Source organism: Rhinolophus hipposideros (genome assembly GCF_964194185.1).
Source record: "Rhinolophus hipposideros genome assembly, chromosome: X".
NCBI classification, from domain to species: domain Eukaryota; kingdom Metazoa; phylum Chordata; class Mammalia; order Chiroptera; family Rhinolophidae; genus Rhinolophus; species Rhinolophus hipposideros.
This window is the reverse complement of record NC_138046.1, coordinates 35,569,184-35,641,272: the sequence shown is the minus strand read 5'-3', so window position 1 is coordinate 35,641,272 and position 72,089 is coordinate 35,569,184. Positions and strand designations below refer to the sequence as shown.

At 36.3% G+C, this 72,089-nt stretch overlaps 1 protein-coding gene across 4 annotated transcripts; it reads right to left on the bottom strand.

Moving 5' to 3' along the window:
• Nucleotides 1-12,965: 12,965 nt before the first annotated feature.
• Nucleotides 12,966-48,173, bottom strand: CUL4B (cullin 4B). Of its 4 annotated transcripts, none has more exons than XM_081042103.1 (22): nt 48,078-48,173; nt 46,792-47,346; nt 44,568-44,683; nt 34,687-34,790; nt 34,108-34,177; nt 33,343-33,416; nt 32,368-32,530; nt 32,130-32,219; nt 31,750-31,832; nt 31,041-31,108; nt 30,015-30,133; nt 28,776-28,968; nt 27,792-27,896; nt 27,190-27,300; nt 26,656-26,747; nt 25,932-25,994; nt 25,432-25,539; nt 24,448-24,561; nt 23,633-23,738; nt 22,329-22,501; nt 20,643-20,795; nt 12,966-18,822 (listed from the first exon to the last, which is right to left on the bottom strand). In XM_081042103.1, the coding sequence occupies exons 1-22, from the start codon at nt 48,103-48,105 to the stop codon at nt 18,727-18,729; spliced, it is 2,784 nt and encodes a 927-aa protein (XP_080898229.1). In that variant the 5' UTR covers nt 48,106-48,173; the 3' UTR covers nt 12,966-18,726. The 4 variants fall into 4 exon arrangements, with proteins under 4 accessions (XP_080898229.1, XP_080898230.1, XP_080898231.1 ...); XM_081042104.1 differs by having other exon boundaries at nt 26,662-26,747; XM_081042105.1 differs by lacking the exon at nt 25,932-25,994 and having other exon boundaries at nt 48,078-48,172.
• Nucleotides 48,174-72,089: the final 23,916 nt, after the last annotated feature.

Genomic DNA, 72,089 nt, shown 5'->3' with positions numbered 1-72,089 from the left:
CCACCACAGATGGCAAGAATCCATTCCTTCCATGGCCATGCAATACTCCATTGTATATGTGTACCACACTTCCTTTTTATCCATTCATCCGTCAATGGACACCCAGGCTACCTACACATTTTGGCCATTGTAAACAATGCTGCAATGAACATAAGAATGCACACTTCCCCTCGAAGTAGCTTTTTGGGTTTCTTGGAATAAATACCCAGAAGTGGGATTACTGGGTCCTTCTTTGTCTTTTGTTATAGCCTTTGTTTTAAAGTCTATTGTGTCTGGTATAAGTATTGCTATATCATCTTTTTTGTTTCCATTTTCATGAAATATCTTTTTCCATCCCTTTACTTTCATTCAGTTTGTGTGTGTCTTTTGATCTGAAGTGATTCGCTTGTAGGCAACATATGGAAGGGTCTTGTTTTCTTATCCATTCAACTACCCTATCTTTTTTTTAACTTTTATTTATTTTAAGTGTGTTTTTCCAGGACCCATCAGCTCCAAGTCAAATAGTTGTTTCAATCTAGTTGTGGAGGGCGCAGCTCACACTGGCCCATGAATGGATCGAACCAGCAACCCTGGTATTACAAGTATCGTGCTCTAACCAACTGAGCTAACCAGCTGCCCTACCCTATCTTTTTTTTTAATTAATTAATTTATTTATTAGTTTCAGGTGTACAAGACAAGGTAATACTTAGACGTTCATCATTTATATCCCTCACACTGTGAACCCCCCTCCCCCCATCCACTATCCCTCTGACCTCACACTGAACCATCACATTATATATATAAAATTATAGTTGGCATTCATTAATGTCCAGTCTCTGGTGTAAAATGCCATGACCAGGCATCCACAGCATCCCTGAGGTGGTCTCCCAAATAGGATGCATGTCCATCGGATACCCAACAAAATCTTTACAACATTATTGAATACCTTCCCCAAATTAATTTTCAAAAAAACCCTGAGGCCATCTTGTGGTTACCAGCTGCTTCCAAATCCCTTCACCTTTCCCCTTATCCCCAACCCCCCCACACACCCATCTAACAACTCTCGGTTTTTTCTTTGTGTCCCCAAAACTGTTTCTGATTAGTTCATTCACATAGTCTTTTCTTTAGATTCCATATATAAGTGAGATCATATGGTACTTGTCTTTCTCTTTCTGACTTATTTCACTTAACATAATGTTCTCTAGATCCATTCATGTTGCTGCAAATGATAAGATTTCTTTCTTCTTTATGGCTGCGTAATACTCCATTGTATAAATGTACCACAGCTTCTTAATCCAGTCATCTACCGATGGGCATTTCGGTTGTTTCCATATCTTGGCTATTGTGTAAAGTGCTGCAATAAACATAGGAGTGCATACAGATTTTTGAATTGGAGTTTTGGATTTCTCCAGGTAGATGCCTAGGAGTGGAATTACTGGATCATAGGGTAGTTCCATTTTCAGATTCCTGATATACCTCCATACTGTTTTCCATAGTGGCTGCACTAATCTGCAATCCCACCAACAATGCACTAGCGTTCCCTTTTCTCCACATCCACGCCAGCATTTGTTGTTTGTTGATTTATTGATGATAGCCATTTTGACTGGAGTGAGGTGGTATCTCATTGTGGTTTTTATTTGCATTTCTCTGATGGTTAGTGAGGTTGAGCATTTCTGCATATGTCTTCTTGCCTTCTGTATGTCCTTTTTAGAAAAATGTCTCTTCAAGTCCTCTGCCCATTTTTTAATTGGGTTGTTTGTTTTTTTGGAGTTGAGTTGAGTAAGTTTTTTATGGATTTGTGATATTAATCCCTTATCAGATATATCATTGGCAAATATCTTTTCCCATACAGTAGGATCCCTTTTTGTTTTATTGATGGTTTCCTTTGCTGTGAAAAAACTTTTTAGTTTGATGTAATCCCACATGTTTATTTTTTCTCTTACTTCGCTCGCGCGAGGGGATATATCAGTGAAAATCTTACCCCGGGTAATGTCCATGAAGTTTCTTCCTATATTTTCTTCTAGATATTATATGGTTTCAGATCTTACATTTAAGTCTTTAAGCCATTTTGAATTTGTTTTTGTATATGGTGTAAGGAGGTGGTCCAGCTTCATTTTCTTGCATGTGTCTGTCCAGGTTTCCCAACACCACTTATTGAACAGACTGTCTTTACCCCATCGTACATTCTTGCTTCCATTGTCGTAGATTAGATGGGCATATAGGCATGGATTTATGTCTGGACTCTCTATTCTGTTCCATTGATCTATGTGTCTATTTTTATGCCAGTACCATGCTGTTTTGATTACTGTAGCCTTGTAGTATAGTTTGAAATCAGGTATCGTTATACTTCCCACTTTATTCTTATTTCTCAAGATTGCTGAGGCTATCCGGGGTCTTTTATGGTCCCATATAAATTTTAGGATTATATGTTCTATTTCTGTGAAAAACGTCGTTGGTAGTTTGATAGGAATTGCGTTGAATATGTATATTGCCTTAGGCAGTATGGACATTTTAACTATATTAATTCTTCCTATCCATCAACATGGAATGTGTTTCCATCTATTTATGTCTTCTTTCACTTCTTTCTTCAGTGTTGTATAATTTTCTGAGTACAGATCTTTTACATCTTTCACATGATCATATCAATAGATGCAGAAAAAGCATTTGATAAAATACAGCAACCTTTTATGATAAAAACCCTTAAGAAAGTGGGAATAGAGGGATCATATCTTAACATAATAAAGGCCATATATAAGAAACCCACAGCTAACATCATACTCAATGGGGAAAAGCTAAAACCATTCCCCCTAAGATCAGGAACAAGACAAGGTTGCCCACTTTCTCCACTTCTATTCAACATAGTGCTGGAAGTTCTAGCCACAGCAATCAGACAAGAAAAAGAAATAAAAGGCATCCAAATTGGTAAGGAGGAAGTAAAATTATCATTATATGCAGATGATATGATACTATATATAGAGAATCCTAAAGACTCCACCAAGAAACTATTAGAACTGATAGATGAATTTAGTAAAGTAGCAGGATATAACATTAATATTCAGGAATCAGTTGCATTTGTATATACCAATGATAAAATAGCAGAAGGAGAAATTAAAAACAATTCCATTTACAATTGCTCCAAAGACTATAAAATACCTACCCTATCTTTTGATTAGAGTATTTAGCCCACTTACATTTAAAGTAATTGTTGATAGACATGTAGTATTTCTTTTTGATTATTCATAATTTTGATCTTTTTTTTTCTATCATAAATAAGGCCCTGTGAGATTTCTTGTAATACTGGTTTGTTGGTGGTGAACTCCTATAGCTTTTCCTTGTCTGTGAAGGTTTTTATGTATCGTTCAATTTGAGATGATACCTTTGCTGGGTAGAGTAGTCTTGGTTGTAGGTCTATTCTTTTCATCACTTGGAATATTTCCTCCAATTCCCTTCTGGCCTGCAAAGTTTCTGTTGAGAAATTAGCTGACAATGTTATGGGAGTTCCTTTGTAGGTAACTGCTTTTCTCTTGCTGCTTTTAGGATTCTCTTTGTCTTTAACCTTTGGCATTTTAATTATAATGTCTCTTGGTGTGGGCCTCTTTGGGTTCATCGTGTTTGAGACTCTGTGCTTCCTGAACTTGTATGTATATATTTTTTTGCCAGGTTAAGGAAGTTTTCCACCATTATTTCTTCAAATAGTCTTTCAATTATTTGCTCTCTCTCTTCTGGTAATCCTATAATGAGAAAGTTGGTACGCTTGTAGTTGTCCTAGGTGCCCCTTAAACTACCCTCATTTTAAAAATTCTTTTTCCTTTTTGCTGTTCTGCATGGGTGTTTTTTGGTACCTTATCTCTAAATTGCTGATTCAATCCTCTGCTTCACCTAATCTACTATTGATTCCCTCTAAAGTAGTCTTAATTTCAGTTATTGTATTCTTTATTTCTGACTGGTTCTTTTTTATGTTTTCTGTCTCCATTTTTGTTACCTGTCTCTTGAAGTGTTCACTGAGTTCATCTACTCTTTCCCTGAGTTCATTGAACATCGTTATAACTAGTGCTTTGAACTCTGTGTCTAGTAGATCGTCCCAATTTTGTTTAGTTCTTATTCTGGAGCTTTGTTCTCTTCTTTTATTTGGGACATGTTTCTTTGTCTCCTCATTTTGGCTGCCTCCCTCTATTTGTTTCTATGTATTAGGTAGAGTTGCTATGTCTTCCGGTCTTGATAGAGTGGCCTTATGTAGTAGGTGTCTTATGAGGCTCAGTGATGCAGTCTCCCTGATTACCTGAGCTGAATGCTGCATGGTGTGTCCCTTTGTGTGGGTTGTGTGTACCCTCCTGTTGTATTTGATCCTTAGTTGCTATTTGCACATCAATAGAAGGGATTGACCCTCAGGTTGATTGGTTGTGAGGATTGGCTATGACTACAGCAGAGGAACTATTGAGCAGTGGTTGACATTAAGTACGATTCACTTTAACAGGGCTGTCATGCCTGCCCAGTTTTCCCTTTGGGTGTGTCGTCCTTGGACATGGCCAGGTGATGCTCCAGCTTAGTCCAAAGCTGGCCACCAGGTGTGCCAGTCTCACAGCCTCCTGGGAGGGGCTCCACCACAGGCCAAGCTTAGCTACAGCCTGTGTCCTGCCTGGGAAACTAGCATGAACCACAATGTAATCTGCAGATGGCAGCCACCTGTGCTGGACTTGGAGGTCCCTTGAGAGGCCAAGTCATGAACCAAAGCTGCCTGCTACTAGTGCCAGGCTTGGGGCTTCTCAGCCAGTGGTATGGGACATGCTGAAGACAGATGCTGCAAGTTTGCATTCTGTGAATCTTTGAGAAATTTTAGCAAAGTCTGTGGCATGAGCTAATGCAGGCCATTTCTATGGAAAAGCCACTGGAAGCATCTTGGGTGTGCCCAAAATTTGGGTGCAGCAAGGTATCAGGGAACCACCAGGGTGTGGTGGATGAAAGGTATTAGCTAAGTTGATGGAGACTCAGATATAGCAGCCACCTGCATCTGCACACTGGGAGTGGGTAGAGCTCAATAAAGAAACAATAAATTCTGCCAGCACTTGAGTCTGGGAAAAAGCTGCCCCTCCAGCCCTCACCCTGAGGCCAGACAATTTAGTTCCTCCCTGTATGTCTCTGGCACCTTTTGAGCTGCTGACCCAGCACTGAACCTCAGAGCTAGTGAGCCCATTAGTGAGCAAGTCCATGCCCGGGCCCTTTTAGAGGAATGTGATTCTAGCAACACTTCACCTCACCTAGCCACAATCTCCACTGGTTTTCACAGCCAGAAGTTATGGGGAGTTCTCTCCTTGGCACTGGAACCCTGGGCTGGGGAGCCTAGAGTGGGGCTGGGAACTCTCACTCCTCTGGGGGGGCACCTATGAAACAGATATTCCTCCCGATTTTTAATGGTCACACCTGGGTGTGACCACTCCATTCTGCGTCTCGGCTCTTCCTACCAGTCTTGAGGTAGTTTCTTCTCTATGTCCTTAGTTGTAGGACTTCAGTTCAGCTAGACTTCAGGCGATTCTCAATGATGGTTGTTCTGCAGTTTAGTGGTAATTTTGATGTGGTCTTTAGAGGAGGCAAGCAAAGCATTTACTTGCTCTGTCATCTTGACTGGAAATTCAAAACAGTTTTTTTTTCAATAAATGATGCTCAAATGGATTTCCATATTGATAAAAAAAATAAAACCTGACCCTAACCTCACTCCATACCCCAAAAATTGATTCCAAGTGGGTTGTAGATCTAAATGTGAAAGTTAAAACAATAATGCTTCTACGAAAAGAATATCCTTAAGACCTTGTGATAGGGAAATATTTTTTAATATACAAAAAGCCACTACACTAACCATCAAGGAAAATATTAATAAATCGGAATAAAGTAAATTAATAACTTTTGTTTATCAAAATATGCCATTAAGAATGTGAAAAGGCAAGACACCATGTATAAAACAACAGCCACTAAACACGTGGTTACTGAACACAAGAAATGTGACTAATCCTAATGGAGATGGGTTGTATGTGTAATACACTCTGGGTTTTGAAGAGCTAGTATAAAAATGTAAAATACCTCATTAATAATTTTTATATTGATTACATGTTGAAATAAAAATATTTTTGATATATTGGATGTGATGGTTAATTTTAACTGTCATTATGTGTCAACTTAATCCCCTCATGGGGTGCCCAGATATGTGGTCAAACATTATTCTGGGTATGTCTGTGAGAGTATTTTTGGATGAGATTAACATTTGAATTGGTGGACTGAGTCAAGTAGATTGCCCTCCGTAATGTGGATGAGCCTCATCCAATCAGTTAAAGGCCAGAAGAGAACAAAAAAGCTGACCCACCTGAAGATGAATGGGAATTTCCTCCTACCTGACTGTTGGGATAGGATATTAATCTTTTCCTGCCTTTGGACTCTAACTGAAACATCAGCTCCTTTTGGTTCTCAAGTCTGCTGGTTTTATGGACTGGAACTACACCATCAGCGCTCATAGGTCTCCAGTTTGCTAACTGCAGATCTTGCAGTTTCTCAGCCTCCAATTTTATGTGAGCCAATTCCTTATAATAAATCAATCTGTCCCATATATACAAGGTCAGACAATTAGGTTCACAAATTCATCCTAGAAAAAGTGCTACATACTTCATTGTTGAATATCACTACAGTCACCTTTGAAGTACTCCCATTGGGAAGCTATGCACCGATGCCAGCGCCTAGTCCACCCTTCGAAGCAATTTTGGAACTCTTTTTCTGGAATGGCCATCAGACCTGTAGTCGTATCACCCTTGATGTCCTGAATGTCATCAAAATGTCTTCCCTTCAATATTTCCTTTATCTTCGGGTAAAGAAAGAAGACATTGGGGGCCAGATTAGGTGAGTAGGGAGGGTGTTCCAATACAGTTGTTTGCTGGCTAAAAACTGCCTCACAGACAGTGCTGTGTGAGTTGGTGCATTGTTGTGATGCCAGAGCCATGAATTGTTGGCAAAAAGTTCAGATCGTCTAACTTTTTCATGTAGCCTTTTCAGCACTTCCAAATAGTAAACTTGGTTAACTATTTGATCCGTTGGTACAGTCATGACTAATCCCTCTGATATGAAAAAAGGTTAGCAACATTGTTGCAAAAAGTTTACGAACTTAATTGTCAGACCTCGTATATATCTAAGAATAGAATTGCTCAAATGAGATATGGATACCTTTTACTTTACTAAATAGCACCATAATGCTTATCAAAGCAGTTGTGCCAATTTACATCCTTATAATGGATGAGTTAGATTGCTTATCACCACCGTCTAGTGCCGTGAGACTTTTCCATTTGAAATAGTACCTGTGGTTTTTTGAGTTGTTTTTTTTTTTTGCATTCCCAATTAGAGAGATTGAGCTTATACATTTATTGTTCATTTGGGTATCCTCTTCTGTGAATTGCCTATTCATATTCTTTGCTTGTTTTTGAGTTACCTGTTTTTCTTATTGATGTTGTGAAAATTAATAAAAAAAGAAATCTCATTTAAAATAGTATCGAGGCTAGAAGAGAGAACTCTCACTCAGTGCATACTACCGACCCCCAACAGGAAGAGAGGTACCCTGCATCTCCAACAGAAAGTGATACCACTTTACTATCTCAGCAGGAGGAAAAGATATTTCCTTCCTAGTAACAGCTCAGCCAACCGGAGGCTGCTATAACTCAACTCATGAAAACTCATTATACTTGAACTTTCAGTTTCCTCCAATAGACTCTTCATTTACAACAGCTTCTCCCAAATCCATAAGAGTATTTCTCTCCTTTGTGTCTCTGGACTTACATGTCCACCATTAGAACTCATGTCCCAAATTGCAATTCTTTGTTGTTCCCAAATAAACCCATTTTTACTGGAGAACTATCTGGCTATTTGTTTAAGGTCAGCAACTTACAAAAGTTACATTTTCTGAATATTAATCTTGTGTTGGTTATATGGACTGTGATTATCTTCTGCCAGTTGGTGGAGTCATTTTGATTTTTTTTATGGGGCCTTTTGGTTAGTAATTATGTAACTGTCTCTATCATATTATTTTGAGCTTTGTATTAACTTTGCTTTTCTAAGCTTCTTTTCCTCTCCCCTTTCTATGACTCTGTTGTATTGATCACATTTCCCCCGCCCCCCCACTCACACACTGGTTTGGTTGTTGTACATTCTATTTCTATTCTTTTAGGGTCACCCTTAAATATTTTTTGAATTTTTAGTTTATATACAGTAAAATTATTTTTTGGTGTACACTTGCAAGTTTTGACAAATGCGTAGTGTAACCACAATTAAGACACAAAGTAGTTCCATCGCTCCCTCAAATTCCTTCATACTATCCCTTTGTAGTCACCCCTTCCCCCATGCCAACCCATGCTAATCAATGACCCATTTTCTACTCCAGGTTTGCCTTTTGCATAATGTAATGTAAATAGAATTATACTATAGGCAGCCTTTTGACTCTGGCCTCTTTCACTTAGCATAATGCATTGGAGATGTATTCATGTTGCTGAATATATCAATAGTTCATTCCTTTATACAGCCAAATAGTAATATTCCATTGCACAGATGTACCCGTTTATCCATTCATTAATTGAAGATCATTTTGGTTGTTTCAAGTTTTTGGCAATTATAAATAAAACTACTATAAACATTTGGTTGTTTCAAGTTTTTAGACAATTATAAATAAAACTACTATAAACACTTATTTTTGTGTGAACATAAGTTTTCATTACTCTTGGGTAAATTAGGGGTGGGATTTATAGGTATAATTAAATTTTAATATGCATACTTAAGAGTCCAAAGTTAGTATCTTTATCCTCCTTCACAAAACAAATACCTTAATACATTTAAATTCCAAACGCCCCCTTTCCATCTTCCATGTTGGCTTGTTTAATATTTAAGTGCCAATCTTATTTTTAACTTCTCCAACAAAATTAGTCTAAAAATGACTAATGACTTTTAGTCAATACTTATTCAGATATATAAAAGTTTCAAAAATTACTTTGGTTTGATAGCTTCTTGCATCCCACTACTTGCATCTAAAAAGTACATTTTAATGGCCTGCTCTGGATCAATAAATTAAAAATTAAGTGAACAGAATGTTCTAGTATTATAACAAAACCTGATAGTCCCAAAATATACATTCTTGGATGATAGAACCTAATTATCTGTTCTATGTAGGAGTTAGTTATATATACTAGTCTAAAACAATCAATTTTTCTAGTCCACTTCAATTGTGAAGGAAATGACCCTCTGTTTATTACTGCCCACATAAGAGTAGGGTGAGAAGGCCCCATTCACTTAAAGAGCCTTGAGGTTTTCATGCTACTGTTGTCTTCGGTTAAAATATTTGACCTATTTATATCTAGATTCCTCTTAAAATAATAAAATATAAAACCATGTTAAGCGAGACACTTGATATTCTTGTAAACTTGATAATATTTATAAACATTTTATAAATTAAAAATTGTATTAAGAATTTCATATTTTAAAAAGTTAGATAAAAGGGGAAAATGTTTGTGCAGTATCTTTCTTCCTCATAATCTGAGTTCCTTAACTCAAAGAGGAATTAGAAACAAATCTTTGAAAGATGCCAACTCCACAGCCTGTATTGCAGCTTGTGTTTTAGGACAGAAGTCTCATTCCTCATGTAGGTATGATTCTAAGAAAATTTGCCTTTGCTTTTGTGTTGTCTTTTAAAATCTAGTAAATTCCATACTACTGTTTTAGGTATAATGCTAACCATTGCTAAGAATTTTCAGACAACTAATTATCTTTAAAAAATATTGTCACAAGCTATAAAAATACCAATGATTTAAACAAATCAGCAAACAATGGAATAGATGTCTTTGTACTTAATAAAAACTTTCTTACTATCTGCAAAATGTTTTCAAAAGTAACTTCTGATATGTAGTAATAAACAAGAAGAAAAATACTTTTATGTATAGCATGGACTCAATCAGCACAAAACACTTGAATACATAAAACTCACTCTTCGATATTTATATTGTTTTCAACTTAATGCCTCATTGGCTATTTAAGACTAATTAAGAAACATGAAAAAGATTTTACCTCTATGTTAATGGACACACAATACATAAAGGTGTAATTTGTGACAATAACTACATAAAGGAGGAAGGGTGGAAATATAGGAGCAGTTTTTGTATATTACTGAAGCTAAGATGGTATTAATTCATACAAGTTGTAAATTTAAGATAGCAACTGCAATACCCAGGGTAACCACTAAGAAAATGACTAAAAGATATACAGAAAAAGGAATAAGAAGGAAATCAAAATGGTATACTACCAAAAAAAATCAAACTCAAAAGAAGGCAATAATTAGGGTATTGAGAAACAAAAAGGATATAAGATATATAGCAAACAAAAAGCAAAATGGCAAAAGATCTTCCTTCTCAGCAATTATCTTAAATTTAAATGTATTAAACTCTCCAATTTGAAAAGGCAGATGTTGAAAGAATGGACAAGAAAACATTAACTATAGGCTGTCTATCATAGACTCACGTTAGATCCCAAGACATAAATAGGTTGAAAGACAAAGAATGGAAAAAGATATTGCATGCAAATAGTACCCAAAAGAAAGCTAGTGTGAGTCTACTAATATCAGACAAAACAGACTTTTAAGTAAAAGAAAACTTATTATGAGAGACAAAGAACAACGAATATTAAGGACCAATCCATCAAGAAGATACAACAATTATATACATATATACACCTGACAGAGTATGAAAATACATGAAGCAAAATTGGACAGAACTGAAGAGAGAAATAGACAATTCTACAATAGTTGGAAAAGTCAATGCTCAATCTTTCTATAATGGATAGAACAACAAGACAGACGATCAATAAGGAAGCAAAGAATTTAATACCATAAACCTACTTGACATAGCAAACACATATAGTACACTCCATTCAAAACAGCAGAATACACATTATTCTTGAGTTTAAACATTCTGCAGGATAAATTTTATGTTAGGTCACACAACAAGTCTCAATGAATTAAAAAAGAGTGAAATCATATACAGTATCTTCTCTGATCACAATGGGACAAAACTAAGAAACAACAAAAGAAAAAACTGACAATTTCACAATATGTAGAAATTAAACAACACACTCTTAACCAATGGATTAAAGAAAAAAATTACAAAATACTTTGAGATGAATGAAAATGACAACAACATACCAAAACTTACGGGATGCAGCAAAACCAGTGCCCAGAGAGAAATTTATAGCTACAAATGCCAACATTAAAAAAGATTTCAAATCAGTAAGTTAACTTTACACCTCAAGGAACTAGAAAAAGAAGAGCAAACTAAAACCTAGAGCTAGTAGAGGGAAGTAAATAATATAGAGTAGAAATAAATGAAATAGAGAACAAAAAAAGAAAAGCAACAAATCAGAAGTTTGTTTTCTGAAAAGATCAACAAAATTGACAAACCTTTAGCTAGACTAAGAAAAAAAAGAGCTCAAATTACTAAAATCAGAAATGAAAGTAGGACATTACTATCAGCCTTAAAGAAATGAAAAGCAGAGAACCCTATGATTTCACTGATATGTGGTATATAAACCAAAAACAACAAAAGAACAAGACAAACAAATGAGAAAGAAAAATTCATAGATACAGACAATAATTTAGTGGTTACCAGAAGGTAAGGTGGTGGGGGGTGGGTGATGAGGGTAAGAGGGATCGAATATATGGTGATGGAAGGAGAATTGACTCTGGGTGGTGAACACACAATGGGATTTATAGATGATGTAATACAGAATTGTACACCTGAAATCTATGTAAATTTACTAACAATTGTCACCCCAATAAATTTAATTAAAAAAAGGAAAAAAAAACAATGAAAAGGATTAAAAGAATGTTATGAACAATTGTACACCAACAAATTAGATAACCAAAATGATACTGACAAATTCCTACAGACAAAATACTAAAACTTCTTCAAGAAATAGAAAATCTGAACAGATCTATGAGAGTGAATCAATAATCATAAACTTCCCCATAAAGCCCAGGACCAGATGGCTTCACTGGTGAATTCTATTAAATATTTAAAGAAGAATTAACACCAATCATTCTCAAAACCTTCCAAAAAATAGAAGAGGAAGATACACTTTGTAACTCATTCTAGGAGGCCAAAATTACCCTGATATCAAGGCCAAAGAAAGACACCACTAGAATACTACAGATCAATATCCCATATGAAAATAGATGTAAAAATCCTCAACAAAACACTAGCAAATCAAATCTGACAACATATCAAAAGGATTATACACCATGATCAAGTGGGATTTATGTCAGGAATGTAAGAGTTGTTCAACATATGAAAACCAATCAATGTAACACAGTAGTTCCCCTTTATCCATGGGGAATATGTTTCAAGACCCCCAGTGGATGCCTGAAACCGGATAGTACCAAACCCTATATATATTATGTTTTTTCCTACACAAACATACCTTTTCACTTGAAGGAACCACATTATGGCTTCTCTTTGGCATATCCAAAGTGCTACCATTTCTACTCTTGCGCTTTAGGGTCATTGTTAAATTAAATCAGGGTTACTTGAATACAAGCACTGAAATACCATGACAGTGGATCTCATAACCTTGATAGCTACTACCGTGTTTCCCTAAAAATAAGACCTAGCTGGATCATCAGCTCTAATGTGTCTTTTGGAGCAAAAATTAATGTAAGACCCTGTCTTATGTTAGATAAGACCCAGTTTTATAGTATAGTAAAATAAGACCAGGTCTTATATTAATTTTTGCTCCAAAAGACGCATTAGAGCTGATGGTCTAGCTAGGTCTTATTTTCAGTGAAACATGGTAAGTGATTAAGGGCATGTAGTATACACTAGACAAAGGGATACACTGGACAGTGTATCATTCATATCCTGTGCAGAAGGGAGTGGGGTGGTGGGAGATTTCATCATGCTACTCAGAAAAGAACGCAATTCAAAACTTATGAATTGTTTATTTCTGGAATTTTCCATTTAATATTTTCAAACCTCAGTTGACTGTGGGTAATTGAAATCATGGAAAGCAAACTGTATACCAATTAATACAACTAAGGGGGAAAAACACATGATCATCTCAATTGATGCAAAAAAAGCATCTGACAAAATGCAACATTCTTTAATGATAGAAACACTCAGAAAACTACAAATAGAAGGGACTTCCTCAACATGATAAAGGGCATTTATGAAATACCAACAGCTAATATCATACTCAATGGCAAAAGACTGAAATCTTTCCCCCTAAGATGAGGAACAAGACAAGAATGCCTGCTTTAGCCACTTCTATTCAATACTGTATTGGAAGCTCCAGCCAGAGAAATTAGACAAGAAACAGAAATAAAACACACCTATATTGGAGAGAAAGAAGTAAAACTATCTCTATTCATAGATAACAAAGATGTTATATGTAGAAAATCCTTTAACATCCACAATATATTAGAGTTAGTAAACAAATTCAGCAAACTAGCAGGGTACATGATTAATATGCAAATTCTGTATACATTAGCAATGAACAATGTGAAAAGTAAATTTAAAAAATTCCATTTACAATAGCATCAAAAAGAACAAAAGACATTGGAATGTATTTAACCAGAGAAATGCAAGACTTGTACAGTGAAAAGCATAAAATATTACTGAAAGAAATTTTTTAAAGAACTAAAACAAATGGTTTAAAAATATGGGAGGACATTTTGTGTTCATTGTCTAGAAGACTTAATATTGTTTAAATGGTAATACTCCCAAAGCTCTCTGTAGATTTAATGCAATCCCTATCAAACCTGAATGGCCTTTTTTGCAAAAATGGAAAGCTGATCCTAAAATCCATATGGAATAGCAAGGGGCCTGAATAACTAAAACAATCTTGAAAAAGAAGTGGAAAACTCACACTTCCCAATTGCAAAACTTACTAAAATTCAATAGTAATCAAAACAGTATTGTACTGATGTAATGACTGATATATAAATCAATGGCATAGACTTGTCTGTACAGAAATAAACTCATAGAACTATGAGTATGGTCAATTGATTTTCAACAAGGATGACAAGACCATTCAATGGAGGAAAGAATAGTCTCTTCAACAAATGGTGCTGGGACAACTTGATAGCCACATGCAAAAGAATAAATTTGTACCCTTACTTGATACCATATACAAAAATTAATTCAAATGAGATTAAATATCTAAATTTAAGGAATACAATTATGAAACTCTTACAATAAAATATAGGGGTAAATCATCACGAGTTCAGATTTGGTGATTGTTTCTCAGCTATGACACCAAAAGTACAAGAAACAAAAGAAAAAAGTAGGTTAATCGGACTTCATTAAAATGAAAATTTTTCTGCATCAAGACATCGTCAAGTCAGCTATAATTGAAAAATAAATTTAAAGACACTATTAAGTGAATGAAAAGATAACCCACAGGATAGGAGAAAATATTAGCAAACCATTATATATGCTTAGGGTCTAGTATATCTATTATATAAAAACTCTTATAATTCAACATAAAGACAAACCATTTTTAAAGTGGTCAAAGGACTTGAATAGACACTTCTCCAAAGAAAATGTACATATGGCCAACAAGCACATGAAAAGATGCTCAACATCATTAGTCATTAAGGAAATGTAATTCAAAAACCACTTCACACCCACTAGGATAGCTATAATAGGAAAAACAGAAAATAACAAGTGTTCATGAAGGTGTGGAAAAATTGGAACCCTTGTACATTGCTGGTGGGAATGGAAAATGGTACAGCTACTATAGAAACATTTGGTGGTTCCTCGATAAGTGAAGCATAGTATTAACATAATAACCCAGCAATTCCACTCCTGAGTATACACCCCAAAGACTTGAATCAAAACAGGGACTTGAACAGGTATTTGTATACAAATGTCCGTACCATCACTATTCACTTGCCAAAAGGAAACCACCCAAATGTCCATCAACAGAAGAATGAACAAAATGTGGTATATACATACTATTATTCAGCCATAAAACGTAATGGAAGTACTCCAACATGCTACATCCTGGAGGAAACTTGAAAACATCATGCTAGGCAAAAGAAACCAGACACTAAAGGTCACATCATATGATTCCATTGATATGAAATATCCATACTAGGCAAATCCATAGAGATAGAAAGCAGATTAGTGTTTTCCAGAAGTTGGGTAGAGGGGTAATGGGGAGTGACTTCTTAATAAGTACAGGGATTCCTTTTGGGATGATGAAAATGGTGAATGTACTAAATGTCATTTTATTGTATACTTTAAAATGGTAACTTTTACATTATGTGTATTTTACAATAAAAGGTTTTTATTAAAGAAAAGGTTTTAAAAGCTTTTATTATAAGAATTAGAGAATATGAGGAGGATCTGTTTTTATAGTTTGCAAAACGACTATGTTCTAATGTGTCTCTGCAGTACATTCTTATATTCTACATCAAAAAGAGTTCCATAAAAGAAAGGTTAAATTTAATTTTTTAGTATGCTGGACATAAATTCTAAGGATTGCTAAATATAAAATTATATTATGTGTCTGTTCAAAAAAAAAACACCCTTTATTTAATAGCAAGGAAAAAAGGAAAATAATTGAACAAAGTGTTAAATCTGAACCAAGTGTTCCCAGGTGAACAAATTTCTTCATTATTCAAATGCAAAGCAAATTTTTTTGTAGGAAACTGAAAAACATCGATTAATGAAGCATTAGCATGGATACTATATAAAGCATAATTATACAAATTCCCATTAGTAATGCTTATTTTTTTTAATGAACAATTTGTTTTGGCAATTTCATGTAGATAAGAGAACAGACATTTTTATAACACTCTGTACATTCAGAGCATTAAACAGAATGGTCTTTGAAACAAAAAAAAGCTACGGTAAAAAAACAGACATGGATACTAAGATTAAACAAACTTCTGAAAATTCTGAAACACAGACACCTAAATAGAATAAACTGATTTCCTGAACTCTACACACATGTACAAGATAAGAATTTCAAGACTATAGCTAGATATCATGTTAAGGCCATTCAGCAGACTCAAGAACCGGGTTCAAAAAGGCTTCTTGATTTCCAGTTTGATAAAGTTCTCAAAGAGCATCTTACTGTCAGAGTATATAGCCCAGAACTCATAACAGAAGAGGCAAATCAACAGCCACAAAAACAAAAGTATTTAATCTTTTATTTTTCCCTCAACGTAAATCTAGGCTAGTTTCATATTGACCTTATGCAACTATTTGACTTTGAGGATTTGAATGAAACAGTGTTATACTTATACTTGATCCTTCTAAAATGACATTTAAGAATAAATAACCACCTTAAGGTTTCCTGGGAATTTTACTCACCCTTTACCATACCCTCCTCCCTCTTCCACATTCTTATAGCATTATCACTAAACCACCACAAAGAGAGAAATTTTAAAAATAACAAAATCGACAAATGTGAATCCAATAAATTATTAGAGATTTTAAGGTCTGTGGTTTTATAACTGTCTTATAATAGTTGAATTTTAAAGGTCTTTACTAAAAACTTCTAAATAAATTTTTATTGGAGAAAAATAGAACCACCACATACACAGGGAAAAAGAGCACAAAAATTCAACTGATAGAGAACTGAAAAGTCACAATCATCCAATGTTGTTTGCAATTGATTTTCAATTTTTTAAACAGCTCCCCTCAACTTGTTTTTCTTAATAGTCTTGCCAATTTTTCAGCTGAAACAGCATGAAGTTTTCAAAAAATTAAGAGCCTCAGGGAAGGGACCAGCTTTCAAGATAACGAAGGTGACACCAAGAGTCTCCTCCTAACAGGACCAATTCTACCTAAGAATTCCTTAAGAGTAACTGCCAAGTTATACTGTGGAACAGTCTACATATCTCAGAAACCATCAGGGATGTTAGAACACTAACGTAGATGGCCCAGTATGGAAAAAGGGCAAACACAAGAGTTGCATTTCCTTGTTGAATGAGCTCATGTAAGGAAACACACCAGAAGAGCTGAGAAAATATAGGTGATGGCTGCTCAAAAAAAAAATTAGAAAGGCATTTGAAATACCACATATTGTTAGACAACAGTGTGTACATTGACACAATTGTAGAGAAATAGGCAACTTTGTTTAAATAGCTGTTCACAGGTCTTTAAGAACTCAAGGAAACAATCAATAGCAGACAGAAGAGCCAACGCTCCTCAGTTGACGGCTAGCACATAGGTATTCTTTCTAATGGCCCCCAAACAGTCAAGGAAATACATTGCTGCAAAAAACATTAAAGCAGTTCTGATTTTTAAAAAAACAAAACAAAATTTTCAGCTTCTCCTTCAAGATCAATTCCCTTCAAAGCTTCAAGGAAAAACAAACAAGGAGGAAAAAAAATTCCAAAAAACAAAAACCCACAGAAACAAAGAAAAAAACACCGATGGTAAAGAAAAGCCTTTTACTCACATTATCAATTTGAAGAACAACACTTTTGCTATTTTCTATGTTTGAACAATCCTAGGACATTTCCCCGAAAAGTAGGTGTCCAGTGGCTATGAGAACTCTTTATCTTCAAGCAATTTTGAAAGGAATAAGATCAGCGCAATACAGAATTTGAAATTCCTAACTAGGGGATGTGTGGAGAAAATGAGAGAGGACTTTCACATCTAGGGCTTCAGGAAGTTAGAAGAATGGTGACAGGAAAGGTTTATTTACCAACAAAGAGTTGGGATGCTTCCAAAAAAACTTTGGTGGGGAAAATAGCTATGTTAAATCCTAAAAAGCCTGTAATAATCTACAATTGATCCAAGATAAAGACAAAACTGCCCAGACAACATTAAAGTCTAAAGGAAGTTGAAAACCAGTTGGTGAATGTTTACTTGTGTAAAAATTTACAAAATATGTGGGTTTTGGTCTCTTTTGTGATGTTCATATTGTATTCATTTTTAATATGAAGAATATTGGATTTTTCTCTCCTACAGTGTTTTTCTAGTACAAATTATGAGCAATTTTCTATTTCAGCTATTTTTATAAGTACCTGTTAGTTAGCACAGTAAACTCGGGGCTAAACCATATACACACATCCCATAGCCATAAATGGAACAATTGAGGATGGGTATATACAAGAGATTACATAAGCAACTGTCCCTCTACTTGAAAACTTGTTTCCAAATAAATTTTTTCAAAACATCCCTTTCAGTGTAACAGAACATTACTTAGTAAAATATCAATAACTATGACAACTTATTTTTTTTTCAAGGGAAATCACAAAACAGGTAAACAACCAAGTCCAGGGTGGTTTTCCTATTTGATAAATACATCCAGAACTCTGTACAGTAAATAAAGTTTGCATGCAGTTTAAGTATCTTTAAATGACATTTTAAGCAAATAAACTTTTGCTTCATATTTAATGGTGTATAAGAACCCCTCCCCCTCTTTTTAATAGCCATAGGGACCTCTTGCCCAGTTCCAAAGAGGAATCAAGAAGACCAGGTACTTTCTTAAGAGTTTTCTGCACATCATACTAAATAACATGCAAAGAGTTCAACAACGTACTTCTTAAAGGTAAGTATTACTCTTTTAATGGGCATGTTAACCACCAAAAAAGTCAACTCAACTATTTCCATTACACTGCTTCATTTGGTCATCGGTAGTATAAAAAAAGTCAAATAATATAAGATCAACAGGTTAGTTTATCCACTGGCTACAACATGAGACACAAAATGCTCCAAGGCCAAAATTTTATGCAATATAGTTGTACTGGTTTGGGTTTTCTTTATCTCTTTCCATGTAGTCCCGGTCAATTAAGGATTCTATTCTCTTCTTTAGATCAGCAGGCTGTAAGAGAAGGCAAACTTTTAATGCAAAGCTCATGCTCATTGACTCAAGCCCATTTACCAACACCCCATTCAAAAAAGAACAGTTTGGCTCACTGATTTAATGTGTTTAATCGCCTTAATTTTTTAAAGAGAAAGTATACTGAAAATAATCCAGATTGAGACATGTTTTTATACTATACATATACTGTCACACCTGGTCATATTATTGTACAATACTTTCTATTACTTTTCTATTTTATAGAGGTCTTCTAAGAACCAGCTATTCTCTGCACAAATACAAAAGACTAACTCATAACTTCACATGAGAACACATAAGTTTAGGGAGACAAAATGCTATTTAATCTTGCCAACACAGTTTGAAAAGATAGGTAGGCCCTACATTTGGGCAAAAGGTATTTCTCAAAGTCAGCTTGCATTTTTATTAAATAAAAAATGTACCGCATAAATCACTATTTACAAGAATACTACAACAAATGGTTCGATAAGTCATCTAATAATTCATATCTTCGCATTCCCAGTTTAATGTAAGATTTAACTGTTGCCTACTATAAACAATTTGGAGTTTCAAATCCCACTCGTGGTTAAAAAATCATCAAGAAAGCTTATAAGCATGTTCTCATGATTGTATTCTTAGCTCTTGGATGACAAAATTCCACTGCTTTTTGTATCTAGCCTATAAAAAATATAATCTTGCTTGCTAACAGAGTTTTTCAAATTGTATAAAATGGCCACTTGATCAAGAGGGTTAAAGAGGGAAAGTAGTCTGATGGGGCAGCCAAAATTTCAGACATATCACTCAGTAATTCCAAGGTTTGAAAATCAAAATGGCTTTCTCTTAATTACGGTGAAAGACCTAGAATATCAGCACAGTATTTATTACAGTATTCCTCTTATCTTCTCTAGCATCAGTGATCTCTCTGGCTGGAGGTTAAATTTTTAGCAGGCAGAGCATGAGGGTAAGAATGTAGTAATGAGGAGGCAGTATTAGATTTGGTGGACATAAAGTCTATCTAATTAGCATTAACAGCTAATGAGCACATTATGTGCCAGATGCAGCGCTAAGTTTTTACATATATTATCTCATTTAAGCGTCACAATAACCCTACAAGGTAAATGCTATTACCATCCCCATTTTACAAAAGAAAAAACAAGCCCAAAGCTCATGAGAAAGCCAACAGCCAATAGTCTAGCTAAACTCTACCAAGTGTTTATCATCAGAAGGGTTTGGGAATCTTCTAAAACTTAGAAACAGTGCAGTACACCATCACATTGTCTAAGCTCTTTATTATTAGGCATTTACACTGGAATGTCCATTTAACAACCAATTTCAGTTTGCCAGAACTATTGCTAAACTTTTCAAAAAGATGGCTAGTTATCTGTATAGAGTTTCTAATGGACACTTATATAAGCTAACTAAACAAAATATTTAATTTAAAATAACCAAATCTTTCAAATACCAAAGTATTTCAAGGAGAAAAAAGTAACAAAGAAGCTCAAAAGAAATATAGTGAATGAAGTTGAAAATTTCAAATATTCATTTAGCAGCTAAACTTTCAGGTATAAGAGCTTTTATATTAAATAAATAAATAAATAAATAAATAAATAGCTTTTATAAATTGTTTTTCCCTTTTTATCACAGCCCACATATTCCAATAAAGGTTCTTTTGGAATCATATATATGAACACGATAAATTAAAACTTTTGTCGCTCCAAATGATCTTGAGGCTTTAATCTATGTTTGTAAGATTTGTGTTTGAAAATCTAATGTATTCTCTTTTATTTATAAAAAGCTCAATATGAAAATACGGAACTACCTACCTTTACTGGAAACTTCAACTGGTTGTACACTTCAGAAACAAGGAGATTGTGGCTAAGTGTCTTTCTCATCTTCATAATTCGAACAATTGCAGCATCAATTTGATACTGTCTGTCTTGAAATACTCTTTCTGTAGTGCTTGCTTGTTCCTCAACCTAACAAAGAAGTTTTAGACTTAGGAATTATACCTGAAGTGAAACTTAATTAATTATACAAATTGTATATTTTAGGGACATAACACACAGCTAATACTTTAAATATGCCAAATTACCTAAAAGAACCTTATACAGGAAATGACAGAATAAACCCTACAAACATAACTCCTTTCTGTCCTAATTATATAGACCTGTACCTATGAAGTAATGCCAATGTTAATAGAAAAATATCATCTTTGAGTTGCTTTTCTAGTAGGGACTAGCTGATGCAAATTTCATCATTTTCTTTTACTCTGTCCTCGAAATCTTCTAAGTAAGTCACAAGGAGTTATTGACCAGATTTCTGTATGACATTAACTTATCTATAAAATGATTGACTCTGACCGCTGACTCAAGTATGGTACTAACTAGCTAATCAAAGTTATAAAAAAAAAAAACCAAAACTTTTTTTTGGTAATATATAAATCAGAAATGCATACTGATACTGCTTACATTCATTCAAGATTAACAGAAATTTAGGTATTTAGGAGTCAGTTTATCAATTTTAATGCTAAAGTAAAAAATGTTCATCTTTGGCACCTAAATCAAAAGAATAGTTTGGGCTTCTTGCAGTTTTTTCTGTTACAGCATAAACGTTTTAAAAGGACATGGTAATTTTCTAAGGGAATATTATGCCTTTGATGTGAATGGGAACAAGACAGGAACTTGTTTAAGATACTGACCTCTGTCCCATATTAAAACTTTCTAAAATCCTGCATTAAACCTATTAGGACTGAAATCAACTGGTTTGAAGAAATGCTGTAGTTGTTGGTTTTCTTAATAAAAGTTGCTTACAATTTCAAAAGGCAAAAACTAACAAAATATTCACTGTTAAAGAAATACTAAATCATTCAGATTTTTCATCAAGCAAGTTGGCAAAGATCTTAAAAATAAAATAACTTTAGTGCTGGTTAGGGCACCATTAAGACAGGCAGTCATGCTGCTAGACAGAATGTAAATTGGTCTAGCCTTTCTCGAACACAATATGACATAATGTATTAAGACTCTTAAAATGTTCATACTCTTTGACTCGAAAGATCTACTTCCACGAATTTATCACAGGAAAGGCTCAGAAAGATTAAGATTTAGCTACAAAGAGGATTCTTGCAATTTTATTGATAATACTAAAAAGTTATGAATTTTGTTGCCCAGAAATAGACACTGGTTGAATAAATTATAATAGCCATGTAAAAGTATATTATGTGGCCATGTGCCATTTTATCAAAATATTTAATGGTATGGAAACAGTCTAAAGATTTAATGTTAAACAAAAAAAGCAGTACATAAAACTGTTGAGTATCAGGCCCAACTGTGTGTACCTCCCCCTCCATAAAAATAAAAAATCAAATACTGAAATACATTGAACTAGATATAGGCACAGAATATATTAATGTTAGTGGAAGTACTATAGGCAGAAAAATCTTCTTTATATTTTTTTATTATGAACACATATAATTCCAGTACATGAGGATGAGGAGAATGCAAAAGAAATACCGTTTCTTTCATCTGGATTTGATTGATCTTTATCCTGAAAAGTTTGTGTTTGAAATCATCATTACAAATGAACTTGTCACCATCTTCGATATCTTTGCCCTTTGGATTTTTTGCCAGAACTCTAGCTTTGCCACAGGCCAAAGACTGCAGTGTTCTCCTTAATTCACCATCCTCTGAAGAAGAAATAGTGGCTTAGTTATTTGTCGATAGCTCACCAACAAGAACACCTATATTCAACCTCAATCTAGCTTCAACCCTATCCGTCTATTAAAACTGTTTCCTTTTTCCACCAAGGTCATCAACCAATTCCTCTTTATTTTATCCAACAGCTTTTTTCCAGGTCATCCTCTAAAGACTTCAATTATCATTCCATGTGGATAACTACCAAATCTTCAGAAATGACATCTCACTTCTTTCCAGTCCCACATTTAAAGAACACCTTCACCTGGCTCTTTTCACTATCATCAACTCCAGTATGTTCAAAGTTTTATTCACCATCTTCCCCATAAAACTGTCCTCTTTTTAACTGTTAGTCATGAAGCTACCAGCCTACTCAGGTGAGATACCCGGAAATCATCTTAAACTCTTCCTTCTCCTCCATCTTTCACATACCAGTAAGTTGTTGCTTCCTAAGAGACGCCTCTTCTCCGTTCTCATTGGCCTCAGTCTAGTCTAAGCTCCTTATTACTTTATCCCCATTAGCTTCTGGACTGGAACTTCTTCATCCTCTGAGCTGCCCTATTGTCTGCTGATTCCAGTTAAGTTGTCCAAATAAGTCACTTCCACTATGTCACACACTTGAGACCCTACAATGTAGGTTTCATCTGCTAGATTTGTAAGGCTCTCCATGATCAGCCTCTACCCATCTTACCTTACCTATCTAATTTTTATCTTCCTATTCCGTGCTGCAGTTAAACTCTTCATGACTCTTATCCACACTGTGCTCCTTCCTACCTTCAAGCCTTTTCTCACAATTATTTCCCCTTGCAGCATATGCCTTCTCCCTAACTAAAACTTGAAGGCCCAGCTCAAGTCCCACCCCTTTCATGAAGGCTTTCCCAACTGTGCCAGTCCAGTGATCTTTTGCTTCACTGAATTCCTAACACACTACTAGTCAGCACCACAGATTGATACTTATTGGTTGTGAAATTATTTCAAATGTCATTCCCCCCTTTCCCAGTGGTTACATTATGAGTGCTGAGGAGAGGGATTATTCCTCTATATTCCACCAGAGCTCTTAACTTAATGGAGTGGATGTAGTAGACACTAAATAATGCTTGCTAATCAACTGATTCAACACAAACCTATTCCGGTAGCCTGCTTGATCTCTTCTAAACTGAACTCTTCTCCCTCATTAAACATTAGCAGCACCAGTGTTTGAAAAAGAGACACCTGGAGTTCTTTTTTACCCTGTTGGAGAAACAACAGTGTTTAGCCATCATTTAAAAAAAACAACACACATATGAGAAATGAATCAAATAACTAATCTTTTACAGGAAAAAAAACCATTTTAATCAGTGGACTTAGAAACACAGATTAACATTATGTGGAAAAGTCAGTATGTTCACTGTAGGGCTTAGGTGTGGTGTGATCCTACCTAAAACAGGAGGAAAGACTGGGTGACCTTTCTATAGGTCTATTTTTAAACATTTATAATTAAAACTGAACAACAAAGTAATGAAAATTAATAATTTAGCCTTATGTATCATTACAGATATTTATTATAAGCAGCAAGAAATCACTATTTCAAATACGTTTTTAACATTTTTGATTCAGGTAAGTCATGAAAAGCTGCAAGAACCTTTTGAAATTAGATAAGAACTGTTCCCCTTAACACCCACTCTATTCTCTAGCCCCCGGCAAGAAATGAAGTTTCCTGTTAAGAAGTGGCAGTGTGAATTCTGCATCTACAAGTGGGGAAAGGGTGGGAGAAAGGGTTTTCAGTTTGCAGCAGGGCCAAATCAACTATGGAAAAGACCATTCTTATAATATAGACAAACCTGTGACAAGCTATCACTGTCATGCATTATTTAGGATAAACTTATTAAACAAGTTAAGACGGATGACCTCCATATCAAAGATGAAAGTGAAAACTAAGTTTGGGGAACACCCAACTTACCTCTTTAAATTCTGCCTTTAGCACACAGTGTCCTAGGGTTGACTGCCACTGAAGTTTCCTGCCACTATGTTTGCCTAGGTAAAATGTCTTGAAAATCTCCTGAAGTTTTACCATCTACAGTAAATAAATAAAAAAATCTTTATTTAAGCTCTGTATCCAATATCACATTAACCACTTTTTATATTTACCTCATGTATAATTTCTGGATGTTTTTAAGACTTTCCAGTAGGTCCACTGATCACTGATGTAAGGTAATGATCTCCCAACGACCAAATCTAATGGTATTTATCGTTCTTCACCCTCTTTGCTCTCTCTGCAACATTTAATCATTCCCTCTTTTGAAATATTCACTTCCAATGCCTTTTGTGCCACTGCACCATGCTGGTTTATCTCACTACTGCTTCTTCACTGGCTTCCTGCACAAGTTCCTCTTCCTACCACCAAATGAGAGCCCTTTCCAAAGTTCTGCCTTAAGACTTTTTCTTCCAATTCCCACATTTTCCCTCTTAATGAGAGAGATCTACTCCATGGGTATCCATAATTATCTCAATGGAGGATTCCCAGTATCTATCCCTCTAGTCTTAACCCCTTTTCTAAACGTTGGTCCTGTGTTAGACAGGAGTTAGGATAGATTAGTTAGGATGGATTTACTCAAGCAACCATCACTCAGCAATCCAACCCCCAGGTGACATATGAGCAAGAATTTTTGAGAGCTGGGCAGAGTGGTGAGTACTATCGGGGGAACTGAAAGAAGAGTCAGGGAAATTGTCCTTGAATACAAACTTGGCATCAATAGCTATGCTCTAATGATATTAGTATAAGAGTAATATAAACATAAGAGTAAAATATTAAAACAGTTGGCATTTGGTGTTAGTGTGTTTACTGACACAAACTTTTAAAAAACGTTTATTTTTCAGTGACAAGCAAAATAGAAGTGTCATGTATTTCTACGCTTATAACTCAAGTCCTAAATAGCATTCTTACCTCTGGTGGTAAATGGACTTCCATTGGTACATATGTTGGCCAATAACCCATTGTCAGAATATTCACAGTTAATTCAATATTCCCAGGTACATTCTGGTTCTGCATATACTAAAATAAGATGAAACACACATACTGAGATCTGAAAACTAAAAGTGCATACATTTCATGTCAAAATAATGACCCATTCAAGAAGTTCCCCATTATAAAATTACATGCGAATACTGACTATCTCTAAAATAAAAGACAACTATTAAAAGGACTATAAATAAAGACTATATTAAATACACTAGAAAAGTGCATTGGTTAACATTTTGTTACAATGTCACATGGGGATCATGTGATCTCATTACAGGCATTATCAACTTAAGTAATTTTTCACATACAGCTGGGCTGTTGTTACGGAATCTCTTCTCCATTCTTTCCCCCATACCACTTGCAGCCCCCACCTTTGGAGAACCCTATGTGGCTTGGAACACCTTGCAGCAACCCCCAATCCTCACCCCACCAGCCAGCCCAAGTCTCCGGTTTTTCACTTGCTCCACTGCCTGTTTGCAGGGGGTGACCTGAAGTGGGGAAGGAAGAAAAAGGGGAAAGGGCAAAGCAGATAAACCCTATTCTGTAGCTATTATAGGACCCATGATCCTATTGACCCTGATCTTTCTCTTTAGTCTTCCACTCTCATTTCCCACCATAGCAATATAGCGGTAAAGAAGTCATTATTAAAACCCTGAGAGGAAAATATGACTTGCCATCACTATACCTCTGCTCTTAAATATTTCAAAATCACCTTCTACCAATATCTGCAAAACTGTGGATCTAGGTTTTCATTCCCAATGTCCCCAGAGGCCTTACACAATCACTCTATCACCTCTCCTCCCTTCCCACAGCCACCTTTAAACATGCAAATCAACAGTGATTATATGCTGGAGAAAGCCTTGTTCTCACTATTTAGCTAATACAGCTTTTCTTGTCCTGACTTCAGTTGAAAACATTTTATTTCTAATTTTGTGTTACATTGGGTGTACATTGAGAATAAATTATGAAATAGGTCAAATACACTTACATTTCATTGATGATTTTTTTCTCTACTGTGAATATCATCTAAGTTGCTATGAAATATTTACAACAAAATCATGTTTCTATTTATCCTCTTCAGTACAAATCACAGCAAGGAGATAACTAAATGTATTGAAGCTCAAGGAATTAAGTAAGAGTTTAACTCACTTTTACCTGTTTGAACTGAATCATAATGTCTTTAGAAAGTTCCATGTCTTTAAACATTCCTTCAAGTTTGCTGGTGAAAGCAGCTCCACATTCTATTAAAGATATTTATAATATTTTATAATATTTCAAAGTGGTTAAAAACAAAGAACTTAAAATTGAAAAAATGAAATGCAACTTACTTTACCATGAAATATGACCTGTAATTATTCATAAGAATAAAAAAAATCCTTACCCCAAAGTGCATGCCCCACTAATTGAGAATCAAACTCTTTAATCATATAGTAACTTTACCTACTATGCAGGCATAAGATAAATGGGAAATTTTTATGCAAATAATGAAGACAAGAACAACGCCTTATTTTTTAAAAATTGTGACAGCTCTGGATATGTACAATAGGTTGGAAACCTATGATCTTACTCAATTTATGTTTTTATCATATGTGCATATAATGATCGACAAAAGAGTAAAAATTAGGCTGACATTTTCTTTTAGAAATCAAAGAAGAAAAGGAACAGAAAGAATGACAAACATACCATGTTTAAGTTTGGACAGCATTGATTTTTCAGCATCTACAGATGCACTCTTCCCAACTAACAGGCGCTTGGCTAAATCTTTCTTATAGAAGGCCTCAAAAACATCCTTGCCTATGTTAAATAATAAAACACAACTCATAATATTCCAATAAAAAGTTCTGACAAAATTGCTTCAAAGTGTTTAATAAATCACACCATTACTCCAAGTTATTTAAATTTATACATTTTATCCAAGTTTGTTAAATGCAAAAAACATTAGAGGTAGACTTTTGCATCAGAGACTTCTAAAATTCTTTGCTATAAAGAATTAAGACTGCATTAACTTGTCTTTAGAAAAGCTTTAATCAACCAGTACCTTTAGCGTTCAATACTCTGGAGATTAAAACAACAAAATCCAAGGCTTGTAATAGTGGAAAAGTCAAAACACAAGGCAATTAAACAACATTCCTCAAGCACCCCCAATTAATTAAATGCAAGGAGTATAATAGAATTTAAAATATCTAACTCCCAAATAATACTCCCTCCAGGTTGATTATACTTGCTCATTTCTCTGTTCAGTGCTTTGTTCTAAAAGAAAAATATTAAAACAAAAATAAACTTACCATAGATAAATCTAAATATGATCATAATTTTATCCAACATCTTTTCAAGTTCCTCATCTGTAGCTTCTTTGTTGCCAGCACGAAGCTTTGAATCTACATACTTAGCTAAAATGAGGGGAAAGTTTGTTGTTTAGTGATCATGGGTAACTATGATGTACTAGGCATTACACATACCAAAACAGAAGTATGATATACTGAGTTTTTTTCAATGCTTCAGAGGTATACATGCATTTTTTAAAGTCTCCAAAATCAGGCAGATCAAGTGACTTGTTCAGTGTCACAGAGCTAATAAATACCAGAGCCTGAACTCAAACCCAAGTCTTCTGTCTCCAGATCTAATGTACTTTCCACTAGAGTGTCCATTTTACAATGATGGTCAGCAATCTTTACATAGTTGGAGGCAAAATCTGCAAAAATTTTAAGGATAAATAGTAGACCAATGAAATTTCACCCTTTTGCAGAAGACCCTAGACCTTCTCATGGTACCTCCTCTTCTGACATTAGGGGGTACTTGGATGGGAAAACCTGAGAAGCACTACACTATACCACACCCTTATACTAAATGGGCCCAGAATATTAGGTTTGTTTTTGTCCTGGACATATTTATTCCCTCTGTCACTGGCAACTGTACTTTCTACTACCCTTTCTTGTAGCCCTAAGTGTGGACCTCTAAAAACAGCAGCCTGCCCCACCTCTAAATTGCTGTAGGCTTATAAAACTGACCTCAAGTTTATTATAAATAAAAGTAAATAGGGTCCAATGTACTGTCTTACAATGAAAGAACATTATGTTTGACAAGTGGGCTTTGAGCTGTTCTTTAATTTGAAGGACTTATTTCTTACATCCAGGTTCTTAGAAACCACCAGCTAAGCAACCTCAAATAAATGAGGAGTTAATATATTACAACCTCGTCAAAATTTCAGATTAACTGAACTTTTATGAACAAAAGAAGAACATAACTGGAAAAAGGGACAAGAAAAATACCTATAAGTTCCGCTGGCTTGTTTGGTCTTTTGTTAATGAATGTTTCAAATGCTTCTTTCATGGCATTGATAAATTTTTCATTCTTCAGAAAACAGATATCAATTATATGGTCAACCTTATCTTTAAAATCCAGCAATTCTTGAACCATGGTTTTATCTTTTTCAGGATTAATTACAATAGTGCTGCCAAATGCCTAAAAAAAAAATTACCACTTTTTACTAGAACTGAATTATCTATGATGAACAATCCTCAAATCATATTTTAAGTAGATATAGTTTTATATTTCAAAAAAAAATTCAAGTAAAGCTGTTTACTAAATCAGGAAAAGAAAAATAAAGTGATAAAACACCATTCATCTATTAATATAATCACAAAATGAGGAATGACCAGTGGGTATACAATATTATAACAGGGCATAATTATAAGTCTTTAGGCTCTTTTCTCTACTTTTAAAGAAATCAGCTTTGATTTTTTTTTTAAATGGCAATCTGGCTTCAGTGTTAAGATTTAAGAAGGGAAAGGAATTCTGGATCCAAAAAAAGTCCCCTTTCTTTTCCCACATTCACTGCTATAAGTATTAGAGCTACAAATAAAGGTAGACATCAAAAAGGTAACTGTATTAATACTGATTTGATATGCAGCTATTATTCTCAGGATGACTGCTCTCAAAACTCCCATTACTTAAAAAAAATAAAAAATAAAAAATGCAATGGACTGGCCCAGTATCTCAGGTGGTTGGAGCACTGTGCTCCTAATGCCGAGGTCGCTGGTTCGATTCCCACATAGGCCAGTGAGCTGCGCCCTCTATAGCTAAGATTGTGAATAACAGCTCTCCCTGGAGCTGGGCTGCCTTGAGCAGCCATAGGTTAGCGTGCGCTGTGTGTGCTGCTGTGGGCTGCTGTGCGCTGCCGCGGGCTACCGTGTGCTGCCATGAGTGGCCGGTGCCCAGTGTGAGTGGCCAGCAACTGGTGAGAGCTGCTGTGAGCGGCTGACCGCCAACTGGCGACCGACTGCCTCAGCTGGGAGGAGCGCAAGGCTCATAATACCAGCATGGGCCAGGGAGCTGTGTCCTACACAACTAGACTAAGAAACAACAGCTTGAACCAGATGGGGGTGGGGGAGGCACAGGTGGAAGAAAGGGGGAAAAATTGGATCTAACAAGTACGAAATACTTGCTGATATGTATATAGATTATAAGCCACGAGAGAGAGAAAAAAATCACCGGTTAATTGGTAATACCTTAATGTATTCAATCCACTGTTGCAAGAGAACCTGAACTCCACCTCGAACTCTACTGAAAAGCTGATACAGGAGAGATAAATCTTGAATTCGGTTTTCATCAAGAAGGTTATTTAAACCTGAATTTTGAAACATTTTCATATTAAAAAATGAGCGCAGATGTCAGCTATTTTAATGAAAATTAAGTTAAATTATTATTGCAATACTGGTCTGAACTATGACTAATCTGTGAATTTTAATATTGATTTGCTTTGAATTAAACCCAAATAGACAATCACCTTTCCAAGTGAAAATTATACATAGGGAGCTTTAGCCTATATAAAAATAAAAAATAATTGTGTAATGGTTTGTACTATTAAGCATGGTAGATGAGATGTATAAACCAATTTATAAACACTGCTTTACATAAATATACATGTATATAAATACCTCATATATACATTAGCCATTAGTGTACATAGCTATATTTCAGACCATTGGATATGGCCTGTGGTATATCAAAACCATACATTAATAGGCCAAGTTTAAATGAGGTTCTAATGTATTTGATTTTCAGAATGAAATAATAGTATAACTATATTAAAGTTCTAAAATATATCCATTTTATACAAAAGAAAAGATGGTTGGAGAGAAAGGTAAGGCTTTTGCCTATTTGTGGCATTGTCAAAGTACATGCAGGAGATCACTTACAAGTGCTCAGTTTTATATGCTATGAACAAAAGCACTTCAGTGCAAAAATGAATGCCTTTCCTTACTGTAGTCTCACAAAGTCACAAATTCCCAAGTTCCCAGTTTCTTTATTGGTGTTGGTGGAGCACTCTCACTTTAGCTCCCATACCTTTAAGTTAAATAAGGAAGCACCTTTTGAAATTTAGTGTGATGAGTAGGGGAAAAGGATTGTGTCCATCCTCAGAAATGCAGCCCCCACATGCTATCAAGCTTTTAAAAGGGTAATCTTTAAAATCTGTTTCTAATTGTCTGCTGCTACCATTTTAGAGGTAATCTGGTTTATAAATTGCCCATTACCTTTCTGAAGAATTGCTGTTAAGTGTTCACCTAGAAGTTGTTTCTCTACAGTAGCAATTAATGACTTCCTACAAGGAAAAAAAGTTTAGAATTATTGAGATTTGACTTTGCTGAAAATTTAAAGCCTTTTCTTGGGGGAGAAATTAAATAGCTTGTTTTATGTTCATTTTAATATTCCTATCCTATGTATAAATTTATAGGTGCTCAGAGTTACTCTACTTTATGCCTAAAAGGAAAAGACAGCATATTTCAGAATTTGATTTATATCATGAAACAAATATTTCCAAGGTCTTCTGTAGCTGGCTTTTTCCAAGTTTCTCTGCTTTTATTAGGAAGGTAAAAAAGTTATCTATGCTGCTTTCAGGAACTTCTTGCTTGGTAATATTTAGGGAAGCACATACATAGTTTGTCCTATGAACAGCCACTGAATTGTAATCGGCTTGAAAATTTCAAAGATCCCATCAGCTTCAAATACTATGTTTTAAAATTACATCCTTAATACATACACACAACCCATAATCAAATCCTTGATCAAATCTAATTAATTAGGGGAAATAACAACTTGAAGTTTGCATTATGAAAACAATTGTTAAAAAAAATCTCAAATCACACCTGAAAATAGTTACTAACATATTTGGGGATGCCTAAAGTGCCTTAAGCGATTCAACAGCACAGGTTAAGGCTATTAGGCAGAGCACATAATACTTACTGGGTGGTCTGATCTAAGTAAGTAATAAGTCTGTCTGTTTCTTCTTCTAGACGTTTGTTAACATGATGAAGATATTCAGGAACCTACAAAGATAGTTTTTTATATTATTGTTTTCCTCCCCATAAATCATTCAGAAAATGTCAAGTCCAAAAGATCCTGGGAGCAGCCCTGTCAAATGTAACAGGGTTGAATCATATGTAAAATTATAGGCAGAGTTTATGATCCAGAATTCTGCCCTTTAAGAACAGCGAAAAGAAAGGAGCACCTAAGTGAGAGAAAAGCATCACAATGTTGGGAAGATAAATGCGAAGAGAAGCTTATGTTCTATAAAGTAAAGTCTATTCTGAGATACAGTAGACTTAATCATGGTTTTTAAATACCTCTCTTTCCTGCATTAATTTTTGGCCTTCAGCTGCGTAAAGCCGGTTAGTTTCTTCCAAAAATCGTTGTTCAAAAGAATCCTGATAAATCTGGGAGGGGAAAACAAAATAAAGGAGTTTACTTATTCACTAAATATTTATTGAATGTCCTCTAAGTGAACAGCACTATGAATGTGGTTTTTAAACATCAAACTAGGGATAGCCATCAGCTCTGTATTAAGTGAAGTAGTTAACTTACTTGCAAATCAGAAAGCATGCTTAAAAGGCTTCGGAGTAAACTTCTATCAATTGCTTCACCATTCCTTTCCCTCTCAATCAAGAGAAGAATGCCATCAATTGTCTTATTCTGGACTTTCTGATCACTTATAATATGAGCCCTAAATAACTCCAGTCCCATGTCCCTAAAATAAAAAAAATATATGTAATCTACATTAATTGAACAACAATACTACTCTGGAGTGGCTTGCTTAACTTCTCACTACATGTTAATTAGGGCTCCAGACTTTGAAGCAGCAATTGTAAAAGGATAAAATCCACCCATTTAATTTTAAATTACATTATTAAAGTACACAGGAAACTCATTTTTTCTTTAATGAAAACTGAAGCTAAATTCCTGCCTTCCTCCATAACTAAATTTTGTTTATTATCTCCTTTGGTGGATTTTTTCCTTGGTCAAATTAAGAGATAAAATTAGTTCAAAGTTAAAAAATGGTCTTCATGTACTGGTAATGAAGGCTTAATTGGTCATTTGTCATCTGGCATTAGTACTCAAAAATCAGTGAACTCTGATAATTACTGTAGGTAGATGCTAGGTAAATGGTGGGAGAGCTCATTATACTATTCTATTTTCATGTATACATGGAATTTTCCATAATAATGTTAAAAGATAATGAACGAACTCTTGATCAGCACCAAAATGATGCACACTCATATAGTCTAGAGCAAACTTAAATTTCCTTAAATTTCCTTAGTTAACAAAACAAACTTCTTCATAAATTAGTATAAGCTCAGGAAATGTTAGCTATATCCAATATTAGCAAAAGTAAAACATTAGCTAAGAAGTTAAAACTGCTGTAAATATGAATCTAGAAGCCAAATGTGAGTTTTTAAAGAGAATATTCACAGTATCACTTAGTCTCTTCAATTAGTATAATTAAGATTTGATTATGATTTGTAATAAATCTTTTCATAATTTTTTTTCTGGCATCCTTACCAAATGGAGGGTAGCATTGAATTCTGAAGAACATAAGTTCTATCCAGAAACAAAAAAATGCTCCTAATCATGATCTGCCAATGAAAAAAAAAGAAAGAAATCAAACATTTTTTATACTTTGTGAAGCTGAAATATTTGTTCTCGATAAAAATTGCAGGATTTGCGTGAATATATACTAGACTAGTAGGATCAAACACAGAGATAAACATCTATCTGAGAATATGTCCACACCACTTTTATTAAACTACTCTATTATCTTAATCCTCGCTGTAGTTTCCAGGAAAGGGACATTTAAAATGATCCTATGACTTCTTTGCAACTTGAGCAATAACTGAAAACATAAACAGGGAATGGGATGGTGGGGGAGGAGATCACAGTGCTCAGGGTAAAGCTGCCTTAAATTGTACATGTGAGGTTTTGGACGGGGGGATGGATTTTAAGATTTTTAATTTTCAGAACATAAAGTATAAAGTAATACCAGATTAGGGAGAAAGGAAAAGGTTGTGATGTAAATAAGCCAAAATACAGGACCATCAGACACCTTCACAGGTAATCGAATAGTGAACGGGATATCCATCAAGACTGAGAGACAAAATGTAATGTTTTTAATGAGGTAAATTCTTTTTGGTTAAGTGTGTCAAAAACAAGAGCAGATATTGAGGCAGGCCCCTATTGCAAAGTTTTCAAAGTGAACATTCCTGTATTTGAAGAAATGTAATTTTAACTACGATATTTAGCTGAAATGCAATACTTTTTCCAGCTTACCATTTGTCTACAGTGATTCTGCCAGCATCTATCAATCTTCTTTAGAAAAAGAACACTATCCAACGAATCCATGAGATGTATGTCAAGGATATTTTAAAGTGCTTAGTACAAGTAATACATGTGATGTAAGAGTATATTTGTCTTAAACATGGAATATTCTACATACTAAATGAAACTTAATAACACTTAATTATAAAACAAAATGCTATTTCTTTAACTATAGAAACAATTTAGATCCCACTAAAAAAAGCCTTTAAAAACAAGTCTTTAACATAATTGAGCATTGTGTTTTCAGTTTATGACTTCCTTTAGAAGATTATCTTTCCTCAAATGGAAATTTGTTAGGACAAAAAGGGTAAAGATGTGAGGACATCTTATTTACACTAGTACTACAATGTAGATTTAGGCCCTAATTAAAGCTGAAAAAAATCAGAATTTGTTTTTTCTTTCTCTAGAAGCAAAATGAACAAAAATAACACATCTATAAAACACAGATATTCCATTTCAAGCTGGATTAAATAGTAAGGGACAGAGAGGGAGAAGATAAAAATACAAGATGTTTTGTTTTTAAAAGGATATTCTCTGAACTGATGAATTTGTGCTTTGATGTGATCTTCACAAATCTGTCTCAGCTGTTTGTACAAGTTTGCAGAAATCTTGTAAGAACAGAGATTTTCTACAGCCTGCAGGATTAAACACATACTTGCTTAAGGAAAGAATGGAGAGGCTCTCAAATATTTACATCAAATTCTTATTAGTTTGCAATTTTTACAACGTCAGCTTATTAAAATGTTATGCATCCATTTAAAACACAAAGTAAAACACAAAATTTTATCGATGTGGGTGGTGAACTTTTTCATAGCCAATGTACTGTACCAAAAAACACCAATTAATATACTGATTATGGCTGTAAAGGGTAAGGATGGAGGGAATAAAGCCAAGGTCCCCCCTGTGAAGACATCCAATGTATAACAACTGCTACATATGAATGCTGTCTTGTTCTTAAACTGTTAATTGTTTTCATAAGCAGAAATCCACTTTGAGTTTAAAAACTAATTTCACCAATTGTTTATCAGAAGATTTGGGCAGTCTCACGACAATTGAATTAAAATTTATTTATACTTTCTTTGGTTTTCCTAAACAGAACAATGCAGAAATGATTGTTAGCAGTATTATAAGTATGATATAATTAAACGTCAAGGATTTTTCTTGAACATTTCAGTTTAAGAATATTTAAATATAGGTTTTTAAAATTTGCACAACTGTATAAATATTAATTACAGAAGGAAATGACTGTATTTTTACTTCATTCTAATAGCTGAATTGGTCTTCTTTTATACTGAGATCCCAAAGGGACAAACTTCAGATTTCAGTGAGTTTCTTGTTATGTGTATCAAAATGTTTTCAAATTTAAAACAACAGCCATGATAAAACTCTTCCGATGAACTTTGATATAATCTACAATTCCAACTAGTAATGAATGACTTAAGTATAACACCAGGATTCCTTTCTCACCACAACAGAAGGCAAAAATTCCATTAACATTAACTCGAAGGGAGCACCCAACTTGTTGGTTGGAGTGGAATTTTATAAATATGTAGTTGGAAGTTATATTTCCAGTATGCAGGTCCAGTAAATGAATTAGCAAATGAAAAGAAAGCTTAAAGGAAACCGATTACATCACTGGAGGAGGAAAGAAGTCACTACATCTCACCAGGAAACAGCAGGACAATTACATCCAGCAGCTGAGGAATAAGAAGGCTAAGTCTCCACTGGCCACTTTCCATAGGGCCTTGGGTTAGGCAACAAATGCCTAAAGGTGTCTTTATGTTTATTTCATGTGTCTCTCTGTTCACACTGGTCCTCTATGGAATCTCCCCCTTCCTTCTTTAATATTCTTCCCATTGCATTTCAGTGTTCCTTTTGAGTGACTCATTTTCTCAGCATTTCTCATTTCCCTGCTTAGATTTTATCTTCCTTCATCTTCTCCACATTTCCAAGTCCTACTTCTCCATTCCCTTCTGCTGTGTTCCTCCTTCTCCCATACAGTAGTTCTCAGTGCATCTATTTATCTTCACACACAAGACATCATATTCCCTTACCACTCAACTAGGTCCCACTTCTTCCAATAAGCTTTCCTTAACTGCCACAGCAACCAGTGACTCACTTGGCAGTATCACCAATCATAACACACTGACTTGTCACGGAGTCAGTACTGTATCTTTTATGTGTATATCCTGGCCCCCAATTCTCCTTAATGACAAACAAGGATGATATGCTAAAGTCTCTATGTTCTTCAATACTTTTTGAGCTTTGAACCAGGTGAATACAGTAAATACTCAAAAAACTAACATACCTATGTCTAGCGATGTGTTCTGTACATAGAAGGGGCTTTTATAGTGTAAGGAGAAAACTGGCCAGAAAACATACAATTACAATACACTGTGCTAGGTGCTATGATGGGGATAAGAGGAGTCAAGGCCCCTAACCCAATCTTCATGGCAGGGGCATGTCAGGAAAGGCTTCCTGAGCGGCGGTAAAGAAGTGGAGTCCCAAAGACCCAGAAGGAAATAGATAAAAACCTAGTGGGAATAATGAGAAAGAGATAATTAAGCTGGGGTTTATATGTATACAGCCAAACTTGTGTTTAGTTGGAGGATGGTTTAAGATGTTAGAGGAAAGAAAAGCAGGAAAATCAGGAGCATCTAAGATAAATTTTGAAGGTCAAGTTGGAAGAGAACACTCTGCTTCTCTAATTTAGCCTTGACTATTTCTTAATATACAGACCAGATTTAGTCATTTTCTTTCCTCGACAACCTTCCATCAAGCTCTTCATGTACTGTTTGCTATAGAGAAATCCCCTAACAGGTATAAAAAAATACAAAGAATTGAACAGTAAAGTGTGATGCATGGTCTACTATCATTTATGTAGAAAAGAGAAAATGAATTAAAACACACACAGTTGTTTTTACATTCATAAAGCATCTCTGGAAAGATACCCCCTAAACTAATAATGTTTGCAGAAAGGGGAACTAAATGGGATTTGGAGGATGGCGTGGAAGTGAAACTTTTCACTACATGCTCTGTAATATTTTGGGGACTTTGAACCAGGCAACTAAATACATTAAGTATTCAAAACAAATATTTGCCTTGCCCAATAAAACCCTTTCTTCCCTACCACCATACATTTTAGCATGGCATCCAAGGCTCAATCTCAACCAGGTTAGTCTCATGTCTGTTTAGAATATTCTACACACCCTGTGATCTAAACATTCTGCTTTCCTCACTTTTAAAGAAGGTTTGGAGCAGTCATGTGTGCTTAAAAGAGTGGATTCCAAAAATTTTTGACAAGCCACAGTAAGAAATACATTTTGTCATAATCCACTGTACATAAAATAAAGTTATATAATTGAAACAAAATCTTCATGAAACTACACTTATCATTACTCTGTGTGATGTATTCTGATATTTTCTATTTTATGTCTTAATAAAAATGCTGGTCACAGACTACTGATTTCATGAACCTACTAGAATATAAGCACCTTAGGAGCAAGCATTAAGTGATCTCTATATGCCCCTGGCTTCTGACCAGCTTCGCACAAAGTAAGCAGTCACTGATTCAACAAGGACTGAGTGTTTACTAAGTACTACTCTGTATACTTTTAGGTGCTGGGATAGAAGCATGAATAAAAAAGTTAAATCACTACTTAGGAGTTTGAGGTAAGCTCTATTTTATTCCACATCTTTGAAATGCACTTTTAAAAATGTATTAATTATTTTACATTTCACTAAATACTTTAGAAGTCCCTGAAAGTTTGATCTAGTATAATTATTACAAAAATAACCTTGTTTCACATGCAACTATAGGTATTAAGCAGATTCTAGATAGTTATACAAGTCTCTTAAATCAAACTGTCTTTTCACTTAAGCTCACAATCATTACTGGTAAAAAAAAATACTACCTTAAATCCTTTTTGAAAGTAATCAGGTATAAAATAAAAACACTCTAGCAAGGTTTTAATCCTTATTCCTCCAAATCCTAGGCCCTCCTCTCCAAAATCCATACATGTCACATCAAAAAATGTCTGTCTGAGAAAAAACACTTCAAAGAAAATATAAACATGTAGCAAATTAAATGCAAAACTACAGTTCATGAAATTTGATGTTTTGGGGAATACAGGATTTAAGAAACAGCAAAGGCACAGAAGATTGCATTTGTGACAACGGAAGGAGTAGAAATGAGGGTAAGACTAGAATAAAAAATAATGAGGATTAAAATAAGGATAAACAATACAAAAAGTGCAAACAAAAAATTAAACATGGTAAGGGAGGAAATCTAGACATTTTTCTGCTTTAACAATGACAGACACTAAGAATGATATTAAATTCCCACCAGTGTGCTGCACTCTGGTCATTGGCCTAATGGGTTGCGTCTTATTCTTCAAACCATGTATTTATAGAAAGAAAACATACCACAAAAGTTTTCAACAACTGATACTGCAATAAAATTTAAATTAACTCTCTTTTTACATCTAGTAAAAATGGTTAAAATAAGATACCCAAAATGCATCAAAAACTAAGAATTTGCAAAAAGGAAGCCAGACAATGAAATCTAAATTATTTTTTGTTTTACATCTAGTAAAAAGGGCTTAAGATTGAAATTATCAAGGCTTAAGAATTTGTAGTTGTACATTTTTTTAAATAGCAGGGACAGTATTGATTAAGAATTTAGTAAAAAGAAAAGCAATACATTTATCTATTAATGGACACATAGGTTGTTTCCATATCTTGGCTTTTGTAAATAATGCTGCAATAAAAATAGGGATACATATATTTATAAATTAAGTGTTTTCGTTTTCTTCAGGTAAATAACCAGAAATGAAATTGTTGGGGTGCACGGTAGTTCTCTTTTTAATTTTTTGAGGAACCTCCTTACTGTTTTCCATAGTGTCTGCATTAATTTACAATCCCACCAACAGTGCAGGAGGGTTCCCTTTTCTCCACATCCTCGCCAGCACTTGTTGTTTGTTGTCTTTTTGCCGTGTTTCTCTGAAAATAAGACCTAGCCAGATAATCAGCTCTAATGCGTCTTTTGGAACAAAAATTTATAGTAAATCTTACAGTAAAATAAGACCGGGTATAATATAATATGATATGATATGATATGATATGATATGATATGATATGATATGATATGACATGATATGATATGAAATGATATGATATGTATAATATATAACATATATAATATACATAATATAAAATATAATAAATACAATATATAATATATAATATAATAAATATAATAAATACCAGGTCTTATTTTACTATAAGACTGGGTATAATATAATATAATATAAAATACCAGGTTTTATATTAATTTTTGCTCCAAAAGATGCATTAGAGCTGATTGTCCGGCTAGGTCTTATTTTCAGGAAAACACGGTTGTTTGTTGTCTTTTTGATAATAGCCATTCTGACAACTGCGAGGTGATATCTCATTGTGGTTTCGATTTGCATTTCCCTAATGATTTCTGATGCTGAGCATCTTTTCATGTGTCTGTTGGCCATCTCTATGTCTCCTTTGGAGATACTTCAGGTGTCCATTAATAGATGAATGGATAAAGCTGATGTGATATATATATATATATATATATATATATATAATATTACTTAGCCATAAAAAATGAAATCTTGCCTTTTGCAACAACATGGATGCATCTAGAGGGTATTATGCTAAGAGAAGTAAGTCAGAGCAAGACAAATATTGTATGATTTCACTTGTATGTGGAATCTAAAGAATAAAACAAAACAGAAACAGATTGCTATATACAGAAATTTGATAGTTGCTAAAGGGAAGGGGGGTTGGGGATGGTTGATAAAATTGAAGGGGATTAAGAGGTACAAAGTTCCAATTATAAATAAGTCATGGGGATGTAACGTACAGCATAGGGAACCTAGTCATTAATATTGTAATAACTTTGTATGGTGACAGATGGTTAACTAGACTTACAATGGTGATCATTTCATAAGGTATATAAATGACAAATCACTATGTTGTACACATAAAACTAATGTTATACATCAACTATACTTTAATACAAAAGAGGAACAATACATAAGCTTAAAAACATCAACAGAGTGACAACAGTTAAACAAACTTACATAGAAAACAATAGCTATTCACTTCTGCTAAGAATCTAATTGCTCCTATAACCCTTAACTGATTAATTAAACAACCAGATTTTACAACTGATAATAACCTATACTGAGATGGATGCACTATTTGCGCTTATCTACTCAATAAACGAAACATTAATAGAAAGATTCATTATTTAAGATTTATTTCACAAAATCTAACCAAACAAAAGTTCCTGTTATTAATATAAATAAAATTATTTTCATCAGAATTGAAGTATGGAGTAGGGTTGCCTTCAAAGATAATAGCCAGACATTTGTATTAAGAATAAATGTTACGAGGGTAAGGGGGTGGGGGGTGGGAGATGAGGGTAAGGGGGATCAAATATATGGTGATGGAAGGAGAACTGATTCTGGGTGGTGAACACCCAGGAATGAAAAATTCTAATGGACTGATAAAAAGAATAAATGTTTTATATACCACATATCAGTGAAATCATATGGTTCTCTGTTTTTTCTGTCTGACTTATTTCGCTTAGGATTATACTCTCAAGATCCATCCATGTTATCACAAATTGTCCTATTTCATCTTTTCTTACCGCCAAATAAGAAGACAAATAAATGAGAGAAAAAAAACTCATAGACACAGACAATAGTTTAGTGGTTACCAGAGGGTAAGGGGGGAGGGAGTGGGAAATGAAGGTAAGGGGGATCAAATATATAGTGATGGAAGGAAAACTGACCCTGGGTGGTGAACACATAATGGGATTTATAGATGATGTAACACAGAATTGTACACCTGAAATCTATGTAATTTTACTAACAATTGTCACCCCAATAAATTTAATAAAATAAAAAAGAACAAATGTTACACTTTCATAAATAAACAACCAACCAGCTCCAAAAAAGGCAACTGATTTAAAAACACTACATAGCTATTCATACAAAGGCTGAGAACATGAGGAAAATAATCCCACTATTTAAAATATTACTTAGAAAAAAGTCACACGCCAAAACCAAAATTCCAATTATTAAGCTACCATATGTAAAAATATATTACCATATGTAAAGATAAATTCTTGAGAAAGTGCAGAGGGACACTGTTCCTAGAATTCCTCTCTTTTTCTATTACTTTTTTCAATTTGGCTAATGGTGTCTACTGATACATATTTAGAATGTGATCTATTTATCAGCCAGCTGTTCTGGCTCAGTGTGGATTTAGAATTTAAAAACATGTGTGGCTTTAGAGCTACATAATAAAATGTAATCTAAGATAAAGTTATCTTTTTTAAAGACTCAAATATTTACTATCATTATCATCATCATCATCATTATCATCATCATCATCATCGACGACACCAGTATATAGCGGGCACTGTACTAAGTACTTTTTTGCAGGATTTTATTTACAACTAAAAAACCCTGCCATATAGGTAGTGTTAGTTTTCCTCATTTTACAAATGAGAAAACCAAGGCTTAGAGAAGTAACTCGCCCAAAGTTATCATGAGTGGCAGATCTCTAATCTTTAGGCTGATCAACTCAACATGCAATGCATTTAATCACACTCCTATCTGTAGTCAACGAAAAACAAGTAAACAAACAAAAATGCAAACCAAAGCAACATTAACCATTGCCTCACTCTTACAGGATTTCAAGGTTGTCAAGGAAAGGTATTTCTTAAACTCAGGAACTATTTTCATTTAAAAATCACTTTTAAAAGACAACCTTTGCTAACTGAAAATATACTCAGAAGAGCATGTTCTTTTCCAAAATTAAAAACTTAGGAGGCAATACTACATGCAATTCATACTAGGGACTTTCATGCTTAAGCTTTAAAACAAAATGGTTTTGAACACACAGAAAAAAGTCAAATATGCCAAAAAAGTGCTTACTTCAGGGACAGAGGGTCAGATGGGAGAATGAGAGGTTTGGAGAACTTTTGTTTGGTATACTACATACTTCTCTATTGTTTCAATTTTAGGAGAGTGCTTTTAAATTACATTTCGACCAGTCAAAATCAAACAAGCACCTGAAATCCAGATGGTATAAATAATTTTACTCCCTTTATTCTTTTATCCTCGTTTTTAAACTTAATCATCTCAAAACAACCTTTCTGAGAACAATCCACAGGAGTATTTATAAAATTAAGGTGAAAAACAACAAAAGAGCTAGAAACAAAGGCTTCTGAATTTATTATAACAGACGTAGTAAAGTACTATGAAAAATGAAGAGTGAAAAATTGTAACACTGATTTTAGGCTAAAGAAATGTAATTGAGTATATCAACTACACTATAAAAAAAGAAATGCAACTGAACAACAGCAGGTAATAACTCAGAAGTACAAAAAAGGAAAAACACAAAAATGTAAACTATGAGGTCTTAAAACATAAAGGGATTTAACAGAATCAGTTTATCAGGAAAAATATTTTGGAACCCAAAAGCTCTAGAAAAATATTCAAGATAAAGTAAATAGAGTTCATTAACAACCACAATCAATATGTTATAAAAACAAAATATATACAGTAACACATTATTGAAACTAAAGATGCTGCACACCAGCATATCCAAATAAACATCCTATATGTGCACAAATAAAAAAAATCACCTTCTTTGATGAGAAAGAGTTTTTCTCCTAAAGTAAAACTATTTATTTGCTTCAAACGCTGCACTACAGAGGTATCTGAAGTGCTGTGGTGTATTAGTGAGACAGTGGGGAAGGGAAAATACACTGAACTAGAAACATGGGCATCTCAGTTTTAGTCCCCTCTTCTGCCAATATATGACTCTGGGCACATTATTTAATTTCCCTGAGACTCAGTTTCCTCATTAGCAGAATGGGGATAATAAGTACCACTATCCTATATACTTCACGGAGGGTTTCTACAATGCTTAAATGAGATAATAAGAGATGAACCTTTTTTGTAAACTGCCATGTGCACTATACAAAGAAAAGATATTGGACGACAAGATCACTTAAGGCCCTTGCAACTCTAATTCCGTAATTCTTCTTTTATTATTGTACAACTCAGGATCCATGTAAGTAATATACCAACATAGCCAAATGAGGTGGGTTTATCCTGAAGTAAGAGCTTAGGTACTACCCACTACCACCTGAAACTTACATAGCATTATCATGCTTATATTATCAGCTTTGTAATGCTTATGGTATTACATAGCATTATTACTTTTTGTAGGGCATTGTTCTGAGTGTTTTGCATGCATTGACTCATTTAATTTTCACAAGTGGAAAAGCCACATTGTGGCTTATGAAAAAGTTTGACTTATATTTCTGTATCATAGTGCTTCAAGATGCTTTTCACATCTTATTTGATTCTTACTTACCATGAAGTAAATAGGGCAGGAATTCTCTCCCCTATTTTACAGAAGAGGAAACTGAAGCTAAGGGAGGTTTCTTAGTTCCTTTCCCAAGATCACTAGGGTAATAGCAGCCAAAACTAGATCTTAAACCTCTGTCTCTGACTCCTAATCCAGGGTTTGTCCATCATCATACTACGTCCGCAACTAAAATGAATAGATGAAAACTACAAATTTTGCTAAGCTGAACCAACATAATTTCCTACAAGGTACTCATCGATACAAAAACTCAAGCTATTGGGTTTTGAAGTATTTTTTTATATGAAGCTGCTGATGGTATAGTGAAAAGTAACTTCTTGAATTGGTTGTGTCAAAAATACAGTAGGGTAAAATATCTCGGTAGCAAGAAATCTAAATCAGTAATTGCCCTTCATCGTATATTTAAATTAAACACTTCAAGTACAGACACGTTTGTTAAGCAAAAGAAACAAACCTGAACCTCAGACCAAGTCGCTGGACTATAACCTGCGGCTCATTTTTAGCTAAGGCATGTCTTACAGCCCAGGAGGTAAAATGAACATAAAAAGAAATGGCAAAAGGCTGCTAATCGGAAGGAGGTAGAATAAAGTTTATGGAGAATATCTGCATTTCTTGAGGTCTTTCCTATTGGTGAGTAACACAGCTTAGCGAAAAGTATCACAATAGAATGACATGTTTCCAGAAATCATCTTTGAGATTTAGGTTATAAGATTACACTACAGGTAAAACCTCTAATATACCAAGGTACTTCCTAATTGTAAATCCTAATTAGAAGGGTCCAAGATAAGTCCAATTTATACCAATATGACTGTACCCATTGTTTATTAAAGTGTGCATAAATTAATCAAGAAATTGTAATTAGAAGGGAACCAAAAGTCTACTTAAGGACCCATTTCGAAAAGTAAACGCCATGTATATCCCACTTCAATTCATGCTAACCAAATCAGGTTATCCACATTGATACATACCTGGTAGAGTTCTTCTAAATTGTACTTAATCGAAGTACTGTTCTGGATAGCTTCCACTGCTTCTTTCAGTTTCTGCCATGTTTCATCTGTGTAGTTTTCTGGTAATTTAGGCTTATCTAGACAGTATGTAAAAGGTTGATATCAGGATAATATGTAGGATATAGCAACAGAAGGATCCATAAAATACAATAGTATTATTGCTTTCTAAGGGTAAAATTCTGATCTTTATAATTATTACACCTAAATATTAAAGTAACCACTGTATTTAGGCTTAGTATAAAAAATAAAATTTGAAATGTCAGAATACTATTTAAATCATTTTGACTCACCTATTAAAACTGAAGGTGAGGTTTTTTTTTTCTCCTATTGAGTGTATTGCTTCAAAAAATAAAAATTCCAGAATGACAGATAAAATATAGCAATCCTGATCTGTGTAAAATCTAAATTGGTCAACATGAATTTTGTGCCAGAAATTTAAAATACTGAGTACCCACTATGTACAAAGTACTTTACAAACATCTTAATCTTCCTAATAATGCCCTGAGCAAGGTATTATTATCCCTAGAAACTGAGGCTGGAAGATTTATTTAGTAAGGTTTGCCCAAGGTCACCAAGCTAGTCAGTGGTAAAATTGGGATTCTAATTCAGGTTTGTTTGACCTCCGCATTTATGAAGCATCTACAGGAATGGAGAGAAACATTCTTAATTCAGGTTTAAATTTAAACTACATTTATGAGCAGAGTGAAATTTTTAAAAATTAAAACACCCAAATGACTCCAGAACCTATGTAGCATTTCCAGAATGAAAATGATCATCTTAATCTAGGCTTTAATTTAAATTTCCTTGAACAGCAATGAGCTTTTTTTAAAAAAATTGAAACATTCTAATGCCTTAATAAAATATTTTCAGTTTAGGAGGAAGAGAAAAAAAACAACAAACAAAATCTCTGAAACCAGGATGCAAATGAAATTAGGATCATAGCTCATTTCTTTAAAAATCCTTGTCTATTAAATTGATATATTTCAAATGAAAACAGTGAACACATTAGTCAATTACAATTTATATTTACTTTAGAAAGGTCTACTATCCACTATTAAATCAGAAAGATTAAAACATTCTTGAGAGAGCCTAGGAATGGGAGAGGAGTGATAGAAAAACGAAAACGTTAAAAATAAACAACACTATAACCCTCTGCTTGAGATAAAAAAAGACCATATTCTTGATTTTTACACTAATGTTGAAAACACAAACATGGAAAATCTAATTTTCTCAATACTGACATTCAGTCACAAAGCACTTATCTGGTAAATATTACTTCAGTTCATTCATTTACTTCTCTACTTAATAAACAGTTTAGCATCTATCACCTGCCAGTTAAGGGTGTTGAAAAGGTAAGTCAGAAAAATAGCAAGTCAACAGATACAAATTCAGCTCAATTAACATTTTTTTAAGTTGCTAATTTTATATTTGCATCAGTGCATTCATAATACTCTCAATCACGTATCTCAAAGACAAAAATGAACAAATTTTCCAAAAAGCTGCAGGTCAGTACTTTAAAACCCATTTTAGTGATACAACGTAAATGTAGTAATTGTTCCTATCTTTAGACTAGTGGTACAGAGTTACTACTTCTGTGTATACACAATATTTTTCACTTCCAAGCCATACTTTTGGAAAGAAATGCAGAGATCATTAACATTTTTCTCCAATATTGCTTCCACAATGAGTTTCAATATAGTATCCAACATTATAAACCTAACTATAAATATTCTTTGAGCATGAAAATATCATCATTGCTACCTGCATTTCTAAGGACTGGGGAATGTGGCCTACTAAAGCATAAAATAAAAATCCCAGCAGTGCCAAGGCTCACTATGTACCTGAAATAAATAAAGCTCTTTAGAATACAAATTTCTCACCTGGAAAATCCGGGTCACTCATACCGATTGTCAATGTTATAAGGAATAACAGATTAGATACAATTGGCTGAGACAGACCTCAAAATTCTGCACAGAAACACCCTGTATATGCTTCAGCACAAGGATACCAACCACCCCAGGAAAATGTACCCTCCACCCAAAAAAAGGACCTCCCTCCACCTCATTGATTATGCGTTAAACATTAGGCCACCTCTATACTGTTTAATATATTAACATAAATAGAGCACGTGACCGCTCAAGTGTCAAATCCTTAGTAGATGATTATGGATTTTGGCCTTGGTTACCTTTAAAGTTCTTGATCACTAACTTCTTAGCAGAGCCAGGCTTGCTGTTAGCAAAGCTAGAGACGGTGGTAGAAGATTTGGCCAAGCCGTTTGCGTGATGCACCGAAGCCACAGAAGAGATTAATATACTCTTATTTTTAAGTTGCTGCTGCTGAGATGTTGCAGCAGTTGGTGAAGATGAGGAGGAGGAAGAGGAGGATTCCTCAGCCATTTTCGCATCAAACCCTACAAACTCCAGGGTGTCTTCAAAACGCAGCTTCTTCTGTATCGGTACGTGGCTGGAAGCAGCCACTGAAACCCCTAGGCAGGAGAAAGACGAGGTTGAAGGGGATGCCGAATCCCTGGGTTGTAAAGGAGGAGTGGAAGAGGAAGAAGAGGTGGAATCAAAGTCTTCTCTCTCGTTACTACTGTTACTGTTGCTGCTGTTGCTGCTGCTGCTGCTGTTTAACTTTCTCTTCTTGGCAGAGGTGGGCGGAGTGGTGCTGGTATTACCATCAGTGGCAGATCTGACCTCCTGAGCAGCAGCAGCAGCTGAGGAATTAGGGGAAGAAAAACCTGTTGGAAACATGAAAATAGCGGGGTCAACAGGCAGAGGAGCATCAAAAACCTACGTTTATATGCCTGCGTGCGTGTAGGAGAGAAGGTGGCAATGCTAGAGGGGGAAGGGAAGAAAGAAGAGAGGAGAAACACAGAGGACGAGAAGGAAAGTGAAGGGGGGGGTACAGCGGGGGAATGGGAGGGTTAGGGAAGGCGGGTAGGCTGACACCAGGGGTGAGCAGAACAAGGGGGGCAGAACGAATGAGGAGGCAGACAGGTAAACAGCCCTGCCGTCCCCCTTTCCTGCTTTTCGGCCTCTCTCCCCCCTTTCTGCCGGAGCGACTCAGTGAGTCTGTGAGGCTGCAGCTCCTCCTCCTTTTCTCCCTCTCTCTGGGAGGGGAGATGTCGTGGTAGGGGGGAGGGGGTAGAGAACCTGGGCTTGTTATTGTCAATAGCACAAGAGGCTAAAGATGGCGCCACTTCCGGTCACGTGGCGGCGAGGGCGGGGCGGTGTCTGCTCCTGGGAGTGGGGAGTAGAGAGATGTACAGCAGGAGTCTGGGGGCGGGGAGCTGGCTCGCAGGCAGCAGGAAAGCGGCGCGCGAGATGCTCGTGCTCCTGGGCTCTTGCTCTCTCTCCCTCCTCTGTCCCGCTCCCCTTCCCTGGCAGCGCTCTCCTTCCCTAGCCCACCGGTAACTCCCCCCCGCTCCATAGGGGTCCCGCAGGAAGCTTCACGCCGCCGCGCCCTTACCGGAAATGACTGGGCAGACACTTTTCATCGCGCCAAAACCCGAAGCCCCCCAAGTCTGCAAGACTTAAGGTGGGGGGGGGCGAGAAAAAGGGGGGAAGAGAAGTGGACAGGGGAGGAGGGGACGGGCCTGCCAGACACCTTCAGAGCTCCTGATTGGAGCTTTCTGACCGCGAGGCTGACGGTGGGTTGATGAAGGTGGCGGGAGATGGAGCGGGAAGGAGTCTGAAGGGGAGGGAAGGTGGTGACAGAGGCGGGGTGAGCTAGCTGGGAAAAAGGAGGGGGAGAGGGACGGAGGAAGGAATTAAAAAGTAAGGGAACGGGGAATGGAAACTTTAAAAGAGATAAAGAAATAAGGAGGAGTTGCAAGGCATGGGGAGTAACCCGAAATGGAGAAAAACATAATTTTGCCATTATGCGGGCTGCTAGGGAGGAATGCCATAATGTTAAGATAGGAAAGGAAAAGAAAAATAGCTTAGATAGAAAGAAAAGGAGTTTTTTATTCGATTGAGCTATAAACTGTCTCTTTTGTGTCAAGGACAGCACTGACCCAATAATGAATAGGGTCTGAGTTTTGATCCCTTTCTCAGTAATGCAGCTGCAGATCCTTTTACCTTCCTACCAGGAGCATTTTCTAAGATGGCTGGCCAGAGTTAAGGGTTCATTCCAAGGCCAAGAAACAGGAAGGTAACTAACACCCCCTACACGCAACACAATTCCCAAGACCAACCCCGACCCCATCAGTCATTAACCCAACAATTTACAGACTAAACAAAGCCACCACTTTTACCAAATCTCAGCTTATACACTTTTTTCAAAGAAGAAATTTTAGAAGAATATTGGCAAAAGTCAATGTTTTCTACCAATGTATTCCAGGAGCCCAATTTTTAAAATGGGTTACTCATAACAACAAACCTCCACATTTGCTTAAATTAGCAACTGTAAACCTTGTAAATTCTGTTAGGAGTTTTTTATTTAACCCGAGGGCATGAGGGGGCAGAGAACACAGTGTGAAATAAAACTAAATTTGCCAACCTGTTGATCATTCAACAATCATGTATTTAAAGACTGTATGCCAGACCGTATAGCAGCTCCCTGCCATTGTTAGAAGCCAGTAGGGGAAGATAGTTTCAAAACTAATTTCCATAACAGTACTATAACAGATGTACAAAGTGTTTAACAAGAAATTAGGGGGAATTTTGGAATCGTCAGAAAGAGTTTCACAGAGGAATTGACGTTTATGCTGGATCTCAAAGTAAGAATTGCCAAAAAGATGAGGAGAGAGACTGAAAGGCATACTGGGCAGTGGAAGCAGGTAAAACGGAGTTGTAAAAGGACCTGTCCTGTTTATAGAAATATCGAAAGTGCAAGTGAGGCTGGAAAATAGGATTTCTGGTTGGAAGTAAGGAAAATGAGGTTCAATAATGTCTGGCACACAAATTAAAAAAAAATTGGAGTACACCCCGTAGGCTAGGATAGACAGCATGGAGACCAGCAAGCAAGCTGGGTCTTTTAAAGCAAGGGAGTGACTGGATTGTGGGTAGACTAAAAGCAGTTTGTATCCTATAGTTTGAGATAGACTAATCAGAACTCCAAGAATATAGTGGTACCTCAGTTTTTTAACATAATCCCAGACGTTCGAAAACAGCCAACAGCTAGGCCTCAGGATCTTGCACTCAGCGGAAGCCGTGTGACATGTTCGACTTAAGAGTCATGTTAAAAAACTGAAGCATTTACTTCCGAGTTTATGGCATTCATAAACCAAACTGTTCATCAACGGAGATGTTCAAAAACCAAGGTACTACGGTACATCAATTTTCTAACTTTGTTTACACAAGTCCACTTTGTTTTTGTCTTGAAATGTTCTTGTTTAAAATGGAAATCCTCCTAGAAAAGGTACCTACCACTTTGGGCCACTATTAGCTTTGTGGTATTTGATGACACCCAGTTGAGAACAGGGCTCTAGTGGAATTTAGGCTCCAGGGACACAAAGGAGGGAGATAGAGGCCTGAAAGGGGGAAGATGGACTTTTGTTTTGAATATACTATATTGTCCTTGCTGTCTAATGACACTGTAAACCTTAAGACCAGGGAACATTAAACCCTCCTTCATTGTGTCTCACCTTTCACAGATGCTGAACAACTGTGTAAATGCAGAGTAAATACTTATTGAATGGAATAATGCCATATCTTTGTAAGGGAGGATTAACTGGCTAATTTTCAGGATTTAATGAACAAGATTGTTCTAATTCAAGTAGTTATATTACTAAGCTGGGTGTATGGATGGGCCAGCTGATAATGGCCCAAAAGGACCTCTTCCAGGAGGATTTACATTTTAACCAAGGACTTTTCAAGACAGGAGAAAAAAGTGGGCTTTGTTCTAATTCATGTAATTATATTCCTTAGAATGATGTATGGAAGTGCTAACTATTTTAAAACTTACAGATGTTAGTGCAATTGAAAGGCAGTAGACATAAAGATAAAAGAAAACTGCTTTTGCCATACAAAGATACATTTTTATAGTAATGTAAAGGATATTATTAAGCTACATACCAGCAATAATAGCTCCTAATCTCCTAATCTGACATGGTTATCTAAACCCTTTACTTTCCCGAGTTATATGCCAGTTCTCAAGGCACAGATCTTGGTTCTTGAGCTTTAGCTCAATGGCCCAGTAGTTCAACCTACTATTTAAGTGTTCTGTGAAATATCCTCAAGCGAGTTTTGTGGAAAAAATTTTTTTTATTTTTTTCTTAATGATTAATAGTAATCTTCCTTTTGACATTTTATAACCTCATTTTACTTTGTGCCAGGTAAGTCCTCACTAAATAGCATATCTTAATATGGATATATAATTTTAATAATGATTTTTTAATTTACCGTTTACATTTTGTGGCACAAACCAACTTAGATATTATTATATGATGTGTGAGGACCAGAAAGAACTGTGTGTCTTGGACCCTCAGACCAATTTAAAAGAAGAAAAACCTCCCATATTGCTTTGTAAAACATCATTTACATCAAAAACTAACTAATTGGGGCTAGCTGAAACATAAGCATAAATTCCATGCACCCAAAAGTTTGCCAACCAAAGTTAAAGACATTCTCAACATAAAAATACGTTTTTGAAGGTTGAACTCACTGAAACTACAATAATCAAGACATGCAATGTGGGACACTATACAATTATGGCTGTTATCGGACTAAACCAGATTGGGCACTTAACAGGTATTAGAATCTTTCATCTTATAAGTTGAACTCATATCTTAGAAAGAGTAATTAAGCTTTACAATGCTGCCAAATGAGGTATAGTTATAATTGGTCTTTTAATTAAGTAAATAAATCTGTAGTTATTTATAAAGGTAAATATATGCATAAAGGAAGAAATTCAAACAATGAGGACTAGTTTTTCTAATGTTCATTCTCCTATTTCTGTAGGCACCTCTCTAAAAAGGCAGAGTGTAACCTGTTTCCTTTTTTTGGTCACGTGATCCCCCTGGGTGCTTGGTTCTCCAAACATGCCAGAGCATGGGCTTATCAGTGGATAGACACTTCTGGAAGCCTTGTTGTCCACGTGTGGGATTTTATTTAAAAAATAGGAGATACTGCTTGCTCAGGAGAACACCAAAAATGTTTCTGCAGCAAGCCTTATTTAAGAATGTGTCCAGAAAAGACGACTGCTGGGTAAAAGGTGGCCCATGTTCTCTTTCCACTTTTCTGAATGGCCACCTTTGAAGCAGGGAAATACAGCAAAGGCAAACCAAGCAGTCAGGAAAAACATATAATAAAAGTGTTGTTATGCTATCAACAGCAAGGCACTGCTATGGGATGACTGAGGACAAAGCTTAAAGCAAAGATGATCCAACTACACAATGCAGACTCACCCTTTATCCATCCTGGAGTTGTTTTATAAAGCAAGGAACTTAATAACAAATGTTGAACCTATGGTATTCAGCAAAATGTAAATAAATAATACAGATATCATATTTTTAACAAAATCCTTTATCTTAATATAAAATTATCTATTGAAGACTTACTGACTGGGGCACATCAACCATTTAAGGTCTTAGCTCTTTAGCTCAGAGATTTTTATCTAGTGTCTTAACCGGGGACCATCTGGAAAACAGATTTAAGGACCAACAGTTAGGGCCGGGCCATTTTCCCTGGGAGTTTGGGAGTGGGGGACTGGAGCAGCCAAATAATAGTTCTTCCTTTGGTCCTGCCAAATACTTGATTATTATGGAGTTGCTGGGCCTATCTTTAACCTTCTGTTCACTTAATCAATGAATCTCATAGTCTGTCCAACCCCACCCTGCTTTAAGGTTTGATCTTCCAATGGCATTCACCTTTTCTTTTTCTCAAAAGCAGGGCCAACTTAGGGTTAAATCAGTGGTTCCCCGCTCTGACAGCACAACAGAATTGCCTGGGGAGCTTTAAAAAAAACACACCTTTGCCCAGGTCTGAAACTAGTCCAACTGAATTAGACTGTCTGTGAGTAGGGTCTCAACTTTCAGTATTCTTAAGCTCTTTGGGTGTTTCTGCATGCCTCCTGGGTTGAGCCCACAGTTTTAGGTGAAGGTGAAGTGAGTACCACTGTGATTTGAATGGGGCTGATAAGCCTTTGTACTCTCTTTAATGCCTGAAATTTCAATTATTCATTCCTTTTAGTAAAAATAGCCTCCTTCTCTAGGAATCCTTTCAAGTGCAAATTAGCCAGGGAATGTTAGTTCCTGACTCTTTAAGGTGAGTGCTTCTTGGAAACAATGGATAATATATAATAAAAGTCCTAAGTGCCTGGAGGTAAACAGAACAAGGAATAGGCTTTGCAATGGGGGCGGGGCTGGATGGGTAGGAGGGGTAAAGTTACCATCAAGGGAGGAAAGATTTCTGATAATGTATTTTCCTGACTTTACAATATTGCCTGGGGTCAGTCCAGCTTTGTGGACTACATATTTAAGATCTAGTCAAGTTTGACAACTTATTTTAGCTGCCAAAGTAATGTTAAAAGAAAATTTAAATAAGCAAACCAGAGAGCAGACATTAGGAATGTAGGTTTGGAGCTATCCATAAATGCCCAACTTTTGAATTATCACTCACCATATGGATGTTTCTATTGCCAAGGGATCTGTTGTTGTTTTTTAAATTATACTAAATGTTCTTTATTCCCACCAATAACATTATTTCTCTTGCCAATTGATTTGGTCACTCAACAAAAATGTATTGAGCAACTAACTATGAGCAAGGCATGGTTCTAGATGGCATAGGGGAATACAGAACTAATATAAAATTCCATTTGCAGTTGATTTTACAGGTTTTCAAAGCATTTCAACACAAGTCTTATTTTGTCCTCATAACCACACTGAGTGAGATAGGTTTCAGGTGCCATCCCCATTTTACGTGAGAAATAGGCTCAGGGAAGGTTAAAATGACTTGACAAAGTTACAAAGCACACAGACTTAATCCAAACCTAGTTTTTCTCTAATTCCAAATACAGTACTTCTCATACTGGGTTTCCCCGAAAATAAGACCTAGCCGGACAATCAGCTCTAATGCGTCTTTTGGAGCAAAAATTAATATAAGACCCGGTATTATAATATATCATATTATATATTATAGACCAGGTCTTATAGTAAAATAAGACCGGGTCTTATATTAATTTTTGCTCCAAAAGACGCATTAGAGCTGATTGTCCAGCTAGGTCTTATTTTTCAGGGAAACACGATAGTTTATAATTTAGTAAGGGGATATGCCATAAAATCATCTCAAGTAATAGACAAATTATGAAAAGATGTTCAGAGCCCTGCTCACCAGGAGGAAGAAATTAGGAATAATAAAATAACTCTGTTATTGAGATAAGCCAAACCACAGTGCCCAAAAGGAGGCCAAGCTTGGATTCAGTTCAGGCCATCATCAAGCAAGCAGGACACAGCAGCAAGCAGTGTACATTCAAGGAGACAGTGACAGTTTGGTTCCATAGTGTCAGTCCTTTCTCTGGTGGACACTCAGCCAAATGGCTGACCTTCACCAGAAGTAAAAACCAGCTCCTTCTGCCAAATCCAGACACACACTGTATAAACGTGCTTGAGGACCCATTATGATCCAGTCACTGAGTATACAAAGACAACTCTTCCCCTCAAACAGTTCTCAATTGGCCTAGTGGTTGAGGCAGAGAAGCACAGGACCAAGCCATAAAGGCTGCTAGAGGAACACAAGAGGTGACACAGAAGTGAGAAGCCTACACAGCCTAGGAAGGTAAGGTGTGGTATGTGGTGGGAAAAGGGTGGGGGTGGGGAAAAGAAAAGCTTCCAGAAAAGAGTAATTCAAATTAAATCCCTGATGATAAGTGGGAATTAGCTAGGGAAGTGGAGTAGGAGGGAGAAAGGGGCACAAAGAAGGAAAATGGGGAGCAAGTTTAAATCCTGAACGTAACAGAGAATAAGACACATTCAGAAAACTGCAAGGGGACTAGTTCTCAGGGAATAGTTTCATTCTTAAAAAGAAACCCTTTTGTGCTAAGAAGGGAAATCAAGGCAGCATCCCAGTCTCAAATCCTGTACAATTCCTAGGTCTCTTAGCATCAGACGTTCCTTCTATAGCCTACTTGCTGTTAGACATGTGGCTGCTGGTAATAATTCTTGCTTTGAGCCACACTTGTTCAAGAATTGGACTTACTCAAAATGGCTATCATCAATAAATCAACAAACAACAAATGCTGGCGTGGATGTGGAGAAAAGGGAACGCTAGTGCACTGTTGGTGGGATTGCAGATTGGTGCAGCCTCTATGGAAAACGGTATGGAGGTATCTCAGAAATCTGAAAATGGAACTACCCTATGATCCAGTAATTCCACTCCTAGGCATCTATCCAGAGAAATCCAAAACTCCAATTCAAAAATCTGTATGCACTCCTATGTTTATTGCAGCACTTTACACAATAGCCAAGATATGGGAAACAACGGAAATGCCCATCGGTAGATGACTGGATTAAGAAGCTGTGGTACATTTATACAATGGAGTATTACGCAGCCATAAAGAAGAAAGAAATCTTATCATTTGCAGCAACATGGATGGATCTAGAGAACATTATGTTAAGTGAAATAAGTCAGAAAGAGAAAGACAAGTACCATATGATCTCACTTATATATGGAATCTAAAGAAAAGACTATGTGAATGAACTAATCAGAAACAGTTTTGGGGACACAAAGAAAAAACCGAGAGTTGTTAGATGGGTGTGGCGGGGGGAGGTTGGGGATAAGGGGAAAGGTGAAGGGATTTGGAAGGAGCTGGTAACCACAAGCTGGCCTCAGGGTTTTTTTGAAAATTAATTTGGGGAAGGTATTCAATAATGTAAAGATTTTGTTGGGTATCCGATGGACATGCGTCCTATTTGGGAGACCACCTCAGGGATACTGTGGACACCTGATCATGGCATTGTACACCAGAAGCTAAACATTAATGAATGCCAACTATAATTTTATATATATAATGTGATGGTTCAGTGTGAGGTCGGAGGGATAGTGGATGGGGGGAGGGGTGTTCACAGTGTGAGGGATATAAATGATGAACATCTAAGTATTACCTTGTCTTGTACACCTGAAACTAATAAATAAAAATAAAAAAAATAAAAAAAAAAAGAATTGGACTTACAAGTTGGGCTCATCCTTAGATATAGGAGTTCAGAATCACAAAGTTGTGTGGGGAGTGATGAGGCATAGGAAATAAGATAATGAAAAAGAAATGAGATAATACAAATGCACATATGACTATAAGACGACAATGTTACAGGAATTCAGATGAAAATGAGAGCAAGGTTTGGGAAATGACAGCCAGTGGACCAAACCCAGCCGACTGCCTGTTTCTAAAAACAATGTTTTATTAGGACACTAACACCCTCATTCATCTACATATTTTCTGTGGCTGCTTTTGTGTTAAAACAACAGAGTTCTGTAGTTGTGATAGACCTTATGGCCCACAGAGCTGAAAATATTTCCTTTAGTCCTTCACAGAAAACAAAAATTGCTGACCTTTTCCCTTGAACATATTAAGGGCTAAAAATAGAGATATGGAGAATGTTTATTGGTGGCACAAAGGAGGAAGTAATTCAAAACACACTAAGGATTTTTCTATTCCTAGTCTGCATCACCTTTGATACAGATTTCAAAGAATAGCAAGAGAATATTGTTTGATAGAATGGCTAAATAAATTGTGTATATTCACACAACAAAATACTACACAGCATTGAAAATTCCAGCTACATGCATAAATCAGAGAAATACTGTTATACGGAAAAAGAAAATCACAGAAGAATACATATGATTTGATAACTTTTTTGTAAAGCTCAAAAATAAGGAAAACTTATGGATATATGCAGTTAAACTATTAAAGTATAGAAGGGAAATAATAAACACAAAATCCAGGATAGGGTATTGCTCTGGGGGAGACAAGGGGGGAAAATTTAGGTAGATTTAAAAGCATTGGTAATGTTCTAGTTCTTAAGCTGATGATGGGTTCGTGGATGTTTGTTTTATTATTATGCTCCATAAATTACATGTCACAAGTATTCTTTTGTATGTATTAAAATTATATAATAAAAAGTTTCAAAAAGTCAAAGACAGCAAGTGGCAACCTGTTGAACTCTGGAGCACAACAGTTTGGAGAAATAATAGGTGGCAGAGATGGCAAATGACAACTAGGGCTGATTTTTGGAACTTTTAAGCATTTCTTGTCGGTTCCCTGAAATTCCTGGGGTGGGGAGCCTGGTGGAAGCACCCTCCAGCCTGATGGAAAAATAAACTTTCCATTGTCCACAAGATGGGGGCTTAGAGTTGTTATAATTTATACATTAATTATAGGAACCTAAACTTACTTTATAGTATCAGGATGTGAGATTTGGACACTTATGGGTTACTTGAAAAAGGGTACAGTGTATACAAAGACATGGAGGTATGAGAAAAATCGTGACCCATTTAAGTAAATGCAAGTATTATCATGCTGTGTGGCTGACTTGCAGTAGACCTGTGGGAGGTATGGTGGGAGATAAGACAGAGAGGCAGTCAGGATTCAGATCATGTGAACATTGTATGCCATGCTCCAGTTTGGATTCGATCCAGTGTTAAGGGCTTCAAGCAGGGAAGGGAGTAATATAATCAGCTGTACGTTTAGAGATGTCCAGGTCTCAACAACCTTTGACTACAAAATAAGGTGACATCTCCCCTCACTCCCTGTCCTCCAACAAAACCCACTCCCCAAAGGTAACTTCAGTTAACAGTTTGCTAATTAAATATGTATTTTTCTATACATTAAGCAACATGCAGAATTTTGGCTTTAAAAAAACGGATCATACTATATTAATTGTTCTTTAACTTTATTTATTTTGCTTAATAGTACATCATGGTCATCTTTTCTTGCCAGTATACATAGATCTACCTCACCATTTTTAAGAGCAGCATAGTGTACTGTACATAAATGTACATACACCTGTCACTTTTTAGAAAATTCTAATTATCACACTTGATTGTTGTTTCATTTTCCCCTTTCCTTACTTTTGCTGACTGAATTTCCTTTTTTCCCTTTTTTCAACTATTTACATTCTATTGATGGTTATCTTTCAGTTTTGTTTATTTACACAAATGACGCACATACACATTCTTGTAAAAAAAAAACAAACAATATAGAAGAATAGAGGATGGAATGTGAAGTGTCCCCCTTTGCTGTTAAGTTTGGTACATAGCTTTTCTCAGCATTTATGTACATATATATTTGTATATATACTAACAGGAAGCTTTGGTATTTTTTAATGGTATCATTACTGTACATGTAGCTCCACAATTTGCTTTTTAAACAATGTAATTTGGAGATCTTTCTATGACAGTACATAGATATCTATCTCATTCTTTTTAAGGCTTGTATACTGTTTCATAGTAAAAACATACTACATTTTATTTAACCATTCCCTTATTTTTGGATATTTGGTTATTTCCAATTTTTTGCTATTACAAATATGTAGCAATGAACATCCAGTAATATAGATCTCCGTGCGTGTGTGAAAATATTTCTGAGGATGTACTTGAAGAAGTAGAATTGGGTTAAGGGGAAGGTATATTTACAATACCCCTAGATTGCCATATTACTCTTCAGAAATGTTGTGCATACACTCCCACTTTCAGAATGACTGTTGATTGCCCACACCACTAGCAACACTAAATATTACCAAACTTTAAAGTTTTTGCAAAACATTATACAAATCCATTCTCACTATAAAACAACCACAAAAAAGCAAGTGCCCTCTTGACCATCATCACCTGATACCAGTCGTCTCTTAGGAAATTTATTTCCACCTTTCTATTAATTTTCTATTAATGGTTTCATTATGCTTTATCTTCTTAGGAATAATTTCTTAATTTACTCAAGCTTCCTAAACATATTCTTAGCAATTATTTGGACTTAACTCTAAGTTTTATTAGTTCATTGACTTACCATTATCTTCTGAGATGGCCTCATCATCACTCCCATCCCCTGATCCAGATGACTGTGACATCGTCTATCTTTGGGAGGCTATGTTAGAAAACAGAGAATTCACTTTTACAGCAGTCTTCTCCCATATCTGATGGTGCTATGGATTCATTGACTCTGGTTTCTCAACCAATTTCATCCTATTTGTTTGGTATCTTCAAGAAAATCCTCACAATCTTGGCCTGCTCATCGCACCCTTCCCTGTTCTCCCTTGTGGTTATGGCTCTATTCTTATATTTATTTTCTTCTTTCATTTAAAGCTAATTTGAGGATAAAAACTTATTTGTTCAGACTAACATCTTAAACTAGAAGTCTGACATGCCCTTTTAAAAATTACAATTACAATTCAAGCCCTTGCTGGCTTGAATGCCAAGAAATAGTCTCCCTTCAAAGTGTACTGCAGCTATTTTGGAGGGTTCTCCAAAGTACAATCTCACTTGTGATCTGAAATTATCTAATTATCAGATCTCTATCTTCTATTTTGGTCTTTTCATCAGGCTACAGAGCTATGGTTGTTGAGGGTGCTCCTGTAGTCACCACTTTGCTAGGGAGGATTTTCTCGACAGATAACTACAGCTCTAACATGTTTTTACCTAAACTCTGCATGTTGATAGTGAGTAAAGGCTGTAACTTCTAACATTCCTTTTCTAAAGTTTTGGGAATAATGAAAGAAAGCACAACATAGAGAATAACTTAAAATTGCCAAAAGATGTAGTCTTGGCCCAAAAGCAGGCCAATGGTCAGTAAGTTCCTAAAGGGTACTCTCCCTGTATTTCACCATCTCCAACAGGCAGCTAACTCACCATCCCAGGAGGAGCAACACGACTTGTTGTTGTTCCTGTTGTTCTATATCTAGTCCGATTGAAAACGCGAGGGTTCAGAAGAGCTTTCATAAACAGTAAACACCATAGCAACGCTCACGCCCTTTCTTCACACAAAGTTCTATCCATGGATTTCTTGTGTAGTTAATGGTTTCAAGGATGATTGACAGCAGATATGACCAATCCCTTCAGAGGAAACCCCAATCATTTAACAGGGGCCTTATTGGTACCCAAAGCAAAAAACAAACAGAAAACTCAAAATGGCCTGAAATGGATACATTTCCCAAAGACTGCGTTATTCTAACTTTGATAAGACCACCTATGAGTCATCGGCAGGCCAGACAAGGTTGTTCTGAACCACGACTGGCACAGTTTATACTTCGACACCACTGTGGACTCCCCTGCTGCTCCTCTGACACCACCCCAGTGGGGAGGTGGCGAGGCTTCAGGCTCTCCAAGTGGTCATTTATGGGGGAGTGACGTGGGAGTAGGGAATGGGGGTGGAGAAGGGAGCCTACCAAGGGTGAAAGTCTAAGCTTCCCACTTGGCTATTCCTGGCATGGGTGATGGGGCCACATTTTATTCCATGAGTGACTAGAGTAAATCAGTTATCTAAAATTTTATGTCTTGCAAGGTTGTTTCTTTCCTGATCCTTTGTCTAGCGAGAGCGGAATTTTGTGGGGGCTTTATTTGTGCTGACTAGTGTTTCACACATATCTTTTTCCATTATTGTGAGTAAGATATGTTTTTCTCCTATTTCTGTTATTGCTAGAATAAAAGAAAGCTACTGGAATATAATAGAATGTTAATTGTAAAATCTAGGTAGTGGGTACATTGGTGTTCACTATAAAATTAGTTAAAATTTCTGTATGTTTGAAAATTTTTATAATCAATTTTGGAAAATAAAACAGACAGGAGCTACTTTATAACACTTTATTTTTAAGAGAAAGCTATGGGATTAGGTATATTTTTCTTACATCCAGCTTGTATCAGGGGTCTTGTTTGCAAATGACAGAAACTTAACTTGAATAAACTTAAGAGGAAAATTGAAGTTTATTGGTTTATATAACTGGGAAGGACAGGGCAGATCTCAGACATGCCAGGATTCAAAGACTCAAATAGTATTAGGCTCTCGCTCATCTCTTCATTTCTCTTCTCAGCTTCTCTCTTTTCTGCATTGCCTCATTCTCTAAGACTCTTCCACATGGTAGAGACAGGACTACCAACTGCTCTGGGGTCACAATCTTACAGTTCAAGATCCAAAGAAAAGAGAAAGCTACTTCTTTAGCTCTGATTTGGAATATCCCAAGGAAGGTCTTATATCTCTGGTGTGGGTCACATGCTTCCCCCTTAGAGCTGCCACTGTGTCCCGCAGGTTTTGATATTATGATTAGTCCATCCTGGGTTAGGTGCCCACGTGTGTTTGTGTGTGTGTGTGTGTGTGTGTGTGTGTGTGTGTGTAGGGGGAATGAAGCAGGATAATATTGCCCATCCTACCAGGACTATATTGAAAGGACAGAGAAGGAGGAACAGATACCCAACGGAAGAAGAATGCTATTACCAGAAGCAGGGAGAAAGGAATGCTGGGCAAACCAAAACAGCATGTGTCCACTATATAGACTTCTAAGTTTGAATAGTTTTTAAATTGTACTTCTTGGATTCTCATTGCATATAATCATATCTGCAAAAAATTATACATTTTTCTCTTTCTTTAAGATTTATGTAGCTTATTTCATTTTCTTGGTTTATCACATTTCAGAACCTTCAAAACACTATATTTCATGGGAAATGACTTGATTATGATGATTGCTCATAGCTTTTTGAAACTCTTTGGAAAGTTCTCTTTTATTCCATTGTACTTAGAGTTTTTATAAAGAATAGCTGCTTGTTTTTATTAATTTATTTTATTGAGGTAACATTGATTAATAATATATAAATTTGAGGTATACCACATTATAATTCAATATCTGTATACTCTATTGCATGCTCACCACCAAAAGTCTAGTTTCCATCCATTAGCATATATTATAATTGACCTCCTTTACCCATTTCACCCTCTCCCATCCTCCTTCCTCTCTGGTAACCATCATTCTGTTTGTACCTATGAGTTTGTTTTTGTTTTGTTACATTTGCCCATTTGTTACTTTTTTTGTTTTATATTGCACATGAGTGAAATTATGTGTTTTTTGCCCTTTTCCATCTGACTTATTTCATAGCCGCTGATTTTTATCCAGTGCCTTTTGGCCACCCATTGACAGATAAGACTACATAAAAATTTAAATTTTTGTAAGTAGTACAGAAGTGAAGTACAGAAACCACCTGAAAACCATAAGGAGAAAGAAAAACTGACTGGAATGTAGATTCCATCTTCCATGAAATTAGGAGATAAATGTTACATGAAAGCGCAACTTATGAAGATGGAAATAAGGTCACCAAGTGCCTGAATGATGATATCTAGCACTAGTAGAAGCACTTACAATGTGTCAGGGACTGTTTTTTAGTGCTTCATATATGTTACCCCAGCAGAGAGGTTTGTTATTTGTGTAAACTGAACCAGAGAGATCAGGATGCTCATAATATAGCTGGTTCTGCTTGTGAAAATTCATTGAACTATATACTTATCATTTGTACACTTCTGTATTCATCAGTAAGAGGTCTTAAAAATAGATTTAAAAACAAGTAAATGAAAATGAACCAGATAGATTATAGACTTGGAGACAAATAGGGGTAGTAAATTGTGCTAGATTGAAAAGAGAGGAAAGTCAGGGATTCACTTCCCACATCGAGTTCCCAGAATATAGACAACCAGGCTTATATCCCAAGTAGGAGATTTAAACTATTTTTCTTTGGAGAACTGAAACACCCTACCCCAGAGAAAAACTACTGGTATCCTAATCAAAATACATGCTGCCATCCAATCACCATACAACAAAGTCCACCCCACACCAGACACACTGAACTTCTAATCAGCTTTTTAGTGCCTCACTATTCTATATGAACAAAAGATCAAGTATTTCAGACAGTTCAGGGAAAGTTCCAACATGAAAGCCAGAGGCCAAACCAAAACAAACAAACAAAAAAAACGAAAGACAGGGGGGAGGGGGGACTTGGATAAAACCAAGACAATGCAGGGAGCAGATGAAAACATAAAGTCAACTGCTATGCTTTTACTCCAATTAGTATATTCAGATAAATGAGAGACAGTGTTATAAAACATGAAACAGGAGTGAGTGAAAAAGAAGGCCCCACAAGGCACACTACTGTGAAATTTCAGAATCTCAGAATTAAAGAGCAGCCCTTAAAAGCTTCCGGAAGTAGAAGGTCCTATACAGAGTATTTGGTATAAGAATGGCATTGGGTTTCTCAACAGAAATAGGTAACGCTGAAAGGCAACAGATTCTTAGTGAATATTCTTAATGAATATCATTTCCAACATACAATTCTATATTAAGCCAAACTACAAATTGTTAGAATAGAATACCTACATTTTCAGACAGGTAGTGCTCAAAAATTTTCGTCCCATGCACCCTCTATCAAGAAGTGACTGGGGGGCCAGCCCAGTGGCTCAGGGGGTTGGAGCGCTGTGCTCCTAACAGTGAGGTCACTGGTTCGATTCCCACATGGGCCAGGAAGCTGTGCCCTCTACAGCTACGATTGTGAACAACGGCTCTCCCTGGAGCTGGGCTGCCATGATCCACCGGAGGTCGGTGTGAGCTCCTACCGGCTGCTGTGTGCTGCTGTGAGTTGCTGTGCTCTGGGCTACTGTGCTGCTGTGCTGCGAGCTGTGTGCTGCTGGGCTACTGTGTGCTGCCAGGAGCAGCCAGTGGCCAGTGTGAGTGGCCGACAGCCATCGTGAGTGGCCAGCAGCTGGTGAGAGCTGCTGTGAGCGGCCAACTGACGACCGGCAACTGACTGCCTCAGCCGGGAGGAGCACAAGACTCATAATACCAGCATGGGCCAGGGAGCTCTGTCCTACACAACTAGGCTGAGAAACAATGGCTTGAACCAGAGTGTGTGTGGGGGGGAGGTGGAATAAGGGAGGAAAAAGAAGTGGCTGCGGAGAGATCTGAGATAGCAGAGTAGATAAATGCTGTGCTTGCCTCATCTCGTGAACACATCAAAATTACAACTAAATTATAAAACAATCAACCTGGAGAACCACCTGAAGTCTAGCTGAACAGAAGTTTTATAACTAAGGATACACAAAAGAAGCCATGTCAAGACTGGTAGGAGGGGTAGAGATGCAAAACGGGCAGGCCCCAAACTTCCATGTGGAGGGATATCTCAGCCACAGAGATTTCCCCACAGAGGAGCAAGGAACCCCAGACCCACACCAGGCTCCCCAGGCTGGAATACTGGTCCCAGAGGAGGAGTCCCCACAATATCTGGATCTGAAAAACAGTGGGGATTCCAACCATCCGGTTGGGATGGAAGGCTGCAGGAAACCCAGACGTACTCTTAAAGGACCCACACAGACTCACTTGCAGGCACTCACCCTGGGCTCTGACAGAGGACAGTGAACTGGGGTGTCAGAGACCTACTGGGGGGCAGACTGAAGTGTGTGGCTTTAGGGTGAGGGCTGGAAGATGGTCACCATTTTCCTGTGTGGGATCTTCCTTCTGTGCAGCTGGCAGGCATGCACCATTTTTCCTGTGATGAGCCATCCCCAACGCCCATGGACAAATCTGGATCTGAATTGGTCTGGTGAGGTCCATTTGCTCCACCCTGGTGACTCACTGAGACCCTGGCACACCCAACTCCATACCACACAATGCTTTATTGATAGCTGAACCTTACCAGAGCCAGCAAACTATAGCAGGCCTTGGTGTACTGTGGCTTTTTTTTGCCCAGGCTTGGTAATGGTCGCAGCCATCCTCAGTTCACAGCATGGCCTCTCCCACAAACCAACGGTGGATCACTTTATAGCTCCTACCAGGCAGTTTGCTGACCTGGGCCTGCACTGGAGCCCCTCCCCAGGGACCCCAGAACCAACATAACTGGAGGTTAGCTTCAGATCACAGCAGTCTTAACATGCACCAGAGCCCACTTGGGGGAATCCCACTCCATTTAATAACCCCCCCCCCCGCATAGCCTGTAAACTATGGACGTGGCCAAACCCCACAGCCAGTCAGGCTGAGGGTCAATCCTAACTACTGACATGCCAATAGCAATCAAGGATAAACTATATCAGGAGGGCACACACAACCCACACAAGGTTGACTTCTGAAGCACCAAGTGCAGGTGACCAAGAAGACTGTGTCACAGGGCCCCATAGGGCACGTACAATATAAGGCCTCCCAGCAAGACTGGGAAACCTAGCAGACCTAACTAACACATAGGAACAAACACATAGAAGCAGCCAAAATGAGAAAACAAATATGTCTGGAATGAAAGAAGAGGAGAAAACTCCAGAAACAGAATTAAACGAAATGGGGACAAGCAACATACCAAAGACACAGTTCAAACCACTGGTTATAAGAATGCTCAAGAAACGTAGTGAGAACTTCAACAAAGAGATAGGAAGCATGAAAAAAGATGTATAAATAATTTAAAAAAGAGTCAGAAGTGAAGAATAAAATAACTGAAATGAAAAATGTACTAGAAGGAAATACCACCAGACTAGATGAAGCATAGGATCGAATCAGCAATTTGGAAGACAAGACAACAGAAAACACCCAGTCGGAACAGCAAAAGGAAAAAATAATACAAAAGTAATGATTGTTTAAGAGACCTCTGGGACAACATCAAGCATAACAACATTTGCATTATAGATGTACCAGAAGGGAAAGAGAGGAAGCAAGAGATTGAAAACCTGTTTAAAGAAATAGTGATGCAAAATTTTCCTAACCTGGTGAAGGAAATAGACATATAAGTCCAGAAAGCACACAGAGTCTCAAACAAGGTGAACCCAAACTGCCCATATCGAGACACATTATAATTAAAATGACAAAGGTTAAAGACAAAGACAGAATTTTGAAAGCAGCAAGAGAAAGGCAACTAAAAACTTATAAGGGAGCTCGCATAAGATTGTCAGCTGATTTCTCAACAGAGATCTTGCAGGACAGAAGGGATTGGCAGGAAATACTCAAAGTGGTGAAAACCAAGGATCTGCAGTCAAGAATACTCTATCCAGCAAGGCTATCATTTAAAATCAAAGGAGAGATAAAGAGCTTGCCAGACAAGAAAAAGCTAAAGGAGTTCATTGCTACCAAACAAATATTACAAGAAATGTAGAGGAACTGCTTTAAGACAGAAAAAAAAAAAGATAAAAAATATGAATTATAAAATGGCAATAACTCTGTATCTGTCAACAATTACTTTCAATCTAGATGGATTAAATGTTCCACTCAAAAACAGGGTGACTGAATACATAAGAAAACAAAACTCTTACATATGCTGTCTATAAGAGACTCAATTCAGATTGAAAGACACACACAGACTGAAAGGAAAAGGATGAAAAAAGTTATTTCATGAAGATGGAAATGGAAAAAAAAAAAAGCTGTGTTAGCAATACTTATACCAAACAAAAAAGACTTTAAAACAAAGTCTATAAGGAGAAAAAGAAGGACCCAGTAATCCCACTTCGGGTATTTATCAGAGGAAACCCAAAACAATACTTCAAGGAGACTTGTGCATCCATATGTTCATTACAGCATTATTTACAATGGCCAAGATATGGAAGTACCCTGGGTGTCCACTGATGGAAGAATGGATAAAGAGGAAGTGGTATATTGAAGGTCAGATAATTAAGTTCACAAACTCATCCTAGAAAAAGTGCTACATACCTCATTGCTGAATATCACTATGGTCACCTTTGAAGTACTCCCCTTGGAAAGCTATGCACCAATGCCAGAGCCTAGTCCACCCTTCAAAACAATTTTGGAACTCTTTCTGGAATGGCCATCAGAGTTGTCATCATATTAGCCTTTATATCCTGAATGTCATCAAAATGTCTTTCTTTCAATATTTCCTTTACCTTCAGGTAAAGAACACAGTCATTGAAGGCCAGATCAGGTGAGTAGGGAGGGTGTTCTGATACAGTTATTTGTTTACTGGCTAAAAAGTCCCTCACAGACAGTGCCATATGAGCTGGTGCATTGTCATGATGCAAAAGCCATGAATGGTTGGCTATAAGTTCAGGTTGCTTTCCTCTAACTTTTTCATGCAGCCTTTTCAGCACTTCCAAATAGTAAACTTGGTTAACTGTCCAGTTGGTGCAAATTCATAATGAGTAATCCCTCTGATATCAAAAAAGGTTAGCGACATCATTGCAACAAATTTGCGAACTTAATTGTCAGACCTCATATATACAATGGAATATTGCTAGGCCATGGAAGGGAATGAATTCTTTTCATCTGCAGTGGTATGGGTGGACCTGGAGGGTACTGTGCTGAGTGGAGTGTCAGAGAAAGACAGATGAAATGTGATTTCGCATATATGTGGAATAAAAGAACAAAATAAACAAACAAAACAGAAACGCACTCATAGATACAGAGAACATCTTGATGGTTGCCAGGCGGTAGGGGGGTTGAGCGGGTGGGGGAAAAACGGGAAGGGATTAAGAATCACAAATTGTTACAAAGTAGTCATGGGGATGTAAAGTAAAGCATAGGGAATATAGTCAATAATATGGTAATAGCTATGTATAGTGCTAGGTGAGTACCAGACTATTCAGGGGGATCACTTCTTAAATTATACAAATGTCTAACCACTATGCTGTACACTAGAAATTAACATAAAATAATACTGAATGTGAACTGTAATTGAAAAATTATGGGTGTGGCAGGGAGTGAAAGGGAATGAGGTTCAAGTTTCCAGGTATAAAACAAATAAGTCATGGGGATGTAACATACAGCATGGAAAATGTAGTCAATAATATTGTGATATCATAGTATGGAGTTAGTTGCTGAACTTATGGTGATCACTTCTTTAGGTATATGAATGTTGAACAACTATCGTGTACACCTGAAACGGATATGATGCTGTATGTTAGCTATATTTTTTAAATAAAAAAATTAATAAAAGAAGTGACTGGAGGATATAGCTCACTAAACTTAGAAATCAAACCAGAAAAGAAGACATGGCATACAGGGAACTGAAGATCTGACACAAGAGATTGGAGTGTGAAGATAGAGGGCTCCAAACAAAAAAAAAAAAAAAAAAAGGAACTCAGAGATTATTAATTTAACTGTGTAAAAAATTATATTGAAAATTTGTTGCATAGTTTGGGAAGACTCAGCCATAGGTACAAACAGTGCTGCCATGTATAACTGATCACGCTGTGCACTGCACAACTCCATGGAGCACCATAGGAAACTAAGCAAATGAAAGGAAGAGATAATTATTAAATCCAGGAAAATAAAAAATTGTTTAAGAATGGAAATGTAATCATAATATACTACCTGGCTCATCAGTAATTTATTTATACATAATCATAACGATGTAAACATAATAGTTTATCAAAAAGTTGTTATACCTTTATTGAGAATGTGAGGAGGAGAGAATAGGGAAAAATATAAGAGGGATAAATATCCTATAGCCATACCAGCCTGAACATGTTGGCTCTTGTCTGATCTTGGAAGCTAAGCAGGGGCGGGCATAGTTAGTACTTGGATGGGAGCACTAAATAAATCATTCTACATCTGTGCAATAGAATATTATGCAGCTGTTAAAAAGTAAGTTATGGAACTATATAGACACCATCTGAAAGGTGTCCATGGTGCATTAAGTGGGAAATGAAATAAGTTGTAGCCCAATTTGTATTGACTAGTCTCATTTTTGTTTAAAAATATAAATATATATATTTGCCTTATATATTTGTGTAAGCATAGTAACAAGTCAAGAAGACCATGCAGCAAACTTGATGTAGGTAATTTTGGGAGATGATATTAGAAAGGCAGAAGGGTACATATATTTTTATATCTGTACCTACATCTATATCTATATCTATATCTATATCTATATCTATATCTATATCTATATCTATATCTATATATCTATCTATGTCCTGCAGGGTTGCCAAGACAATTACTTCTGGTAGATATGCTGATGACCCAGGTTTGGTGAATTGGGTAGGTTGTGGGAGCAGGAGAGGGAGGAGGCACTTTAGTATGGAACTAGTATGTCCCTAGTTACTTAGCACAATACTTGGAGAGACCTCGTCATAGTTAATGGTCTCTGAGGGCTGTTGACATTTACATTAAAGATCTCTTCGCTTATTGCTGATGGTGTCTGTGTTAGAAGTGAGGGGGGTTATGTCATAAAAATGGCAGCCTGAGGTGAGCCTCTTGAGATCTCCCCTGGAATTTACAACAAACTGAATAACTATAATTCCAGAAAGGACTCCCTGCACAAACGACAGGCAAGACTAAGAGGCACCCAACTGAAATCATGTAAAGGTGGGCAAATTGGGTGAGTGGGGGAGGAGGGGAGCAGTAATTACAGAGGCACTGGATGCTGCATGGGCTGCAAGATGCAGACAGAACATGGAGCTCTGAACTCCCTGCATTCCGAAGCTACCACAGTCACAGGAGAGGGAAGAATTTGGACTGCTAGTGCTCCACTAATGACCCACAGTTCTGCCTGAGAGATCAGCATATAACACAGCTGAACCCAAAGCTCATGGCATAGACCTTGGAGCAAAGACTGAGGGAAGAAGGGTGAAAATAGTGGTTTAAGCCCTCACTGCCAAGCAGAGGATGGAAAGCATAGGCTTGGAGCCTAGCTGCCTCCCTCCTCAACCTCCCAGAGCTTGCCGTACACCCACCCTCCCAGTGCTAGAAGCTCAAAGGTTGAAGTGTCAGGTGAAAAGAACAGAATATTTGTGGTTCTGAGAACTGTGGACTACAACCACCGACTCCCAGCCCAACTAGTTCCGGCGAAGGGGAGGGAGCCTTGGGTGTAGGACTGCCTGTGATGGTGGTCACCACCATTGCTCTGGGAAACCTCTTACAGCCCACCCTGCCCCTGTCCCCACCTATTTGGGCAGATCCCTGCAGGAATAAACACCCTCTGAAGCACACAAACTCTGAAACTGGTGTAGGGAGAGGTTTGGAACTTCAGAAGCTCTCCACATCCCACAAGGAGGCACTGCCCTGAGACCCTAGTGTCCTGCTCACAGAAGAGAAGCCCACCTTCCAGTGAATCCCCTAATTGTGTGATAAGCCCAAACAATGCAGAGAAAATACGACACTAAAGCATGAGAGAGAATAAAAGTCTACAGTCAGAGAGAAAATAAATTATTCTACCAACACCTCCTGGAAAACAAAAGAAAGTCCTCTTCCTATCAACCTGTTGCAGAACCCAATCCTGTAGATGCCTAGGAAAAGAAATGATAATCCATTAATTGCCATGAATAACCAAGGTAACAAGACAAATCAGAAAGAAAATGAATTTAAAGACAGAAATGTGTGAACATTATGTTAAGTGAAATAAGTCAGAAAGAGAAAGACAAGTACCATATGATCTCACTTATATGCGGAATCTAAAGAAAAGAATATGTGTATGAACTAATCAGAAACAGTTTTGGGGACACAAAAAACCGACAGTTGTTAGATGGGCGGGGGGGAGGGGGTTGGGGAAGGGGGGAAGGGTGAAGGGATTGGGGGGCGGCTGGTGACCACAGGATGGCCTCAGGGTTTTTTGAGAATTACTTTGGGGAACTTATTCAATAGTGTTTGGGGATTTTGTTGGGTGTCCGATGGACATGTGTCCTGTTTGGGAGACCACCTCAGGGATGCTGTGGATGCCTGGTCATGGCATTGTACACCAGAGGCTGGACATTAATGAATGCCAACTATAATTTTATGTGTATAATGTGATGGCTCGGTTTGAGGTCGGGGTGGTGGTGGATGGGGGTAGGGGGGTTCACGGTGTGAGGGATGTAAAAATAAAATAAAATAAAATAAAATAAAAGTAAAAAAAAAAGAAATCCTTGGCTAAACTCACTAAGATAAAAGGAGAAAAGACACAAAAAAAATCAGAAAGGAAAAGGGGGAAGTTACCATGGATGCCACAGAAATACAAAGGATCATCAATTAATATCATGAAGGACTATATGCCACAAAATTCAATAACCTAGAAAAAATGGATATTTTCTTAGAAACACATAGTCTTCCTAGGCTGAATCATGAAGAACTGGAAAATCTGAATAGACTGATCAACAGTAAGGAAATTGAATCATTTATCCAAAACCTTCCCAAAAGCAAATGTCTGAGAACAGATTGCTTCAGTAGTGAATTCTACCAAACATTCAAAGAGGATCTAATACCAATTCTGCTCAAACTTTTCCAAAAAATTGAAAAAGAGACAGTACTCCCTAACTCATTTTATGAGGCCAACATTACCCTGATACCAAAACCTGGTAAGGACAACACAAAAAAAAGAAAACTACAGAACAATATCTCTGATGAATACAAATGCAAAAATCCTCAACAAAATTCTAGCAAATCGAATACAACAATGCATTAAAAAGATTATTCATCACGACCAAGTGCGGTTCATCCCCGGGGCACAAGGATGGTTCAACATCCGCAAATCTATCAATGTGATACATCACATAAACAAAATAAAGGACAAAAATCATATGATTATATCCATAGATGCAGAAAAATCGTTTGACAAGATACATCTATTTATGATGAAAATACTTAGTAGAATGGGTATAGAAGGAGAAAAACCTCAATATAATAAAGGCCATATATTACAAACCCTCAGCTAATGTTATCATTAATGATGAAAATCTGACACCCTTTGCTTTATGTTCAAGAATACAACAGGGCTGTCCCCTATCACCTCTGCTTTACAACATAATATTAGAAGTCCTAGCCAGAGCAATCAGGCAAGAGAAAGAAATAAAAGGAATCCAAACAAGGGAACAAAGAAGTTAAATTGTCACTTTTTGCAGATGACATGATGCTATATATAGAAAACTCTAAAGACTCCACCAAAAAGCTATTAAAACAAACGATTACAGTAAAGTTGCCGGCTACAAAATCAACGTACAAATGTCCTTTGCATTCCTATCTACTAACAATGAAATCTCAGAAAAAGAAACAACAACAACAACAATAGCAAATTCCTTTTGCAACCAAAACAAAAAGAATAAAATACCTAGGAATAAACTTAACCAAGGATGTGAAAGACTTACATACTGAAAACTATAAGATATTTTTTAAATAAATTGAAGAAGACACAAAGAAATGGAAAGATATTCCGTGTTCATGGATTGGAAGAATCAACATTGTGAAAATGGCCATATCACCCAAAGCAATACACAGATTTAATGCAGTTGCCATCAAAATTCCAATGGCATTTTTTAAAGAAATAGAACAATAAATCATCAGATTTGTATGGAAGCACAAAACACCAAATAGCCAAAGCAATCCTAAGAAAAAACAACAATGCTGGAGGTTTCACACTCCCTGACTTCAGCTTGTACTATAGGACAACAATAATCTAAACAGCATGGTAGTGTCAGAAAAACAGACACCAGACCAATGGAATACAATCGAGAACCCAGAGATAAATCCACATAAATGTGGACAGATAATTTTTGACAAAGAAGCCAAAAACATACAGTGGAGAACAGATGGCCTTTGCAATAAATGGTGGTGGGAGAATTGGAAAGCCATATGCAGAAGAATGAAACTAGACTGCTGTTTGTTGCCGTGTACCAAAATTAACT

What these genes read in the sequence shown, in the direction of transcription:
- CUL4B (XM_081042103.1), bottom strand. Translation starts at nt 48,105, where the DNA reads ATGAAAAGTGTCTGCCCAGTCATTTCCG. An exon ending in CAAATTCATCAGTTCAGAGA is followed by an intron (nt 34,178 to 34,686) that starts ATATCCTTTTAA and finishes CATACATCTCAT; the next exon opens with GGATTCGTTGGATAGTGTTC. An exon ending in TCAATGCTACCCTCCATTTG is followed by an intron (nt 32,531 to 33,342) that starts GTAAGGATGCCA and finishes TTTTTATTTTAG; the next exon opens with GGACATGGGACTGGAGTTAT.